Source organism: Bidens hawaiensis, unplaced genomic scaffold, assembly GCF_021521415.1.
Source record: "Bidens hawaiensis isolate Kalapana, Puna unplaced genomic scaffold, B.hawaiensis_p1.1 tig00006555_1, whole genome shotgun sequence".
Classification (NCBI taxonomy): Eukaryota; Viridiplantae; Streptophyta; class Magnoliopsida; order Asterales; family Asteraceae; genus Bidens; species Bidens hawaiensis.
This window is the reverse complement of record NW_027491442.1, coordinates 6,480-78,568: the sequence shown is the minus strand read 5'-3', so window position 1 is coordinate 78,568 and position 72,089 is coordinate 6,480. Positions and strand designations below refer to the sequence as shown.

The following is a 72,089-nucleotide window of genomic DNA, read 5'->3' as shown; positions in this document are numbered from 1 at the left end:
TTCTTGTTCTGCCTTCCTTTTGTCTTCCTGCAGTTTCCTCTGTGTTTCAAGATACATCCTCTGCTCTCTGTGGTATATTTCCGTTAGCTCAGCAAGAGGCATGTTCTGAAACTGTTCTTCTGATATCCCTTTCTCCATCACAATTTTCTTTAACATTTCCATTCTTTGAGGGTCCTCAAACCACCTCTTTGCTTCTTGATCTTTCTTTTCTTTTTCCTCCCTTGCCTTCTGTAATCTAATTTTTAACTCCTGCTCTTTTTCAAACTTTTCTCGACTTTCTTGATCTTTGTGAGAGTCTTTAATTTGTTGAATTCTTCTTTTCAGTTCTTCAGGAGAGAGATTTATCAAGAAGTTGTAGCTGTAGCCATACAGCTGAAGGAATTTGATATCTTTGTGTTTTGACTTTAAGGACTCATATTCTTCTTCATCTTTTTGTTTCCTTTCAGTCCTTTTCCTGCTACTGTCTGATTCTTTGAATTCTTTTTCTTTCTCTTTCTTCCTTTTAGACACCTTTCTCACATAGTCAGATAGATTCTCCATGAGAGCCCTTTTGTACAAACTATCAATCTTGTCAAATGGTTGTAAGTTCAGGAAAGCAGGCTTGTGACCAGCCTTTATCAAAACTTCCCTTTTACCTTTCCTAACTCTCTAACCATCACCTTCTTTTGCCACATCCTCTTTTGATAGTCTTTGAACATACAGAGGATCATAACCCAAACTGATCAAATATTCAACATCTTCATTTGTCTTTTCAGCTTCCTTCAGTTCTTCTTCATCTTCACTTTCACCATCCAAGTCCACCACTTCTTCAAGATTATGAAGAGCCTCAATCATTGGTTCATCATTTTGTTTGGATTGAGCTCTTCTTCTTTCTTCTAGCTTGTCTCTCCTCAACCTGTATACCATCTTCTTTACTGACTTTTGTCTCTTGGACTCTGGTGTCTCAATTTCAGATGAAGGTTTTCTTTTGAGTTGTATTTCCTCTGGTTCTTCTAGGATTATTTCTTCATCAATAGACTCAGATTCGTCATTTTCAGTTTTTCAACTGTGTGTGTGTCAACAGGTCTTTCAGTAACTTCTTCAATAATGGGCTCGTTTAAGTCATTTTGTTCTTTCATTTTCTGTTCCCTTTCTCTGCCCATATTGATGTAATCCTGTTGTGCTTTGTTTGCTGCCTTTACAATGTCTGGGTGATGTTTTTCTGGGTTGTTTAGTATGAGAGTTATATCTTTCATTATCACCAGTTTGACCATTGTAAATTCTGAAACCTCAACTGTTTCATCTTCTTCATTTGTTACAGGACCCAGTCCCAGTTCATCTTCATTCACTTCAAGCTCTTCAGGCTCAGTGATCAAAGGCTCTACAGCCTTTTCTTGTTCAGGTTCTTGTTGATCAACATTCAAATTTACTTTCAGTGCGTCAATTGTAGCCTTGATTGCTTCATCAGCTTCTCTTAATCTCCTCTGTTCTTCATCCTCCCTCTCTTTCATATCAATCAGAGCTTCTATTACTTCTTGAGGGATTTCCTCCTCTTCTTCCATTTCAAGGGCCTCCAACTCTTCATTCATTTAATTAATTGCAGTTTTCACAGATTCAGCTTCAGCCATGTCTTTATCAATAAAATCTTCCTTAAACAATAGATCATCAGACTGAATTGCATGCTTGGGCAAAGGATGTAAGTCATCATCTGTGTGGGCAATCCCTTTTCCCTTTTCTTTCCTCTTCAACTTTTCCTTTTCAGATTCATCTTCTCCAGTTTTCTCCCCTCAACTTCTGACTCATCATTATAGATCTGATTGATCATGTTCAGTGCATCAGATGGTCCAACCTCCTCTTCAACATCAAGATTCTCCCCCTGTTTTGGTGCATCTGAGGTCTTCTCAACCACAGACTGCCCCTCAAGAGTTTGAATTTTCAATAAAGCCTCCTTCAGTGCAGCTTCCAGAGCTGAGTTCTTTGCAGCCAAAATGGCATTCTTCTCTCTTAGCAGTATGTTCTCAAACTCCAGTTTGGCATTTTCACACACAACATCATAAAGGTTTGGACTTGATTGTGGGGTTTCGGCAGTAGGTTTTGGAGCTGGTTCAGAGAATGGTTCAGATTCTGCGGTTTCAGGGGATGGAAGTTTGTATGGTTCTGGGATTTGGGTTGGGAGAGTAGGTTCAGTTTGTTGATGGATAGGTATGTCTTGTTCAGTTGGCTCAATTGTGACAGGTGAAGAACGAATCTCAGCATTATCAGTTGGCTCATGAGCTTCTTGTCCAATTTCATACACAGACTCTCCAATTACAACTTGTGCATCAGCAGCATTGTCAATAACCATCGCATCTCCTCCATCGGCACCATCATCATCCTCATTATCATTGTCATCACCATCATCAACTTCCTCATCACTGTTGCCAAGAGTCCTTGGTACAGCAATGGCACCTAGTGCAGGTACGAGTAACCATGGGAGTACATCCCAGTCATCATTCTCAATGAAGTTACTCTAAGCATCCTTCATACGTTTGCATATGTTTGAGTCCTGCAACTTCAAAATCTGCCCTGTCCTTTGAATGTCTGGTAAGGCTCTGTTTATTAAGATTTGAAGAAACCTTGGATACATCAGAAAGCGTTGAGTAACATTCTTCTCTGCATTGGAGATCATCCCTTGAAAAACTAGTCTTGAAATATTAAAAGGTTGCTGGTAAAGAATGGCGACTGTGAGAGTCCCAAGCTCTCTGCTTAATAAGGTCCAAGTCCCTCTCCGAGGAGATAAGGACTGGATTACGTGATGAATCAAAAATCTGTAGATTAATGGAAAACTTCCCTTTTGGAACTGTCCTTCCTTAACGCCTCCTTGATAGCCCATAGTCTTTTGAAAAACTCTTAGTAGCCTTGGGGCTGAGTAGGACGGCTGATCCTCAAAATTGTCATTAAGTTCCAGTGCAGCTCTGATTGAGGCTTCTGTTATCTCAATGTCATGATTTAGTATCGATGCCTCAATTCTTTCCCCATTGACGTCATTGACATGTGTTGTGAAACCCCAAAAATCCGAAATATGATTTCTGTATATTGTGGGGTCGGTAGTTAAAGCCACCCTTAGATTGGAGTTTCTCAAAAAGTTAATAATTGGCTCAAACTCACGGTTGTTATCATCTATCTCCAACCGAGCACACATATTATGCCGTTTTTCAAATTTGAAGGCCATCAGTTCTGCAAGAACAAGAAGAGTTGTCAGTACACAAAGTTGCAGAACTAATATATGAGAAAAGATAGATGATGAATGGTGTCTTCAATTAACCTGTTCCGTAGTAATATGCGTACCTGCAAAACAAGTAAACAGTTAGTCAAGTTATTCAATTGGAAACCCTAATTTCAAAATCGGTGCGACGATTATCGAACAACGATGTCTTACCGAAGTCGAAACAGAGCTAATGGCGCTAATCAAAGAGAAATTAACGAATAATAAAACAGCGAGCAAGGGGAAGATAGCACGAGCAAGAGGGTTTTCGTCTAGGGTTAATTAGAGAAAGATGTGTGAAAAACTTTCTAAGTCTCCTTTTTAAACCTAACGATTTGGTGGTACAGTACCTTGGTTTGTCGTCTAGCACATGACAGTTGTCATTTAATTTCAAATTTACATGTACCACCCTTGCTCGAGTATACAGCCAAAATAAAAACTTGCTCCCCCTGTACACAAAGACATGGTAGAATGCTTGCTCGAGTATACTTAAAAATATATCATCAGTTCCCTATGCTCGAGATGCATTTCTGTGGGCTCGAAGTACAGTGCTCGAAAACCTTAACTAAATCTTTCCTAATCCCGCATTCGAGCACAGAAACTGGTACCCTAGTGTGCTCGAAAATTTCTTAGCAATAGAATCATCTTTCCCTATCTCGAAATTCTAACACAATCTTCTCCACATGCTCACCAAGACACCTAGCACAGACCTTGCTCAAAACACTTAGATGGTTCCTATCATTCAGTTGTGCTCGTAGACTTGAAATCATACTTACTCATGCACTCATGCTCGAAGATACTTAGTAAAATAACAAAGTATTTCTTCGTGGTCGAAGATCAAAGAGAAAAAAACACATCAAAAGTAAGCTCGAAGTACAGTCTAATTCCTAGATCATACTCGAAAATACTGAGAACAAACACAGATAACAATGGTGAAGTCAAAATCATTTGCCTAGAAGTTAAGACAAAAATCACACTCAAACTTCGCAATAATTAAGATTACAATTCCGTTTGCTCAAGCTTGGGTTTGAGGTGAACAAGAGATCAAAATCCAGTTCAAAAAGTTATGTCAATTCATTGGAAATATCTCAACATGGGATCAGATTGTCCAATAATTGTCACACCACTTCATTTTCAGTCGTATTATGAGTTAAGTCAGGCTGACATTAGGTGTATGCTCTTAGCATGATTCTTATGACTTTTGTGATATATTTAAGGTTCAATTAGTTGCTTGAGTTAGAATGGTCACATTTTAGACTTTAGTTGTTCCTTATCTCTTCTCAAAGCTTATTTAGCTTTCTCCTAATCACCCCGAATTGACTTCGACCCCCTGATGCGTTGGTCAAAAATTTTAATTTTTCGAGCAGTTTATTGAATAATAAGATACTTACTTATCAGACCATAAGGTTGAACGTTTGACTTACAAGCCATCCGGACTTACATGTCTTTCATTCAGAGTGTTTAAGACTTATTTGGATGCCCCACTCTTGTAGTTCGTTTAGTGCCCCTTTAGGTCAGATTTATTTGTTTAGCATAAATAAGTTTGAAGCATATTTCATATTGATTTTCATCATATTATTATTATTATTATTATTATTATTATTATTATTATTATTATTATTTTATTATTATTATTATTTGCTTCATTGCCTTTTAATATTTATATATAGATATTTAGTTGCTGCTCATAATTTAATAAACTATTTTTGGTAGACCAAAGCATGAACAGGCTCGTGTATGATTGGATAATTGCCTTTCTGCCTATCATTCGGAGAGATGTGTAAGAAAACATACCTTAGTTGTCAAATGAATCACCACATCAAACTTAGCATGATTATCGTATTTGTATCACATAAATCACTGCACTCATGGGAAGAAGCTACACAAATTGTCAGTTTGCTGAACTGAAATCTTTTAAGCCTATAATCCATGAGTTAGGTGATCAGAAAATATGCTATCATTTCCCACATTAGTTGGATTCAATCTCCACCTGAATAACAATATTCATTTCTGAATATGAACTTGGATAATATTATCATCTCTCTTGTTTGATCACCAAAACAGTGTTGCTTATCATAAAACATGTTACATTTTCAAAATCATTTATTTGATAGGTCATTTTTAAGATTAGATTCTGAAAATAGTATAGTCTTGTAGTCACATTTGACAAGCAGACACTTCACAAGTGTCACACACACAATACTCACATCACACATTTCAATCAGCAAAGCACACAGTACAGTGGAGCATGCTTAGAAATCCATCGAGCATACTCGGAAGTCTGTAGAAACCTTAAGATGTATCATTACAGAGTTTGTGCTCGACAGAGATGTACATTATGCTCGAGCAAGAAACTTGTGCTAGGAATACTTAGAAAGTTTTCCATAGTACATGTCCATGCTCGAACATCAAAACATATCATTTGTGCTCGAAATATGGTTTGTTTGTGATCGAAGAACAACAGACACCATAAGTACAGAACCATGCTCGGAATACTAAGTTTTCCAAAGCAAGTCTGTGCTCGAGCAACTGACATCTGTGCTCGAATGAGTTAGAATTGTCTTTGAGAAGCCTATGCTTGTGCTCGAAGAGCAATAAGCACAACATCGAGCACAGATTTGCAAGCACAGATCAAAGTACTAACAGCTGTAAATATCAGATTTAACAGAAATTCGACATACACACATTCATAAACATGATTATGACACCCAAAACAGTCACACACATGATGAAGGCAAACAGAAAATTCAGATTAGCACAGCTATCAATCATGCAAACATTCACAGTGAGAAACATGGATCATCAGTAAGCATCTCACTTAAGCACACATCCTAAATCATACTTCATCAGCATTAATCATTCCTAGACATTTTAACAGAAAATGAAATCTGGTCTTATCTAAAGGTTTGGTGAACAAATCAGCCAAATTATCAGATGTATCTGCCCTCTTCATTTCTATAAGCCCTTTTTCCTGACAATCCCTAATGAAATGATGTCTAATTTCAATGTGATTAGTTTTAGAACGTTGAACTGGATTCTTAACAATGAACATAGCAGCCGTATTATCAATTAAAATAGGTGTGAGTAAGAAATTTAGACCATAATCCAGCAGTTGGTTTTGAATCCACAGAACCTGTGCACAGCAGGCAGATACAGCAATGTACTCTGCTTCAGCAGTAGAGATTGACACTGTGGTTTGCTTCTTGCATTGCCATGACACCAATCTGTTTCCAATAAACTGACATCCTCCTGAGGTTGATTTTCGACTCATGTTGCATCCATCATAATCACTATTAGTGTAAGCCATCAAATCAAAGGAAGAGTTCTTTGGATACCAAATTCCCAGGTCTGGTTTTCTTCTCAAGTATCTGAATATTCTTTTCACTGCTAGCATATGTGACACCTTTGGATTAGCTTGAAACCTTGCACAAACACACACAACAAACATAATATCTGGCCTAGATGCTGTAAGATACATCAATGATCCTATCTTGGCCCTATATTCATGCAGATCAACTGGCTCCCCCTTTTCATCAGATACCATTTTCTCATGTGTGTCCATTGGTGTTGACACTGTCTTGAAGTCTTGACACTTGAACTTGGTGAGAATCTCTTGAACATATTTTGATTGATTAATGAACATTCCATCTGGCTTCTGTTGCACTTGCAATACAAGGAAGAAATTCATTTCTCCCATTGAACTCATTTGGTATTTGGACTTCATCACTTGCTCAAATTCTTTGCACATTTGTTCATTTGTTGACCCAAAAATGATATCATCCATATATACTTGCAGCAGCAGCAGATCCTTTCCTCTCCTTTTGTAAAACAAAGTCTTGTCTATGGCTCCTCTACAGAAACCATGTTCTAACAGATGGTTAGACAGCTCATCATACCAGGCTCTTGGTGCCTGATGTAATCCATACAATTCCTTGCTGAGCTTGTAGACTTTGTTTGGATGAATTGGATCTTCAAATCCAGGAGGTTGAGTGACATACACTTCTTCATCTATCTTTCCATTCAGAAATGAAGATTTTACATCAAGCTGATAGACTTTAATGTTCATTGATGCTGCATATGCCAGAAAAATCCTAATAGCCTCTAGTCTTGCAACAGGAGCAAATACCTCTTCAAAATCTACTCCTTCTTCTTGTAAATATCCTAGAGCTACCAATCTAGCTTTGTTCTTTATCACTATCCCCCTTTCATCCTACTTGTTTCTGAAGACCCATTTTGTACCAATTGCATACCTTCCTCTGGGCTTGTCCACCAAGTCCCACACATGTAAGTCTCTGAACTTAGCTAATTCCTCCTGCATAGCTTCCACCCAGCTATTGTCCTTCAAAGCTTGATTGATGTTCTTTGGTTCAACTTGGGATAGGAAACAGGCATACAGGCAGATATTTGATTTTTCAGATGCACTTCTGGTAACTCTTTCATGTAGATCTCCAATAATGTTCTCTGTAGGATGATTTCTTTCATTTGAGGTACTTTGTACAACTGAAGGTACACACACTTCTGCTTCTAGATTTGACAAATTTAACTCAACAGATTCATCTTCAGATGTGACTTGAGTCTCAGTAGAAGTTTGAACAAGATTGAGTTCTGATGTAGATGCCTCATTTCCTCCTAGCTGCAATGAGTCAAACAGGGATTGTAACTGACACATTTCTTCAGTTTGAGAAGGTTGTTGACTTTGGATGGGTTCACTTTCAATAACACTTGGACCTTCATTTGAGATTTCAACTTCAGCCTCTTGTCCAACTCTATCTAGATCATCTTCTCCTTGGATAGTACCTCCAAAGGTAAATCCATTTGCTTCAGACGCAACTGAGGTCCATAGTTTGTCCAGATCAACTTGCTTTGCTTTTCCTTTTTCTTCAAAGCTGGGTCTGTACATACTATCATCCATGTCTTCACTGTAGATTTTAAATGATTTGATCATTTTCTCAAGATCAAATAACCATTTAGGACCATCAGTATTGTTGAACTGGTTTTCATTGAAGATAATGTCAGACGATTCAATCACCACCATGTGCTCTTTCACATAGACTCTATAAGCTTTTGAGTGAGATGAATAGCCCACAAAGAAACATTCCAGTGATTTGGACTGGAATTTATTCAAGTAATCCTTTGTGTTCAAGAGTGAGCATTTGCATCCAAAAAGCTTCAAGAACTTCACATAAGGTTCTCTCTTGTAGAGAATTTCATATGGTGTCTTGTTTTGAGCCTTGTTGAGTAGAACCCTGTTCTGCACATAACATGCAGTGTTTATTGCTTCTGCCCAGAAAGTAACAGGCAGGTTGGCATCAGCAATCATGGTCCTTGAAGCTTCAATTAAAGTTCTATTTCTCCTTTCTGCAACACCATTTTGTTCAGGAGTTCTAGGAGCACTATACTGCTGGAAAATACCCTTAGAAGTGCAGAATTCACCCATAGTCTCATTCTTGAATTCTAACCCATTATCACTTCTAATCACTTTCACTCTCTTCTCAAGTTGATTTTCCATCTTCAAAACATAAGCCTTGAGTAATTCTGGAGTCTCATCCTTGCTTCCCATGAAAAAGACCTATGTAAACCTTGAAAAATCATCAGTTATTACTAGGCAGTATCTCTTCTTTCCAACACTTGGAACACTCACTGGACCAAACAAGTCCATGTGAAGTAGTTCCAAAACCTCATCAATTGTGTTCAGCAGTTTGCTATTGTGTGAGGATTTGTGTTGTTTTCCTTTAAGGCAAGATGTGCATTTGTCTTCCAGCTTGAACTCTCTTGTGGGAAGACCAACAACATGTTCACCTTTCACTAGCTTGTTCATGTTCTTCAAATTTACATGACACATCTTCCTATGCCATAAAACATATTCATTCTCAGTTGCCTTTGATACAAAGCATGAACCACCTCTTGAAGTTGCCGTATTCATTCTCAGTTCATAGAGATTGTCATTTCTTGGAGCCATCATCATAATCATTTCTGTTGGTATCACAAACTCTGGCTTCAAAATCAGGCAATGTTCATCATTAAAGGCAACCTTATATCCTTTGTCACAAACTTGAGAAATGCTCAGCAGATTGTACTGTAGTCCTTCAACATGTAGAACATTCTCAAAGGATACTTTGCCATTCGTGAGTGTTCCCTTGCCAACAATTTTTCCTCCATTTTCATCACTCCCAAATGCAACTGGTCCCTCATACTTCTTCACATAATCTATTAATGCAGACTTGTCACATGTCATGTGCCTTGAACATCCACTGTCCATATACCATAAATCATTTTTGCTCATGGACTGATCCTGCACACACAAAAAAGAAATCAGTTTGATTCTGAGTTACAAACTCCATCAGTTTGTAATTCAGAGAAAGTGGAGGATGTATCAGAAGTTGGAATTGGAACTGGTGGTGATCTTCATACACAACTTCACACTCATCATCAGTGTCTAATTCTGATCCAATGTGCACTGCAGACACTGTAAAGCTTCCATCAACTTCCTCCATCACCTTATCCTTCCCACCTTCTACTTCCTTCTTTACTTTCCACTGAAATCCTCTTGGTTCAAATCCTTGTTTTAATAGAAACTTCTCATCATCATTAAGAACACCTGATCTCTTCTTAGCCTTTTCTCCATTTGGAGATCTTCTGTTCTTGTCTGTTGTTTTCAGGATTCTATCATCTTCTTTAAGCTTCAAATTTGCTTTGAGTCTTTGGTCCAACATAGACTGATAGTTCTTCTCTTCAGATGGATTTTTTATTCCCTTCAAGTATCTCTCATACATTTCTTTGTAGCTTTTCATATCATAGCCACTAACCACATCTGTAATTTCAAAACTATCCTCAAGAATCCAGCAAGAGTCAGTGTGATGCCCATATGCATCACATTTTGTGCAGAACACTTTAGCAAAGTTTCCCAAATCCTCAAGAAGTTTCTTGTCCTTGATCTTGTCACTTGGTTTAGGGAAATCAAACCCTAAAGATGTTTTTGAGTACAAAGTGTTGGAAAAGTCCATCTTGATTGGCTTGCTGAGATCAATTGGTTGGGAACATTTTTCTTTAACAAAAACAATCTTCTTCAGCTTAGATGGCAATTTTGAAGAACTTTCCTCTTGTTCTTTTGAACATCTTCTTCTTGGAGCATAGTCCACATCACCCACATCAAATAATTTATGATTAGAGAAACTGGGTGGATAGGTGGACGACTTTGATCATAAGAGAATTTGCTTTGTGTTTCTGTTATCTTCTTGATGGCTGGTGGTGATCTAGCACATATATCAAATGGAACATGCTCTCTTCTCATTTTCTCATGATGCTCTCTCACCTTTGATGTCATAGGTGGCAGAAGAGGAATTTTGTCACCTTTCTTCTTCTTTGCTCCTTTCTTCTTCTTCTTCCTCTTTGATGACTAAGAGCTTCCACAGCTACAATTGCTTTCTTCACTGGAGTATTCACTCCACTTCTTTTTCTCTCCTTGAAGCTGTTCATCCACCACAGTTTCTTGCTTATCAGCCTTTTTCATTACAAATTCTCCATTCTGATCTACCATCACATCATCATATTGCTTGCTAAATTCTGGCTTATCATCAAACACATTTTTGAACTGTTTGAGATACTCATTTCTGCTCTCTTTATCAACTTTCAATGGGTAACTATCACAGAACGGGGGTGGAACCTTCTTGTACTTCTCTTCTTCAGTCATCTTTTCAACATGCCCAACAATGTTTCCAGTAAAGACTAGGTTTTTTAAAAACTCAATTTCAATCAACAAATCAGCATTCTTGAGTTTCTCTTCAGCAAACATCTTCTTCAGTCCTTCTATCTCAATTCTCATTCTGGATTGAGCTTGATATGCGACCATGCAATCATCCTCCAAACCTTCGATTTGAATTTCATATGTAGCCTCACTTTCAGCATACACATTTAGAAAGACATCCTTCCTACCACATTCAGTTTTCCATTTTCCAACCTCCTGATTTAATTCTTCAATTTTAGCAAGAAGATCAGAAATAGAAGTATCAGAATGTACCTGAGTGTTTGAAGATTCAGCCTTCTCATTAATTTTGGCCATGAATGCAACATTTGCTCTTTCCATCTCCACAGCATGATTACTCCAGTCAAACTCTCCATCCTGAGCCACCCTTGCTACGGCCACATTCCCTTGATCTCTTTGCTGGTTCATACCATTTTGAGATGGTCTGCTTTGATTTGTATGAACTTGCATTTGATTAGTTCTCTGAGGTTGAAATGTTTGTTGCTGGGTTCTATTCTGATTTTGATAGGGATTTTGATTGGGCATTTGAGTCCTTTGCTGCTGAAAGTTCTGATTCTGATTCTGATAGAACTGACTTTGATTTAGTTGATTTCCAAATTGTCTTGGCATGTTGCACTCTCTTGCAAAGTGTCCAGGTTGTTGACAGTTATAACAGATGGCCTTGGATTTGTCAAATCCAATTCTTTCATTTTGTCCGTTGAAACTACTTCTGCCAGTTCTGTTATACAACCTTTTACTTCTTACTGCCAACATTGCCGCTTGCCATTTGATGTCCATATCTTCTAAATCATCAGCATCTATTTGTTCTAAGTCTTCTTGCACGATGCTTGTGTTTATTAGATTCTTGGCCACAAAGGCATGATAAGACTTAGTGAACATTGAGAACAAGGCCTGATAGTCTGTTCCTTGAGTCTGGTTGTGATATGCAAAATTTGATTGCCCATTTCCAGTAGATGGATGGTCATCTTCAATCAGTTGCACATTGAATCTTGACTGATTGTTACATGAGGAGTGTGCATCTGATGGTTCCTCAACAATAGGCTGTTGATTCTTGACAGAGAGGTTGCCCATGGGTGCCACAAGTGCATTGTTCATTTGGAAGCTTAGCTTGTCCTCTCGAATCATGTGATTCTCTATCATTTCATGTTCAGCAGCCTTGAGGAAGGCAATCACATCATCTAGTTTGAAGGTAGGAAAACTTGCCTTTTCCTTTATGAACTTGCTTGCAGTATACCATTCCCCAGATAGAGATGATAAAAGCTTCTTGTTAAGCTCAAAGTCGGAAATCTGCAAATCAGTGGTCCTTATTTCATTTACAATTGTCATGAACCTTTGTAACACTGACTTTAGACTTTCTCCTTCCTTAAACTTGAACCTGTCCAACTGCTGCTTCATTCGATCTTTCTTTATGTCTCTTAACTCAATATTACCTTCAAACATTTCAATCACTGCATCATACATATCCTTAGCATTCTTATGATGATTTACAGTGGTTAGAATCTCCCATGAAAGTCCCAACTTCAGCATGGACAGTGCTTTGTCATCCCTCTTTTTCATTCTTAGATCTACCGCAACACTGTTATTTGGAGCGGCTGAAGGAGTGTAATTCCCTTCAGTAATAGCCATCCAAAGTTCTGGATCGTTGTAGTTCACAGCAGCCTCAAACAACACCTTCCACTTTATGAAGTTCTCTTGTCCAAGTAATCTTGGAATCTTGTTGGTTGAAACTTCTTGATCTTCCATTTTATCAGATCTGATGTTATCAATAGCAATGCACAGTTAATCTTCACTTTTCCTCACAAACCTTCAGTCCCGTGGTCTTCAGTGAGCTTACTTAAGCTCTGATACCACTTGTCAGGACCGTCTTTCGGGTGCAACCTTACCAAAGGTTTGACAAGAACACACCGACTTAATTACTCAAAGACCGATTGAGTATCCCGGCGAAATCTGGATATTCAATGATTGAGAATGAAAGCTTGTGAAGAATTATCAAACACAAAACAATAAATGATAATCGGTAAAGACTATTTCAACGACAAAGATTCACTATATTAAATGATACGTCAATGATACAGTGAATGGAATGTCTAGGGTTTTGTGTGACGGCGGCTTTTGATATTCGTCTGCAAAGATTGTCAGTATGAGTGTCAAAAAAAACCGTCCCTAGTCGTACCCTAGGATGTCTATATATAGACCCTAACATTCCATGTATACGTCCTAGACATTACATAATGAAAGATAAATCTAATACAAATGTTTCAGACCTCGAGCAAGGTATATACCTTGCTCGAGCAAACTTCCTATACAAGGTGTGCTCGGAGTGTCCTCGAGCATACTTTACTTAGAATATATTCTCTTTCGGAGAATACATATTCTCTTCGAGTAAGCTACTTTCCTCTTAACTTGTTCAAACTTTGCTCGAATAAGTCCATCGAGCAAGCTCATTCTTCTTGATGTCTTCAGCTTTTCTTATTCAGCAATCTTCATCATGCTCGGATATAAATCTTGCTCGGTAACTGAACTGTGCTCGAAGTCTTTGCTTTGATTCACGTGACATCCTCTTATTGTATCCATGCTCGTCCCCATGTGCTCGATCATCCTGTGCTCGTAACACTTGGCTGGAACTTGTATGATCAAGCTGTTTGCTCGATTGGCAATCCATGCTCGATAGAAGAATACCCTTGCTCGTTGAAGTGTAGCTTGCTCGAAGCCTTCAACACTTAGAAGAATCAACCATTTAAGATTCAGAACTTTGCTCGAAGTAGTAAAAACCATTCTCGATCGTCTGGGCTTGCTCGTATTCCATACTTATCCATTTCTGAGGAGGTTGAGAAGATTCCAATCTTCCTTATTAAGAAATCCGACCCAACATAGTGTTAATGATCTGACTTAGTTATGACTTAGTTGAAATAAAAATATAACACGGTGACCGAAAAATGTCAAGTTTTAACTTTGGATTTAAAGATTTAAATAACACAAACCACAAAAACTTAAATCAAAGATCACTAAATAAGAAAAATAGTATATGTAGACCGAACCAAAAGTTGATTTATTCACATTATCACTTTAACCTTACAAAATTATAATTCACAACTTTTGTATTGGTCTCAACCACTTTAAAATAGTTGTATCATTCTAAAGTTAATGGATGTATGATTAGTACAGCTGAAATCTTAATGGTGAACACCAAGTACAATATAGTTGGAGTCTTAATGGTGAAGACCAAGTACAATATACACCAAGTGTCACAGAATAATTATTTTTAAAATTATAAGCATTTAAACTTTTTAGGTGTGAAAAGTTATTACAAAAATTGTTCAGTAACATTGTCACGTGCCTCCATAAATATGAACAAATGATTCCAAAAAAAATCATGAAATAAATTTGTAACACAAATAAATACCTAGAAAGACATGATCAGCCTTCGTCGCTGCCTTCGTTGGTCAGTAACATCACTGCCACCTTCGTCACTACCGCCTTCGTCACTGCCTTCGTTGTCACCTTTGCCATCACCGGAGTCACTTCCATGACCAGCATCATTAGCATCTTCACCACGTTCTTCTTTATCACCACCTGCACCAACAACTTCCTTTATTATTTTTGAGTATAAGTCTCATTACAGCACCGTATGTAACATACAAAGCCACACTATATCTACTGGGTTCGATTACTTGAAAAAAAGCCGATATTCGCCTAATCTACTGGAGAAAGTACAGGAAGTCATTGATGAAGCTAACTCTCTCGGTGTCAAAAAGGAAGACACAACATACGATATGTTGTGTCTTCCTTTTTGACACCGAGAGAGTTAGCTTATCAATGACTTTCTCCAGTAGATTAAGCAAATATCAGCCTTTTTTTAAGTATTCATGCATAACATCCTCTTCCTCCAAAGGATAGGTCCATGCAGTGGCCCCGAAGTTGAGATAGTCAGCAGAAATCTTATTTTCCTTATCAATCAAAGACTTTATTAATGGATCTAAAGGTTCAATATCAGAATCATTATCGGAGGATGAGTGATGGCTCTTAGAGCTGGAATTAGACATGGTGTGTGTGTGTGTTTGGGACTAGACTAGAGGTCGATGATCGGTGTGGTGATTGGAGGATGTGTTTAAATAAGGCTCTGGGTTTCAGTGATGATCAGTCAACGGTCTAACATTAAATCCGGTTTTAATTGAAAGGTTTCATATTTATTAATCACATTAATAAAAGGTTACGCAGCGGAAAATTAAAACCAATAATCATCACTTTTAGGAACCGTACAGGATCCGGTTACAAACAATACGAGTACGAGTCAAATAAATAATCGGTTGAGACACCGAAAGCTAGCGAACTGAGTTAGGTGACACAACGAGACAAACGATCGGCGGTGGTGGTGCATGATGGCAACGGCAGTAGGGGCGGCGACTGCTGGCGGTAGCGGCGGAGGGCAGGCGGACGGCGGCTGGGGTGGAGCAAGAGAGAGATATAAACTTGTGTTAGCATCTTAGGGTTATAGAATATGATATATTATATAACCTCTAATTAGGCTAAGCTAATCTTAATTAGTTAAAACCCAACGGGCCATTAAGTCTAACTCCAAAACCCACTCCATGTTATTTTGTGTCGTTAAAGTGTCCATCTAAGTTAACCAACTTAAGCGGGTTTATTTTTCGTTACCTTACGGTGTAACTCTCACGGGTCATAACCCGGTTGACCATATTGACTTACCCGAACCGGTCCATAATTCCAACAAAGGCCACCATCTCTCTCTTTCTCATGCAAATATTATGATTATTCATAAGTTTTTCATTCCTCTCAGGTACATATTATGATCATGTAAGTTTTTCTAGATAGTTCTGTATGGTTTTCTGAAAAACTCTACAATTCTATAAAATATTAGTTTTATTTTTTTTGAAAAATTCTATATACATGCATGTATTATGGATTCATATCAAATAGTACGTATTTTCGAAGGAAGTCAATGATAGTCAACGGCAGGGTATAACAAGTCATATATATAATTAGTGTTGGAGTATATCTGCCCATTGAGCCAGCTAGAGAGATTACTTGTACACTATCATCAATATATATAATTCCCAGCGCGGCCACCATGTATAGTCAGTTACGTACGCACTATTTCTATAACCCACCAAGCTATATATGGCTAGCAATCTAGCATTTCGTGAATATGTTATGCCATGATCTTTTTAAATGTTGATCAGTTTTTCATGAAAGTAATAGAAAACACGATAAATATTAAACATATGAACCTGTTACAGCAGGGAAAGTAGTAACCGTCACAGAGTATGATGTAATGGACATGCTTGTCATCTTGATTGAGTTCCCCTTTAAAATGAATAGTTAAGGATGGTGTTAGGATTCTATTTACCTCATTTTGTTTGGCCATGTTGATCAATGCTCATTACTCATTAGGCCAAATCACCACCAACAGTGCATTACCTTGTAAGCTATTTGTAAAAGTATCCTTAAAACAATATAAAACGTTATCGTTTGTTTACGTAATCTTGTGTTCCACCACAAGTTGTTTGATACCATATTGTTATTTAGGAAATGTTAACCTTATTAAGTCAATTCCTATGTATTTACTTATATTCTAATAAAGAAAATAACTAGGGGCAGGTGTCACTTGGAGATTCATTGTTAACCAAAATTTGTCGCTCAAACTATATTTCCTATTTTTGATCAAAACGTATTTATATCAGTGTAATCAAAACATATCAATCCATCTTTTAATAAAATAACTGATTACATAGATTATAGAGATTAAAAATGTACGGGTGTTTATGTTAGTATATTACAAATATATTTTTATATTTAATGAAATCATATCTACCTTTTTTTTATTAAATCAATTTATAAACACTTTTCAGTGTAGGAGATGACATGAATCCATGGAGTTTTCATCCATCTCTTTCAAATCTGTAATACAGAAACGTGTTTTAGTCATGCTAGTTTTATATATATCGTTCTCTTTTTATGCCAATTATAATGAAACTTCTTTTGTTAGTATTCGCTATTCCATTAAAAAAATATAATTGCAACTTATAAAATCACTAAATGTATCTTTTTCGTGATAATGAATAAATTGTGTGATAATGCATCACGTATTCGTATGAATATTTTATTAGAAAATATAATTTGAACTTATTAAACTATTTAATTTGATAAAATATAGGTTTTTTTATTTAACTATTTAATTTATATAGTTTAATTGTATTTATTTTGAGCTTCCTTATCACACGGGCTCTAAAGTTAGTAATGTAATAAAGAAACTTGTTTTGACAATATGTTTAATTTTTATTTTTTTTTAGCAATTACTTGATAAAAAAGTAATATGAATTCTAGGACACAGATTCTCGACTTACAAATTACAATCTAAGGTTATAAGTTAATCACTTTTTTTAACACTCCTTTGAACTATTTGCAATACCTTAGTAAATGTGTTCAAAAAGTGTTGATGACTAGACATCATGAAGACAGTAGGGGGGTAGACAAGTGTTACGATTTAGCGAGTATAGTTTAATCATGAAATATCTAATTATTATTAATGCATATCTATATATATTAAAAAAATTAATTTTGCTTAATTCTAAATTCATTTTGGTTAATTTTTATTGGTTCCATTCACTAATTTTCATATATATCTTACAACCTTAGAATTTATTATCATTTAAATAGTTTAAAATTAAATTCAAAATACATTTGTAATTGTTTTTCTTTCCCCTATATTCTAACCCTAGAAATTCTCTGAAACTAAATCTCAGCATTATAACATGACAGTTACAGTGCGGTTTCTCTCTACGCTCCCACTCCTTTTCTCACGGTGATTCTTCTTCCTTTTCTTCTTCTTCTTCCTTATAACTCGCATTCACAACATCTTTTTCCTTAAATCATGATGCCCACCATCAATTCTTAGTCTCTTCCAAGTCGTTCAATTAACAAACAGGTAATGGTTCTTATTGCCTCTATTCTTTTACTTTTACAAACCCTAAATTCAATCTTTTGGTCATCGATCAATTAGCCAATTTTTTATGTCGCTTAGATTGTTGTTGCATAAGTTTCATATTTTCTTACTTGTATTTGTTATTTTACTGATTTTCATTCTTTTTAGTTCAATCAGGTACATGATATTTAACAAACATAACATTATTCATGGGTATCAGGTTAGGGTTTCTTCATTTTCTAGTTCTTTTTTTTTTAAATCAAGAAATGAATAAATATAGCATTATTCATGGGCATCAAGTTAGGGTCAGGATTGACTCACCTAATACTGGATAGGGTTAAGAAAGTAGAAACCGAGCAGCTCGCCAACAAATACCTTATAGGGTCTGGAAGGATGCTATGGTGTTGAGCAGGTTGAGGTTACTCTTTTTAACTTTATTTGATTAATATAATTTGTCCAGGAATATACATTTGTTTAATTTAATTAATGATAGGTTGATTTTATATTCTTAGCCCCACGTGGAACATAATAAAACAAGTTCCACACTCTTTGATCTTTTTCTAATGTAGCGTTTTATATTTGTCATAAACTTCCTGATGTGTGCTATTTTGATATAGTCTTCAATTAAAATGCTTTTTAGTTAACTAAACATGATTAAACAGGATTTTATTAATATAATTATCTGAATTTTCTAATATCGATTACTTGCGGCCTACCAAGAGACTTCAGGTTTGATCTTGGTCTAGGTAATCATTATCAATCACAGTTGAAATTTTTTTTAAAAAAACCTAGAAACTATATTGGCTTATAATTTATGGACTGAAAAATTAGGGACAAATGTGATGCTTTTAAGATTATAAGCGGGCTTCTTTTAATTCATGTATGCATTGGAAATAGTTAGTTAGAATGTTACGTGAATATTTGAGAAGATAAGTGATACAGACGAACAATAATCTTGTATTAATATATCATTAAATATTCTATTGTAATTGTGTGATACTTTATGGTGTTGCATAAACTGAAGCATAGGCCGTTCATTTGAATCCTTCTATTGAGGACATTAGATGAGACACCTTTATTATCTTAGATGAAACAGAAAATGCTATCATTTCATAGTTATCTCATTGCATCTTTGTTAGAATCCAAAATAGTTGTCGCTACTCTTTTCTATTGTTTATCAATATAGCTTTCCTTGTTAAACCACTGGAGTTGGAATTTCTGCCTAAGCCTCATAAGCAGAAGCTGTTCCCATTAAGAAAGTCGTGAAGGTGTGTATGGATGTTGCTATTCATGTTTTTCATTGTAATTCAGGTTCTATTACAAAGGGTCTTTTTGATACCTCTCAACTTACATAATTCTAATGAATGAATATTTTAGGAAGCTACTACTAACGAGGACGATGATGAACTTGATCTCTTTGGTGATAAGACAGGAGGAAAAAATGGCAACTGAATAACAATAGTGATGATACATTTCTAAACTCTAAGCTTCTAATGCAAGTATAGTTAAAACCCGTTTCACCTTTTTCATTATTCTTTCAGTTTTTATTGTTTATATTGCAAACTCAACGTTGAGCTGAAGGTTGCAAAATAAGCCTGCAAGTCAAACTTATGCAAACAAGAAGACAATTTGATTGTAGAAGAGTTGCAGAAAGAGCTCAATGCAAGATACCAACGAGAAGCTTCTTTGGTTGGTGCACTCTCTAAAAGAGATAAGTTGGAAAGTGAGTTGTGAAAAAGACTCGATGCCGCTGATGTAACACAAAGTGTACATCTTATTGCATCGAAATATCCTCATGTTTTGGTTGAACTCCATGCAAATTCATTGTATTTGGTACTTATTTAAGTTACTTGTGAATTCGCAGGTCCGGGCGCCCGCCTGATGAAGATATAAAGAAAAGAGGGCGTTTCCAGGACAAATCCTATAAATCTGCTAACCTTGCATGACCATGTGGATTTTGGCATGACCATGCCAACCCAGTTTGCATGCCAGTGCAAACCATTTTTGACCCTGCACGACCATGCCACTTTTAGCATGACCATGCCATCCGAGGCGCACGATAGTGCATGCCAGTGCCGAGCCGCACGATCGTGCCACTTTTTGGCATGACCGTGCCAAATCAGAGAAAACTGCAAAATTGGTCGGGAGAAAGCAAAACATTGACTTACTATATCTAGGCACGACCATGCCAAGTGACCAGACAGCTAATAAGCCTTCAATTCTCTTCATTTATGGGGTGGAGCCTTAAGGGAATTCTCTTAACTTGCTGGAAAATTATTGTGTGTCTGCTAGAGAGAATTCAAGGCTTCCATCTTGTGTGATCATCCTTTCAAGTAGCAATCATCATTCATCTTAGTTTGCAATTTCTTGATTTTAACAATGCTTTGTAAGACAACTTTGAGTTTGTTTGTTGTATCAAGCCTTATGGCCTAATACTTTTGTTACTTAGATTATGTTGAAACTTCTACTTATGTGATATTTTATCTATGCATGATTTTGGCAAGTTGGTGTTCTTCAAGTTTATGATATGTTCTTGAATAGAGTTTAATGGTTGAATACTTGTTTTAACTCCTAGCCTTGTTAGTTTGATAGATGATTAGCCATAATATGTTGGAAAACTATGTGTTGAGTATTTGTTTATGAACTTAGTTTGTGTATGCATAATTTGTTTATATCACTAAGTTAGGAATGACTAGTGGAAATTAACTTGGTTACGAATTTTAACAAGTATGAAACCTATCACTTGATATTGGAAAATTGTATAGTGATAACATGATTCTTTGAGTTGGTTGATGTTTGCTAGAGATTAAGGCCATAATCCTTATTTTATATTTAGCTAATTTAAAAGACTCATGTGTTTAACTAGTGTTCTTGAACTTGTCTATTTTACATGATTTTAGGTGGTTAGTTTGTTGTTTTCATACTAGCTTTCCTTTAATTGTGAGATTAGGTAGTTTTGACAAACTTACTAATCTATGGTTAATAACTTGTTGAATACCCATCATGATGTTTTGTTGTTAGTATTAGGTTGCCTTGATTGGAATTTGATATTGATGCTTAATACATGATGTTTGCCATTGTCATTGTCATTTTGTCACTAAGTTTAAGTGGATGCATAGTCTAAGTAGCCTTGTTTGGATTGATTGTTAGTTATATTTTATTTGCTTTGTTATTGTTATATGTTAGTTTAGTAATTTGAAAAATCAATTTGATTGCTTGTTCGGTTAAATTAATTACAAAGATTTATTATCAAAAGTTCGCCCGTGTCCATGGATTGACACTTGGTTCTTGCCGACACTTTATTACAAACGATAGGTACACTTGTCTTTCGTGTGTGATTTAGTTGTAGGTGAAAACCTATTTTTAAAACCCGATTTGTGTGGAACTTTTATCCAAATTTATATATATATATATATATATATATATATATATATTCACACACGTCAGCTGCAAAGAGACATGAAAAGGTTTTGGAAGCTAAGCTGGCAAACATGTGAGCCTTGTTGCAAAGCTGAAGAACTCTCCTGCTGGTTCAGAGGATATTTTAACTGATAAAAAAACAATAGTATGAAGTTTTTGTGGAAGATGATGAGACACAGTCGATTCATGAGTTAAGATTATTGTAAAAGAAAAAGAAAAGCGATAGGAATTGGAATGTTATGGTTTCAAGATTGAAGGTGCTCGCTTTCTTTCATAAATGCTCATTTTCATCATGGGAGTATTTGTTATATATAGTTATATAATATTGTACTAGGTTATTGACACGTGTACGACACGGGCGGAAATATAGAAATCGTCGAGTACACACATGTCATTTAGAACGACAAGATGTTTTTGAGTACGTTTTTGAGACGACAACATGATTTATAATTGCAATTCATATTCATACAGAAAGAAAGTATTGAAAATCATAAACTTACAAAAAATGTAGTTACATAGTAGAATATAGGGGTGAGCAGAAAACCGAATTAACCGAACCGAATCCAAATTAACCGAAAACCGAACTGGAACATTAACCAACGGCTAATTTTTTGTTTTTTTTTTTTGAAAACCGAATTTTCAATTACAACAAAAACTTTTTGTTGTTTATATACAACATATATTATAATGGAGCTCTAGAACAAGGAGGCGGTTGCAAGTATGATGAATCCAACATGAAGATCTTACAAGCCTATGCATAGTAACTTGAGAAAAGATGATAAATAAAAAGGTTCCAGACTCACGTGTAGAGAATGCAAGAAATAGTTATCATATAGTACCAATAATTATTATATAGTACCAACTTTTAGTAGTGACAAATTTTTAAAATTAATACATCTACTACAAATAGCCTTAAGCAGTTAGTGAAACATATAGTATCATCACATGTAACTATTTGTTATGAGATCAAGTTGGATCCAACATTTCCAAGTACTTAAGAAAATATTTAAAAATCAATTTGTAACTATTTTTAAAGAAATATACAAGTCTTGATGGCTAAAAAAACACACTTGTGTGTCTTAAGCGAGTAAGAATCGGTTTGGTTTCCACATGTCCAAACACTAAAGAACTTATATAATAATGTACAAATAAAAAAAATACTTTAAGTTTTACAACCAAAAGTTAACAATAAAGTCTTTAAACAAAAGTTCGGTTTTCGGTTCGGATCGTGTTTCGGGTTAAGACCGAGGGAAGATTCTACAAACCCATAACCATAGAATTTGTAAAAATGATTTTAGAAACTTATATCTAACACTAAGTATGTTTAAACAATTATTTAACAAAACTAGTAACAAAGTTCGGTTTACGGTTTAGAGCTATTTACGGTTAAACCGAAGCATAGACTCTTAAAAACCCATAACCATGGAACTTGTAAACATGACCAACAAACTAAAATAAGCAAGATTAATATGTATGAACAAGTTATATAGATGTATATATATCAAGGACACGAAGTCCTCCATGAAGCCTTGCCTTATGAGGTCCGAAACCTCACCGACCGGAATCGGAGAAGTAACTACCAAAGGTAAACAAGGGGTGTATATTATATATATGTTGCACAACCATAAACAAATATTAATAAGGCTACATAAACTAATTAAGATGAAAGACTAAAAACCTTCAAGAACACTTAAGAAGGTAACCTTGAATCTTTAATGTTTGAGAGAGTTTTTTTTTTTTTTGAGTTATAGCAAGAGAAAATGAAGAGGAAAGGTGGTGTATATATAGGGTAATGTTGGTGGTCAAATATGGGTGTGAGACACAAGAGTTTTCATGCAAAATGGATCAAGACAAAAACACAAAACAACAAAAAATAAATAAATAAATAAAAATAAAAACAGGATGTTTTCAAGACCCAACAAGTGTGAAACAATATTGTAACATAAATCCATCATTTTGATTATAACATAAGCTTCGGTTTACAAATCGGGTCGGTTTACATAATAAACAAATACAAACAAGACCCGAAATTGACGAATGTCACAATTACCACATAGTCGGGTATTTGACCGGGTCTTGACCAGTTCCATCGGGTTTTAGGTAGGGTACGGCCGGGTTTTGACCGAGTACTGGCGGAACCAGGTCCAGGTCGGTTCCAGTTCCGGGTATAGTTTCTGAGGGAAACCCAAAGCCCGATCCATACCCGCGGGTAGGGTCGGGTCGGGTCCGGTTCCGAGTAGAAACCGCCCGTAGGGGTGCAAACAAGCCGAGCCGAGCTCGAGCTCGACTAGGCTCGAGCTCGGCTCGTTTAACTTACACAGAGCTCGAGCTCGACTCGTTTCGAGCTATATTTTCAAAGCTCGAGCTCGGCTCGTGCGTAAAATTTGAAGCTCGAGCTCGGCTTGGGCTCGGCTCATTTATTATTGATAATTTATTTTTCATATAATTATAATTAATTTTATATAATTTTTTCTGTTATAAAATTATGTATAAAATAATATATATTATTTAGTTATTTTTATTTATTTTTTCATAACATTATATATATTAATTAATAATTATTAAATATAGATTTAAAAAAATTATATAAATGGCAGGCTCGTTTAGGCTCGCGAGCCGGCTCGAGCTCGATAAGTGAAGCTCGAGCTCGGGCTTGTTTATTAAACGAGCTTATTTTTAGGCTCGGGCTCGGGCTCGATTAAGCTCGGCTCGATCGAGCTTTTTAACGAGCCGATCTCGAGTAGCTCGCGAGCAACTCGTCTCCTTTGCACCCCTAATCGCCAGGTCAGGTCCGGAACCGGTTGTTTTGTGCACCTCTAACCTATCAGCTATGTCACCTCTACCCAGTCCAACCCTTTGTCTCTGTCCACCCAACCCAAGTCACCAGCCTACCAAAAAGGGTGGCGGCAGGTGTAGCCGAACATCAAACCGTTACACATGAGGGGTTGCTGAGAGCACCCCGACCACCCTAAGAGACTATTAATTCGTACTTATTTGTAAGAATCGACCATTAAACTTACTACCAAATCTCCATGTATGTTAAGAAAGCAGTTTATTGATCAGATAACATAAAATTCTTACTTTCGGGTTTTAGACGTGTAAAGATAGTTGATTAAGTTCTATCAAGAGAGCAGTAGAAAATAATTATGACGCGTTAATAATGGAACACCAAACAACTCAAGAAAACCGGTTGATATCTTGAAACCAAATTCATAGTTTCCATTTAGTAAAACCCGAACACTAATTTTTGTGCCAAGCTACCAACAAAGCCAACCAACCACCAACAAAAAATGCAGGTTCGTTTTTGTTTGTTTAACTTCAACCGAACAAATGAATTCTATACTTAAAACTAGTTTTACTCGCGATGACCATACAGACTTATGAATCAGCCAACCGCAAACGTGGAACTACATTCATCGACTGGAGTTCCTGCAACAACCAAACAAAGAGTTAATAGTTAGTACCATCCATATATTAAAGCAAAACCGAAACCACTAAATTTTTGGATTTACCTGAAATAAAAGCTTGCAAGCGTATGGTAGTTTCATGGCCGACATATTATCTCCGTTCTTGCATGTTGAACAAACCTTGGTTTTCGTTTGATAATTTATGTATCCCATTAACCCACACTTTCTGCAAACCTGTTAGGTAACAAACAATGATAAAGCGTAAATATTATGACATGAGCATAAATCATTAAAAATAAATATTTAATATATGCTATGTACCTGAACTTCAAACGGGTCACTAGAGATCATTAAGCGCTCATAAATTAGATTACTTGTTCCGTAAGCAATTAAGCAATCCCGTTCCATTTCACCAACTCGCAGACCTAGGTATTAATCAAAATTATTATTTAAAACTAATAGATGATGTAAAGTTAAAACATATTATATTAAACCGGTCACAATTATTATTCTCACCTCCGCTTCTACTTCTCCCTTGTGTCGGCTGTCTTGTTATGAGTTGTCGTGGGCCCATGCCTCGAGCATGCATTTTATCAAGGACCTTATTTTTGTATAGATCTCAATTAGTTATTTGTAAAGAAATGAATAATAAATTATTATTTAATCAATTACCATGTGCTTTAGTTTCTGATAGTATATTGGCCCCATGAATATATATGCTTGTAGTGGCGAACCGGTGATGCCTGAAATACAATAATGATATATAAATTTACTACATAATGTAGCAAAATAATATGCAAAAAAAAAAGATAAAAAACCTGAATATAGAAAATCTTTCCCATTATAGCTAAATCCATGCTTCACAAGTGTTGCACTGTTTAAGATATAAAATGTCATCAGTCATCTAACATGTGCAACTATATTAACTTAAGATAAAACTATTTAGATTATTGAAAATATTATACCTTATGTCTTCAACTTTGTCTGCATGACCACTCGGTTCTCCAAATGCACTTCCATAATGAAATCTGCCACATGAAACACCAGCCTTACTTCCAAGAAGCTCTATCATCTTCCCAACCGTCATTCGACTGCACATTCAATAAACAAACAGTCAAAACAGTTTACTTTTATTTTAAGAAGTCAATAAGTCAACGTTCCTGCCTTGGAAATCCATGAGGATTCATAATCAAATCAGGGCATATGCCACGCTCCGAGAAAGGAAAATCTTCTTGTTGAACAATGGTCCCGCAAACACCTTTTTGACCGTGTCTACTACTGAATTTGTCACCAACCTGAACGAAATAATACGCGTATCATAAAACTATAAATTTAAAAAAAGAGATATATATGCATCATAAGATCATAAACTTTTACCTCGGGCCTACGAGTATGGCGAACCATGAATTTGACAACTAAATTTTGTTTCTTATCAGAACATAAAGCCACTCTATCCACAACAACCGGCTCCCCTTCTACACCTTTGTAGGTTTGTCTATTTTGTCTATATTGACTGGATGTAGCAATTAATAACAAAATGAGTTATAACTATCATAATAGCAAAATAAAGTTAATTACATTACAGTCAACTCACATTTGTGATGGATGTGACTTGGTCTTCGGATCAACCGGGACCTCTTTCTGGAGATAAATATCTTGATGTCTCATAATTTCACCGGGAGAAGCAAGTCCATCATGATCCAAAATCTACACAAAATCAATGATCACAAAATGACTATAATTAAATGATTTTTAATTAAAACTATGCAACACCTGCATCTTCTCGGGATCGTTATTGGATTTTTGAGGCGAAACCATCCGGTCGCATACATGCTCATACTTCTGAAGCATAGAAGACATCCTGCACATGCAAATAATAAGCAACTTCGGTAACAGAATAAAGCAGAATAACTGAAACTAACAAATAACTGAAAAAGGGTTATTTGATAATTACTTTTTCATTACAATACAACGACCAAAACCACGATCCAAAGATGCTTTATTCATGACTATGGCATCCTCAATGTCATAACCACTGTAACTCATAACTGCAACAGTTGCGTTTTGTCCTGCTCCAAGCTTATCATATTTAATCTGAAAAAAAAAAGGTATTTAGTTTTACGAACTGAAAAATCAAATAAATAAATTCTAAAGTAGTCTGGTGAGTAAGAATAGTACTGACCAGCTCAATTGTTCTTGTTGTCAATAATGGTCGTTGAGGATAAACCAGAAGGTAGATCAACGTATCCATCCGACACAGCTTCGTTTTAAGAAATAATAAACCTAAGTAAATCTTATAATATATAACCAAACCAAGTAAAAAAATAAATAGTCATACTTGATTATATGCAATATTGCCCATTGCTTGCTTTCCCATAGCACACTAAAGAAACAAAAAGAAAACGCATAATAATCAAGCCTAACGCAATCAGAACGCTAAATGCCTAAAATTCCACAATAATAGAAAATAAAAACCTGATAAGTATTTCTCGGAGACTGATTATGGTGAGGATATGGAATCAGCCCGGCACAAGCACCTAAGATTGTGAAAGGTTCTATTTCAATGTGAGTTGTGTCACGGGTGGCCTCTCCTTCGTATAAAGCAATCTACCAATCATAAAACTAAGTAAGATAACAAGTTATGAAATTAATAAATAATTTTCAATTTAAAATTAATAACAATTTGGCGTACCAGAGCATTATTCTCTTCATTGACATCAAGATACTCTAGCAGCCCTTCTCGTAAGAAGCTCTCGAAATTGCGAACTCCGTCCTTTAAATGAAAAGAGAATTAAATAAGTGTTTGATGTTTGGATAGATAGGAAACAAAATTTGTTGATGAGAAAATGAGGTTTAAGCAACTTACTTTCAACTCTTGCATGTGATGATGCTTGATCCTTGATACACCATTGTCAGCAATTACAAGTGGCCGACAAACACGACCACCGTCTGAAGCAATATAAACACAACGCTGCCAACAAAGAATTTAAAACTAAGATCATAATATATGTAAATTAATGATTGCAAGTTCAAAGAGCTTACTTGTTTCTCATGGACGTATATGCTTACAAAATCACCTACTTTACCCGACCTCCGCAGCTTTCTCATTCCATTTGCAAAAAGCTACAAAGTCATTTGAAAAGAGTATTTAAAATATCAAGCGTATAACTTAAATAATATACAATAATATAAGGTAGCAAACTTTATGAACAGAACCTGTGGCTTCCTATGCTTGCCCAAAATAAGACCATTTAATATAACGAGAAATGAATCTGGCGAATGAAGTTCTTCACCAGATAGTTGAGACAGGTCCTCAACTCCCAAGCAGTAACACTGATAATAATAAAAAATAAAAAAGATATATAACAATATAGATATGATTTACAAAATATTAAAAGATAATAAATAAATAAGAACAAAAAACAAAGAAATACCAATGACATAATTGGGCCTTCCTCTTCATCGGTCGTAACGTGCGTCATCAATGCCAGATTTTTCACCAGCCCACAAGCTTCACCTTCAGGAGTGTCGCACGGGCAAAGCATACCCCACTGTAAATGAAAATTTCAACACACGAGAATACAAGTTTTTAGTATTCGAGCAAACAAAAGAGAGTTCACGGTTAATGTTGGGCCTACTTGGCTGGGTTGCAAGGCCCTAGGCCCACTAACTTTCCTCGACTTTTCAAATTGTGGGGAAATCTTTGTCATAGCACCAAAGGCTCCAATGTACGATAGTCTTGTAACAATCTGTTACAAGTGCATTTTTAATTTTTAGTTTTCTATCACAGGTAAATAAAAAAATTCAGAACAAAGAAAATAAAGCACCTGAGTAATGCCTTTTCGGTGCATCTTAAATCGACTAACGTCCCAATTTCCAGTCGAGAGGCTACGCTCCAAGCCACTAGTAATACCATCTTTTGCTATATACTGAACAAGAATAAAATAAAGAGTTAAAAGATTGACATCGTTCCTGTTTATCAAAGTTGGCATACCTGTGTTATATCAAACCGGCTAGAACGAGCGCTCTTGTTTAGAACCTTATCAACGCTCAACTTTAGCATGTCATTCATTGACTTGAATAAGTCCTGAAACATGGCGTCACGTATAACCAGATATCACACATAGTTAACATTGATGTTGATAATAATATAACAAAGAATCACTTGCCTCGAATAAAAGAGCTAATAGTTGCCCTGATAGCTCTAGTCGTTTATTGCCGACATAATCCTGTAAATTCGCCATCGGTCAAGTAGTAGAAAACATGCATATATGCATCTATACATGAACGGTGGTTTAGGCTCAAACTTACTTTGTCGTCCATCGTGTCTTGATTTAAAATTGCGTCCATCATGCGTCTCATCATCACCACAACATATACGCATTTGGGATAAAGATTGTTTTCGCGGACCTAGAAAGAGAGATAAAGTTGTGAAGATAAATTAAATATCTTACAATTCATCAAAGAGTGATTCAACTCACCTGAATATTGGGAATAAATAAATCCCGAAGAACACCCCAAGCTCCCTCATCCTAAACAAAAAAAAATGACTAAATGTTATACACTATAATTCGAACTTTAAGATACAGAGAAACTATAAGTCTTCAAAAAAGAGTAAATAGAATGACACATACCTTACCAAACCTAGACATTGACTTCTTACGCTGCACCCAAAACATGAATAATCGGGATAAACATAATGATAATAATACAGAATAAGTTGGAAAGTAACATGTTAACGGTGAAGTCTTACCTTCTTTTCAAGAAAATCCAAAGCATCCTGTTGCGTATAGATGCCAAGACTTGCAGAATCCTGAAATTTGACAATGTGAATATGTATAAAATGTCATGTATATGATTGTATTTAGTTTGCTTTATTATTTTTCTAAAGTTTTTTTGACAAACCAACTAACAAATTGATTGTCAACTAATTTAGAAAATGGCCCGGTTTTAGTATGAGAAAATTAGTATACTGAGGATAGCTTACTTCAATAGATGGTAGAAGCAGAGTAGCATACTGAGGATCTCTACCAAGCATCTGTACAACTTCTTGATCAGATTCCATACCCATAGCTTTCATGACTGACATAATAGGAACCTAGACGTTAACAGTAAACAATGTTAATTAGTCACATAGAAGGCGGTAACTATTTATCTTTAAAAATATATATAAGCAAATTTTGGAAGAACACATACCTTGGAAGTAAATGCGTTTAAAACCAAATAAATTTTCTCTTTCTCCATTCTTATAATTGTTTTACTTTTCGTCATAGCTGTGCTGCTCATCACAGATGCCTGAATGCTGGATAAAAAAAGAATATGCTAAAACCAAGGATCATAGGCTCACGGCCCAATAAAACAAAACAAGAAATAAACAAAAAGACATGCATATTTAAAAAAAAATAATTTGAAAAAAAAAAGAGTGCTCACCAGCCTTTCTTATCTGAGTCTATAATTATCCTGTTCTTTGAAAGTTGTTCTTGAATTAAAATCACCTGAACAAATCACCAAAAATAACAACATACTATTAGTAACGCTAATAAAAACATATTGGATTGTCGAATGCTAAAAATAATCACATTTATGACAAATTAAAAAGAAAGCTTTCACCTTTTCATTTCCTTTTACAACAAAATATCCACCTGGGTCAAGTGGGCATTCACCTAACAAAAACATGAACAAAATATTATTGTTGCAATAAGTTGATGGCATGGACTCAAGCGCATATAAGTAGACTACAGTTTAGCATACAGACCAAGCCTTGCTAGTTCATCTTCATCTTTTCCATGAAGAACACACGAAAGACTCCTTAACATAATCGGCATCCTTCCAATAACCACATCTCTCTGCAACATCAAATAAAGAAATTCAGATATCATATCCAGAGACTAAGGTTTCTAATAATTATCAGAGATTCAAAACATACCTTCATCAACATACGAGAATCGTTACCATTGCAATACTCAATGTTCACATATATCGGAGCAGAATACCTACAGTGTGGCACAAGATGTAAAATCAATTATTACTAACATGGGCATGAACTAAAAACCTTGCTTACGTCTTATCAGCCAGGCGGCAATTTTGAGGGGTCAATGAGTCGGTCACCCCATCAACAACCTCAGAAGGCCTCCCGATCCAAACGTCTGTATATCTGTAACAAGTCACAAATAAAAGAGTGTAATTTAGATTTTTGACAGCTTAACGATAGAAGTAGCTTAACATGTAGCTTTAATAGAAAAACAAATGAAATGTTGCATGTGTAACACATGCGAGTATGTAACTTAGTAAGTAGCATGTGTTCGCAAAGTCTAAAATTTATGAGATTTAAATGTTTATAATCTACAAGAATTTGACTGTCCTACCTGAGGTAGACCTTAGGATCCATTTTAGCTGTCACGAGGTTGTTTGCACGAACAATCTTCTTTATTTCGGTCCCAACAAAATAATTAAAAGAGTCCAAATGTTGCTTCTGCAAACCTCGAACCTGCAACTCCAAAAGTTAGCACATAACAGTTTGAAGAACTAATATTTCAAAAATATGTCCATCCCCTTAAAATATGTAATATTTGTAACTAGAGACGTGAATTGCTGACACGACAAGCAACCTAACACGATATTCACAGGTTTTGCGTTTGGTATAAACATGTCAGGGTCGGTTTCAAGCCGAACCAGCGACCCGTTTAGCTAAACGGGCCAGGTTCAGGACAACCTGACGGGTTCACAGGTTGACCCGTTTAACCTTTTTTACTTAAAAATGTATTTTATGCAAAATTTTAAAACTAAAACAGAAGATAAACATCAGATCTCACAACAAAAATGTAGCTGTTTTATATAAGTCAGTATTTTTTTGGTGTAAAATGTACATGTACAGTATTAAACTATAAATGCATAAAAACAATAAAAAATAAAAATAAAAACTTCAGCTCAAACGGGTCGTGTTCGGGTCAACCCATGAAAATATGGGCCAAGTTTGTGTTCACAAGTATAACGGTTTGTGTCGGGTTAGACCGCCAACCCGCGAACACGGCCCGTTTAGCACCCCTGTTTGTAGCAACATCCAGAAAATCATAACATGTATGAAAATCAAATGCTCAAATGAATATGAAAACAATAAAAAGATTATTTTAAAAATAAAAATAAAAACTTTCGGGTCAAACGGGTCGTTTTCGGGTCAACCCGCGAAAATATGGGTCGGGTTCACATGCCGTACACAATTATCGTATCGGGTTAAACCCGCCAACCCGTGAACACAGCCCATATTTGTAACAACAACAACCACCATAAAATCACAACACTTATGAAAACCAAAAGCATGAATGAACAATCTACATAGCATTAATGAAGCATTTAAGCAATTACTACCTTGAGAAACTCAGGAAGTAGTTGAAACTTGTCGACAGCAGACTTCACTGGAGCGTCGTCTTCAATTACACCCATGATGATGATCAAACAATATTCAAAGACTCTCTGTGTATTTGTTTTTTTGCTTGACAGAAGAAGGTTTTTAGGGTGTGCTGTGTTGTGTCGTTGAGCAGGCACTGAAAATAGGGCTTCAGTTTAAGTTGGGATGGACAAAAGCTTTGTATTATTATGGCCCATGAACTTTGTTTTATGGGCCATCAACTTTGTATTAGTTTTATTTTTCTTTTTTTTTTCTCACGTAACAGTGACGGATCTGAAAGTCGAGAACATAATTTTAGGGGTTGTGAAAAAATTTTGTTGACCGTACATTAACAAAAAAATTGTTTTACCATTTTGCGCATATGGGTAGCAGGTTTCGTGTTTCGCACGTATGGGGGCCTGGTAACGCGTTTCGCATTTCCCCAGCGTGGTTATGCGCTGCATGTACCGGCGTTAGATTACCTGTTTCGCATGTACTGGCGCCCAGCTACCAGTTTCGCGGGTCTGGTAATGCATCTTGAGTGTACCTGCGCCCAGTAACGCGTTTCGCTCATACAACCACCTTGATATCCGTTTCACGCATCCATGGCCTAGTTTAGCATTACGCGCGTCTCCACGCCTGGCCAGCTGTTTAGCGTATACAGGTGCCTGGTTACGAGTTTCGTACCGGCGCACGGTAACCCGTTTCATGCCTACCTTCACCCGATTATTTAAGTTGGGCTTTTAAGTTTTAATTAAATGGTAGGCTTTTAATCATGTTGGGCTTTTAAAACTTTAAAAGGTAAAGTTTTGGGCTTTTCAAAAATTTTGAGAGGTAGCGTAATATAATTTTCAGGGGTAACGTAATACATAAAGCGTAAACATTTCCACTTCGCAGGAAAAGTTGAGGTGTAGCAGTTGCTATCCCTCCTTATAAGCTACGTCCGCCACTGCCACAAAGTTAAGAATCGGGTCGGGTAGGAACTGGTTTCGGGTATGATCGAGCTTTAATCGATTTTTGATTGGGTTGGGTGTGTGTTTTCGCCGGGTAGAAGTGGAACCGGTTTCTAATGGGTTCGGGTACGGTTTTTCTGATAAACTGAAACCAAATTCGTACGTGTGGGTCAGGTACGTTGGGCTTGGTTTTTGGTCCGAACCAAAACTAGTTTTATGCCAAAGTCTAACCAAATTTATTAAAATAGGGACTAGCAGGTACCTAGTCACTATAATACACTTAGGGGGTGTTTGGCCTAGGTTTTTTTTTTTTAACAAAGCTTATAGCTTTTTTGTTTTTTTTTTTTAACAAAATAAGCTTAATTTGGTGTTTGGTTTAGCTTTTTAAGCTTATTTTATAAGCTTATATAAGTTAATTTGAAAAGGCTCATTTGAAGGTGGCTTTTTAGCTTATTTGAATAAGCTTATTTATGTAAGGGTGTAAGTTACTCATTTGCCCTCAAATGGTAGTGGATGAATAATTATTGAAGCAACTTATTATTGTAACAAATTAAAGAATGGTAAATTTAACAACTTATTATCAACTTATAGGATATAAACTAATCCAAACACTTAAAAAAGAGTTTATCAAATAATAGAAAATAAGTTATAAATTACTTTAAAATATAAATATAAACTAAAAAATAAAAGCTAGGCCAAACACCCCTTAGTTAAAGAATGATATTAAAATGAAAATAAACACCGTTTCTCCTAATCTAACCTAATCATTTTTTCTTTATTTTTACCCGTAGGAACCCAAGACTCCTTATATTTTCTTTGATATAAAGACTTTTGTATTAGGTATTAGGTATAAGGTATTATATAATATTTACATGTATTATAGAGACTTTTAATGCATATTATTTTATAACGTTATTTAGTTTGAATTATACACACTATAAAAAAAAGGGGTGTCTATTGCCTACGATTTGCAACACTTACATTCACAACGTATGAGTTTTTATAACTATGTATGATTCCGCACATATAACATGTTTTTTCTAAGTTTTTATTTGTTACATTTTCTATCTATAGATGGTGTTTTTTTAAATGTTATCAATTGAGAGTCGTAGTGGATAAAAAATCCACTCTAATTTAACATCCTCGCTACTTGGTTACCTTGAACATGTTTACCTTTTTATTTCTAAATTGATTATATAAATTAGCATTAATCATTAGATATTTACTTGAACTACTACACGATCTCAAACCCATAGTTTGAAACATAAACATCATGCAAACATATTTTGAAAGCATTGACTATACAATTTGTATATTGTTTGAATATTATATAGAGGGGAATGGGCAATCTTGTGTACCGCCCTTACATCGAAAAATCATGTACTATCAGTTAATCTCTACTCTCAAGTACCCGCAAAATATAAAATCATTGGCAGCACATACTCACAAGTACCCTTAAATGTTTTATCTTTTTTTTTTTAATTTAGTTGTTAGAATCTAAAAGGAAAATGTTGTGGTTTATGTGGTAAAGGTTTACCATGTGGGTTCAGAGCTTGTCATGGCTCGGGATAAAATGGGTCATTTTAAAAGGATATCATTTTAGTTTTGATCAACGAGTCAATATAAAAAGGTATTAATTTTGTTCAGGTTTCAACGGATCTTTTTAAAATCGTATCGATTTGGTTCGGGTCATAACGGGTCAATCTTAGAAAATATCAATTTAGTTCGGGTTAAAATGGGTCATTCTCAAAACGTAACGATTTGATTATAGTCAAAACATATCATTTTAAAAGGTTTCGATTTGGTTATGGTTCCTATATGCGCTTTGGACGTGCTTCAGTTTACTAGGGTGTAAAATTTTCACATGAGATGCACAGTTTTCGTGGTCAGTTAGTCACTATATTTGTTAGATTGGTGTATGAATGTTTGTGTCATCAACTGTGTTCCCGGTCTGGGAAGAAAAGAAGCCCGAATTATTCTTGATGCTTATCAGAATCTTTCCTATATGCTTATTTTCTGATTTGCTTGCTTTCCAGACTAATGTTAGTGAAGTTTGTTTGTTTTCTGTTAATATTATTTTTTAAAGTTTTAAAATTTCTTCGTAAACGTTCTACTATGTAAAGTCCTTATTTGTAAGTTTATGTATCTCAATACTTTGTTTGCGTGTAAATATGAATTGCAATTAAAAATTATGTTGTTGTTTAAAAAAATATATTTAAAAATAACTTGTCGTTTGAAATTATATATGTATATACTTGACGGTTTCTGTATTTCCGTTAGGGGTGAGCAAGATAAGGGTTGGACCCTTGAAACCCGGTTACCCGACTCACAAACCCTTAATTGGACCCGAATATATAACACGGGTCGGGTTAATTGTATTTAAATTTCACCTTAAAGGGTAAAAGTGTTTCAAGGGTCCGACCCTTTTTCAAACCCTTGACCCTTTTACTAGTTTTTAGATGGATATACATCAGATTCGCGATTAATCTGAAATTATTTGAAGAGATATTTGTATTTCATATATGATTCTTACGGAATTTCCCAACTGCTAAGAAAAATAAAAATAAAGGGCCATACTATTATACTATTAATCGGAAACATATATATGGGAATTACTGAATTGTTCTCTACATGTAATTTGTGAGTATGAATATTATTTTAATCAGTTCAAATGATTGATAAACTTTCGAAGTTATACTTTACTATATCTATGAGATATGCAACCAGTAAATACAGAAAAGGAGATGTAATTACTGTCTTAGAGGGTAAAAAGTTGGACCCTTAAAACTCTTATTTATACCTGACCCTTTTATTGTTTATAGGGTAGGGTCTCAGGTCCATGTTTCTTCTTAAAAATATAAAGAATCCGAATAAGGTATTAAGTAAAAGAGTTTGGGTTTTACTTTGAACCATCATAATTTCCGTCTTGTCGTGCACAGGAACCTAGTTTTAAAGAATAAAAGGGAAAAAAAAACCTATATCTTCATCTTCTTCCTAGCTTCTACATACATAACACCATCAACGCATCAAGCCACCAAATATTTATCTAAGGTATGTTTATTAAATAAACAAAAATAAAAAAAAGGAAGAAAAACGGGAAGGAGAGAGCGGCGAGTACAGCCAGGGGACGGTGTTCCCGATCCTCCCGCGCGGTACCGAGGCCATCCCGCCCCACTAGTTCACCCTTATAAAGCGTCATGTCGCTGTCACGTAGACATGGTATGCTTTAACGAGTCCATTCTTTAACTTGAGCGCTATACAGGCTTGTAAGCGAACAGAATGAACCCAAACAAGCGCGTGTTCATGTTCGGGTTCGCTCATTTAGCTTTAAATGAACAAGAACAAGAACACATATTGTGTGTTCATGTTTGTTTGTTTAAAAAATGAACATGGTCGTGTTTGTTTGTTTGTTTAAAATCTAAACGAACAGATCACGAACATAAACGAACATAATTGAACAAATATAAATTATAAACAAATATAAATGAACACAAATAAACATAAAAGGACATAAATGAGCACGCTTAAATGAATACAAATAAACAAAGATAAAACCATTAAGTAAATAAGGCATCTAGAAAATATATAATTATTTTCTATTAATATGTAAACGAGCATAAACAAACATAAATAAACGAACATAAACGAGCATTCACTAACATAAATGAACGAGCAAAACATGTGTTCATGTTCGTTCGTTTATTAAATAAATGGATTTTTACATATTTCCCCTTCCTAAACCTTTGAAATTACATATTTCCCCAAAATACAAGTGTTTAATGCAAAATGTACAATGCTCTTTAAGCATGGTTTGGGGAAATATGTAATTTCAAAGTTTAGGAAGGGGAAATATGTAAATGTCCCTTAAATAAATGACCATAAACGAACTTCCCGCCGAACAATTCACGAACAGTTCATTGAACGTTCGGTTCGTTTACAGGCCTAGCGCTATGGGCGCAGGAAAATTTTTTGCAGAGGGCCTAAAAATAGGAGAAATGGCTGTTGACATGGTGGCACCCCTCCTCCATAACAACCCTTTTAAAGCCCGACACAGTGTGCGCAGGCTTTATCGTGCGTATGTTGGCTGTTAGTAACGGCCCCAAGCAGTCCACAACTATATAAATCAAAATTTCAACACCCTGGTAACATTTTTAGAAATATTGAAAATAATAATAATTTTATGTTGAAACAAATAAAAAGTTATTTAATAGAACATTAATATTTTTTTCGACGATCCGATGAAACCGAACCCTCGAAGTAGTTTTAAGTAATTGTCGGATACGGGCCCTCATGTTACGGGCATAAGTTTATGTTGTTTCACCTCTGCAGCCATTATTTATTATTATTACCTGTGTAACAATCAAACAATGGTCTTGTACAGTTATATAAATAGAGAAAAAGAGATGATCATGTGGTGCTCTAACTGTGCGAAAAATACCGAGACTCATCATGATAAATACAGCGGTACCAGGTGAGCCGTATTAGTTGTTATAAATAGTAATTTTATTTTCAACTCTGAACTATTTATTATTCGTTCTCAGGGCCTGTGCTGATTGTGGTAAAGTAATATCTGAAGATACGTTTGATGACATCTTTCGTTCTGACCGAAACAGATTACTTTATCTATTTAAAGACACAGTGAAGATCTGGTGCTCCTACTGTGGACTAAAATGTGATACTTATCATCAGGATACCACCCACTACTTGTCAGTATATATTTAACTATTTATTTCCGAATTATATTATTTGTTACAAATCATAATAGCCCTGCTTGCGGTGCGCACATATGATGTATATATGTGTGAACCCTCGGGTGGGCAAAAGTGAAATTGCACTAATTTTGACGTTATTTTACTAATCTCGTGAAAATAACGTTAAAAGTGACGGACGGTTAATCAGGCATCATGTAGTGGCGTTGATAGCCGAAAGACAAGGGTACATGCACCGATCAGCCGGTGTCCCGATGATTGAGTGCTATGTGCCTTATGTCCAAGGCTTGATGCAAAACTACTATCGAGCCGGGGGTCTCACCGGAAGCAGCCTCTCTATCCTTATGGGGTAGAGGTAAGGCTGTCTACATCTTACCCTCCTCAGACCCTACTATAGCTTTGCTATTGGTGGGATATACTGAGTACGATGATGATGATGATGAAATCATAATAATAACGTTTCATTCTTAGGTGCTGTGTTTATTGTGGTGAAGTAGTATCTGAAAATTTAGGGATCTTAATAAGCGGTACATTGTGTTTATAAATATATATTGTTATTGCTATTTGCGTATTTCACCATGCATCAATATTGCAGGGGAGGTTTTGATTAAGCAGCTGGTAGATAAATATAAATACATCGTGTTAGTTGGTGATGTTACTAAGTATTTCAGGGTTTGTGCGTTTCATTTATTTACATGCATCTATTTCATATGCTGGTAGTTGTTATTTCCTTTGTAACTGTAGATAGCACTTAAGCGTGGGTTTGCAAGAGGACGTAAAATGGAGCACGTTGCAGTTGCTTGCTTCTATCTTACTTGCCGGTAAGCGGCATGCTTGTAGTTGCAGAAGCATTATGTGAATGCAAATGGTTCAACTGTCTCGCTGTGTCTCTATTAACGGTTTCTGTTATTTATATAGGGAAATGATGAAAGCGATTCTGCTTATAGAATTTGCTTATGATTTGGGTGTTAATGTGTAAGCATTCACCTTCCTCGACTAGTAAATATTTTCCAAATTCTTTTTAAACTGATCCGAATTTGTAATTTATATTTACCAGCCACAAGTTGGCCGTCATGTATATACAGCTTTGCGAACTGTTTGGCCTCCAGGATCATCCGGTTCTACAAAATCCAGTTGATCCTACTTTTTTTATGCACAGATATACAAGTGGTAATAGTTGATTTATTTGAAATATCTTTATTTATACTTTGTTCATATGGTTGATATCTTATTGATTTATGTTTCAGGACTAATGAAAGACGATAACAAAAAGGAAGTTTGGAGCACTGCATTGCATCTTGCAGTTTGCGTGAAACGAGACTGGATTATGGTTTGATTCTTTCTGAATTTTTATAATTCTCGTTTATTCTTGAGTCGATTCAATAGCTTTTATTCTTCGTGATGCTTTTACAGACAGGAAGGAAACCTAGTGGGATGTGTGCTGCAGCTATTTATGTTTCTTCCATGTTCCATGGATACGGTTTTTCAAAAACAGATGTTGTGAGTATAATTTTATTACCGTCTTAAGTTTTTTTGAGTTATTTTGTTTCTTAGCATTAGGGGTAAATGTGACATTTTATATACGCTTAAAGCCATTCACACCAAGGACCCGAGTGTTGGTTGCTTGTGAATAGTGCAATTTGGGTGCACCACTGGAACCAAGGGTGGCAAATGGGTTGGGTCGGAACGAGTTAGGGTTGGAATGGGTCAATTAAAAAAAGGGTTGTATTGGTTCGGGTCAGAACAGGTCAGGGTCAACAGGCTCGGGTCAGAACGGGCCCAGGTCGGAACGGGTTTTGGGACTTTTTTTTTTTTGAACAAGGACAGTTTTTTACTTATTTTGTTTTTGATTTATATTTTGAGTTATGTTTTTTTTATTATTATTTTTTAAAATAATAAAAGAAAATCATAACTCAAAATATAAATCAAAAACAAAATAAGCAAAACAACTAAAATGTTTCCTCCGTTGTCCCCGTTCAACAAAAAAAGAAAACCAAGAAATGAGCCCAAAATTTTCAAGTCAACCCAAACTGGCCCATTTGAAATGCTTTGGGTCAAGATTGCCACTTCTAACAGGGACCAACCGCGTAATGAACTCTTCAAGTTCATATTTTTGTTATATTATTGTCAGGTTGAAGCTGTACAGATATGTGAAGCAACATTGCCAAAGCGATTGATTGAGTTTGAAAACACAGAATCTGGGAGTATAACAGTGAGTTCTATTGCTTTGCTCAAAACGAAATGAACACGTATTACATAAATTTGTAGAATTCATCATCTTGTGAAGTTTGATCATTCTTAGATAAGTTTCTCATTTGAACAACTTGAATAATCCATAAAGCCTATAAGTTTTTATAAGTTTTCAAGCCCAAGCTGTACATAACGAGCTTGACTAGGCTCTCAAGCCTAAACGAGCATATTATTTATGTAATATTTTAAATATATTTGATAGAATAGTTATTATTATACATAAAAATATGATAGAGAGGCTGCTGAATAATTTTGCTGACTTTAAATGTAGATTGAAGAGTTGACTCAGCATGTGATGGATTTTAATTTGCAAATGCTGCGGGCTTTAAGCAATCCTATGGCAGAAGTGGTTTGCGAGCACAAAAGCAGCGCAACAGTTCAAACTGGTTATGGACTTTGCAAAAATTGTTATTTGGAGTTTTGTGATCGTTCTGAACCTCCATCATTTCCACCGGGAGAGATCATCCGCAAAAAGATTTATACACCGGAATTTGTTGATCAAGTTTTTGCAAGCAAAAAAGTGGTAAGCTCTATAATTTCCGCGTTAAGAAATTTGTGTTGATACATGATTAGTTGCCTAGTTGGGTTATCCTTTGTGATTGTATGATGTAACAGAAAGCTAAAAGAAAGAGAGAAGTAGAGGCTAAGCCTGCCACATCAGCAGCAAGTCAACACTTCAAGAAGGTAATTTTGGGCCTTTTGGCATAAAAAATTAAACAATATTTCATCTTAACTGGCTTTTTTTTTTTTTTGCAGAAATTAAGTTCAAAAATTAATTATGATGTGTGGACTCGTCTATTTGGTGATTAAGTAAGCAGATATGTTTTTTTATCTTGGTTTTTAAATCTACTTAGGATTGAAAACGAGCGTGTTTATTATTTACTAATTATTATATACTATACAATCATATATATAGGGCTGAGTTCATTGGGGAACTCCAAAAAAGCGGGGAACTGTTCCCAGATCTTGATCATTTCCCCACATCCTTATTGTAAACCCTCGATCACCTACATCACATCATTTTTGTAAGGGAATAAAAACCCATCCAAAAAAATCAAAAAAATAATTATAAAATTATAAAACAAAAAAAAAACGAAAAAAAAATGTAAAAAAACAAAAATGTTTATCTAGCATCCCCCATTCCAAAAAAAAAATCTCGGTTTAGCCTTTGGATTTAGTTTAGCTTTTACGGATAGGTTTTTTGGGGTTTTAGGTTTCCCGGGTTGGGGATTAGTTTTTTTTTTTTTTTTTGGGGGGGGGGTTGCTTTTCTTGTACATGTGACGGTGGAAAGACAACAGGAAACGTGTTGCTTTGCATGTAAAATCTTAAAGAACTGTTGTTTTACATGTAAACCGTTAACGGGATTTGTTGTTTTACGTGTAAAATATTAATGAAAGTGTTATTTTACATTTAAAATATTATTTTTTACATGTAAAATCTTAAAGAACTATTGTTTTATATGTAAAATGTTAATAAGATTTGTTGTTTTACGTGTAAAATGTTAATGGAAAGTGTTATTTTACATATAAAATGTTAATGAAAAGTGTTATTTTACATGTAAAATCTTAAAGAACTGTTGTTTTACATGTAAATGTTAATGAGATTTGTTGCCCCCCCCCCCTTCTCAAAGCTAAAAAAACATAACCCCCTAAAAGCTAAAATAAACTTGAAGGCTAAACCGAGATTTATTATTATTATTTATTTATTTATTTTTAGAACGGGGGATGCGCTGGATAAACATTTTTGTTTGTTTACATTTTTTGTTTTTTTTGGTTTTATAATTTCTTAAATTACTTTTTGATTTTTTAAAGGTTTTTTTTCCCTTACAAAAATGATGTGATGTAGGTGATTGAGGGTTTACCATAAGGATGTGAGGAAATGATCAAGAATTGGGAAGGTTGTTCCCCACTCCCTAGTTCCCTAGTTTTTTGGAGTTCCCTTTTGAACCTATATATATATATAATTCATTTTATCTAATATATTAAAAAATTATATATAATTAACAAGACCGTTTAAGCCTGCAAGTGCATTCAAGCTTGGTATCTAAGCTCGGGCTCGAGCTCATTACTAAATGAGTTTCGCTTGATGCTCGGGGTCATTTCAGCTTGGCTTGATTCCAGATTTTATTTTAGCGAGCCAACTTTGAGTTGCTCATAGTGGTTTGGCTCGTTTACACCTCTAAATTTGCTTATAGAAATGTTTTATCTGAATAGATGCACAGTGGATATGCTGTAGTTTATTTGTCAAATTGACTTCTAATCTTTTTGTTAAAGAGTTTTTTTTTCCTTTTTAAATAATTTTGTTTAGATTTTAAAATGTTCCAGGAGTTGAGCAGCTTGAGCCCCGAAAAGAATGTCAATGATAGCATCGCCAATCGGAATGAAATTAGGAGCGACGGCGACAGTGATGGCGACAGCCACGGCGATGACGATTGGGGTTGGATGTATGATGACGAATTGGATTTTGAAGACGATGACGACTGGATATATGATGAAAATTTGAAACATGATGGCGATGGAATTTACTATTATTAATGAAATTGGTTATTGCTAGATGCATAATAATTAAATTATGATAATGAAAAATGCCACGGGAAATTTATTTAATTTGGTTATCAATTTATGTTTCTTCGTTATAATGAAAAATGTTGTGCTACGTTATAGTTTGTTACGGTTTAAAGTAGAATGAAAAGACACATCGCAATGCTTTTAGAATGTTATATTCTAAAGTAAAAGAGTTAATGTCATTTTAGTACATGTGGTTTGTTCAACTACGCAACTTCAGTATCGTTTTTGATTTTTTCGCAACTAGCTACTCCATGTTTCAAAAACTGGCCATTTTAGTATATTTTTTTCCAACCCTGTTTATTTGTCCGTTAAATCAGAGGCATAATGGTAACTTAAGTTATTTTATTTATTTTCTTTTAAACTCTTAATAAACCCCTTTTTTTATCATCCAAGCCCTAAAAGAAAGATGTGACAATAGAAAGCTAAAAGAAAGAGAGCTAAGCCTAGCAAGTCAACACTTCAAGAAGGTAATTTTGGGCCTTTTGGCCTAAAAATTTCATCTTAACTGCCTTTTTTTTCTTTTTTTAGAAATTTAGTTCAAGAATTAATTATGATGTGTGGACTCGCTGTTTGGTGATGAAGTAAGCACATATGTTCTTTAACTTGGTTTTTAAATCTACTTAGGATTGAAAACGAGCGCGTTTATTATTTACTAATTATTATTATATATTATACAATCATATTATATATAATAATTCATTTTATGTAATATATTAAAAAATATGTATAATTAACAAGACCATTTCGGCTTGCGAGCCCAGTCAAGCTTGGTATCTAAGCTCGGGCTCAAGCTCCTTACAAAATGATGCTTCGGTTATTTCAGCTTGGCTTGATTCGAGGTTTTATTTTAGCGAGCCAACTTTAAGTAGCTCATAAGTGGATTGGCTCGTTAACACCTCTAAATTTGCTTATAGAAATGCTTTATCTGAAAAGATGCACACCTCATGTGAGGATATGCTATAGTTTATTTGTGAAAATGATAAATGGTCAACTGAAGCCTTGCTTGCGGTGCACGCATATAATGTATATATGTATGAACCCTCGGGTGGACAAAAGTGAAATTGCACTAATTTTAACGTTATTTTACTAATCTCGTGAAAATAACGTTAAAAGTGGCGGAGGGTTAATCAGGCATCATGTGTGGCGTTGATAGCCGGAAGACAAGGGTACATGCACCAATTGGCTGGTGTGCCGATGGTTGAGTGTTATGTTCCTTGTGTCCAAGGCTTGATGCAAAACTACTATCGAGCCGGGGGTCTCACCGGAAGCATCCTCTCTATTCCTACAGGGTAGAGGTAAGGCTGTCTACATCTTACCCTCCTCAGACCCTATCATAGCTTTGCTATTGGTGGGATATACTGAGTACTGATAGAATATAATCGATGTCTTGTTCTCATTCATTCAAATCAATATATAGCTACAATATGCCAATCTCCTATAATAATGAAAGATACAACAGAATATGAATTATTTACGTGATGATTTGGTTTCCAACAGTAGACTATCAATTTCAAATATAGTGTCTATCAAGTACGATGATGATGATGATGATAAATGGTCAACTGGGGGTCAAATTAACTTGTAATCTTTTTATTGAAAAGTTTTTTTTTCTTTTATATAATTTTGTTTAAATTTCTTTGTGTTCTAGGAGTTGAGCCATGAAAAGAATGTCAATGATAGCATCGCCAAGGGAAATGAAATCAGGAGCGATAGTGATGGCGATGACGATGACGATGACGATTGGGGTTGGATTTATGATTACGAATTGGGTTATGATGACGAATGGATATATGATGACGAATAGATATATGATGGTGATGGTTATTATTATTATTAATGAAATTGGTTATTGTTAGATGCATAATTAATCATGATAATGAAAAATGTTGCTTTTGGTTATCAAATTATGATTCTTGTTTGTAATGAAAAAGCCAGGTTGTATTTTGTATTACGGTTCAAAGTAGAATGAAAAACATATTTGCAACAATGCAACACAAGTGTTAGATCACTCTCTCTTTAAGGGGGTAATTTGGAATTCAATATGGTATGTATAGTACATATTGTGAAAGTTTAAAATGATTTTTTTAGATATAAAAGTGTTAAAATTATTCTGCTATTAACCAAACTGAATAAATACTAAATGATCTATAAAGTTGTCATTGAAGAAACAAGCAAGAAACACAAGTATTAGCATGCGGGTCAAAACAATATGATATCTTATATTATTTATTGATTGTACCTCTAAGGTAATGGGAAGGCATTTCAGCAGAAGAACACAATGATGCGGTCATACTTGAATCTACGATGTTTAGTGGGGTTCCTCAAGGGGCCGGATATCGCATAACTTAAGGCTCCTGTGAAAAACTTCCATATGAAGGATCCAAACTTCGCATTTTGGGGGCACTAATGCGGTCATACTTGACCCTTACGACCTGTTTTCTGTTTAGGTAAAAAAAATTATTCGACTCGATAGAAAAAGATATAACCTAAATCAAATTGTTAGTAACTTTGTAGTTTGTTGTGTATCATATGATGTTTCAAATTTGAACTTGGAAGATGATTTAACCTTTTAAACTAAGTTTTACTTTTTTAAAATGTTTCTACATTAAACTTTCATTGATGCTTTATAATATGTGTTTGATTATATGCACGCTCGGTATTTTTTCTAAGGGCTTATGTTGAGGTCGGATGCTTTTTATCGTAGATAAATTAAGTATATGGTGTTTAGGATTCCTAATTTTACCTACTTATAACTTTTCTCATAACTTAATAAGTTACAAATTTGTAACTTATTAACTTATCCTCTCACAATATCAAACACCTTTTGACTTTTTCAAAAGTTAATAAATTATAAGTTGCTTCAAATAAGCAATCCCAAACACCCAGTAGGTATGCCGCAATGTTATATTTTAAACAGACAAAATATATTTCGGAAGTTATAAAAGAAAATTACGGGTGAATAGTAATTTAAAAAATGTACCTTAAAAGTCATGAAAACATATAAAGTATGCTATGATCGAAATTTAAAGGCATTAAAAAACTAATTATTATTAGAAAACAAAAAAGAGAAAATTTGATCATATTACATGTCTACTAAAAATCAACTTTGAACACTTTTGTTTTTCATTTTACTATAACCACAAAACTTATTTTCGTGTTTTATACTTTTTTTTCATCAAATTTATAAAAACTAGCTTCAAAACTTTTATGTTTTATATTTTGTCAACCAAACTTTTAACTTTCAACCACAAGCCATCAAACTTATAAAAAACCAATCTTAAAGCTTTTGTCTTTAATTATTTAGCCGCCAAACTTTCTAACTTTTGTCACAAAAAAGGGTAAGAATGAGAGTGTAGGCTTGTGAATAAAGAAAGTTAAGTAGATCAATTAATTTTCATACATGGACGAGCCAAAATTGATGCATATGATGATATGAATATGAACATATACATAGCACACATGATAAAAAAGAAAATATATTTTGAAAACATTGATTACAATGTTGTTTTGTATTTATTGCAAAAATGGAAGTCCAAACCAAATTGTGCGTATGCTAAGATTACGTGTTGTGGACTAAATAACATGTGCTGGTTAAAATGTCACGTCACTGTCACGTAGGCAGTGGGGTTTTAATTGAAACACATTTAAACTTGGGCATTGTAGGTTAACTAGCTAGTTATGAGTTGTGAAGCAAGGGCGAGACTTCCTTTAGGCCTGGCCACCTCTCGTTTATGATTTTGTAAATATATATTGAGTCTGGTCCCTTGATGTATATGTCCAAGCTTTACCCCTGATGACATGAGACACCATACCAACATGCATGCACGCATACATAAGCAATTCCAACACTTCCTCATCCGGTTAAAATAATTTCCGTAAATTAATGTGTTAAAAACATTCATATTTTAATTGAAACTTTCATGATTCCCAATTTCTTTTAACGATCAACAAAATTTTTTTTATTAACCATAAAACCGCAAGGCAAGAAGCTTTAGACCACAAACCACCTAACAACCATGAAGTTCTGATAAATAACATTTTTCTTTTTTGAAAAATAAAATTATAAAAAAAAATTAATTTGATCAAATATAAAATTAGAAAATGCAGGGGTAACTAACTATTTATGAATTCTCCACTTGTGGGCATAGTGGTAGGAGGTTTGAATTTTTTTTATGTTGACTCAAGTTCGATTTTTATTTGCGTCATTCTGAATGGATATTGACAATGAATGATTTGAGCTAGGGCTGACAATTTAGACACGATATACGAATACATGACACGAACTTACACGACTTTAACAGGTATCAGGTATGGCCTTAACAAGTTTCGTGTACTAAACAGGTAGACACGAATTGACCTATTAATTTTCGTGTCTAAACAAGTAAAATACCCGTTTACATGTTAAATACCCGTTAGTACCTGATTATATTAAAAACATATAATAATATAATACGTTATATACCCTAAATAGTTAACACTAAATTTTCATAACAAACAATTGAACACCGCGCACGTCATTCAAATCCAACATAAGCATACGACATACGAACCCTTCTCTGATTCTCCCTCTCCGGATCTCCGGCAGTCCAGTGGTTTCCCTTCATATATCTGGCAGTCGCAACCCTTCAATTCTCTGGTCTACCTCTCCATATCTCCGATTCTTACAGTCTCAGCGGGGCCACCGGTATTAACAGGTTCGTGTCTTACCGAGAAAACCTAATATTAATATTAACAGGTTCGCGTTCAGGCTCGTGATACATGTACACAAAAGTTTTCGTTTCGTATAGAGTTATACATGTTGGCGTCTCTTATCGTCGTGTACGGGTCAAACACGTTACTACTGCTACTTATGGTGTGAATGTTTATGGTCGGTTTGTTGAAGACCAATGGACCGGAGCACATCATCTTCTTCTTCATCACCGGCGAACAAACGGAGAATTGAAGGCCTGAACGATGACATCATGTGCACCGTGTTCTCCTTCCTTGATCTCATCCATCTCATTCGCTGCACCGCCGTCTGCAAGTCATGGTATCATCATCATCTATATTATATCTTCTAGGGTTTGCGATTGCTAATTTATTTCAGATACAGATTGATATTCTAGTATTAGCTTATTATTTAAACACCGCATATGATTCGGATCGATAAAAAGCTTTTCGAGAGCCTCAATTAAAGCTAGTTTAGTTATTGAGCTCGAGCCTTGTATGGGAAGCTCATTTAGGCTTGCTGAAGCTTAACGCGCTTTGTTCCTTTGGACTTCTATGTATTAATTTACACTGCACACGAGCTTGAGCTGAGCTTATATAAATAGTTTAAAACGTATGTTTATTAATTAATTAGTAAATAGATAATATACGAGCCGAGCTTGACGAAACAATTCACGAGGCGAGTTTGGGCTTTAGAAAAATTGCTAGAAACGAGTCGAGCTTGAGCTCTCGAGTTCGAGCCTTGTATTGGGAAGCTCATTTAGGCTTGCTGAGGCTTAACGCGCTTTGTATATTTTTTAGTTTGACCACTTTTGGAATTCTATTTATTAATTTTACATAGCACAGAAGCCGAGCTTTGGCTTGTTTAAGGTTCCACACGAGCTCAATCCAAGCTTTGGCTTGTTTAAGTCTTTTTTTTGTATATAGATTATTTAATTAATAAGTAATAAACGAGCTGAGTCGAGCTTGAAAAAACAATTTACGAGGCAAGCTCGAGCTTTAGAAAAGTCGCTCGAAACAAGTCGAGCTCGAGCTCTCGTAAGTCGAGCCTGGTGTATTTTTGGTGTTGCGATTGCTTATTTGAGATTGAGATTCTAGGGTTAGCTTATTCAAACACCACATATGATTTAATTCTACTTGAGCTTGGATCGATAAATAGCTTGAAACCAGCCGAGCTTTTTCGAGCCGTAAATAAAGTTTGTTTAGTTGTCAAGCCCGAGCTTGAGCCTTGTGTATTTTTAGGTTTGACCTCTTTTGGACTTCTGTGTATTAGTTTTATACTGCACAGTCGAGCTTTAGCCAAGCTTTGGCTCGTTTAAGGGTTTTGTTAAAGTATATAAAAATAATTAAAAACGTATATAAATTAATTAATTATAAATAATAAACAAGCCCAGTGCCCGAGCTTGAAAAAAAGTTGAGGTTGAGTTTTAGAAAAAGAGCTTGAAACGAGCCGAGCTCGAGCTCTTGTAACTTGTAAGTCAAAACGAACAGAGCTCATGCATTGTGCATTTTTAGTTTTGACCTTTTTTGGACTTCTATGTATTAGTTTTACACTGCATAGTCCAGCTATAGCCGAGCTTTGGCTCGTTTAAGGTTTTTTTTTCAAAGTATATAAAAACAATTAAAAACATATAAATTAGTTAATGAATAATAAACTAGCTTAGCCAGATCTGAGCTTGAAAATGACTCACGAGCCGAGCTCGAGCTCTTGTAAGTCAAAACGAGCCGAGCTCAGAGTCTTGTGCATTTTTAGTTTTGACCTCTTTTGGACTTCTATGTATTAGTTTTATATTGCATAGTCGAACTTTGACTTGTACAAGGGTTTTCTACTTTTCTCAAAGTATATAAAAATAATAAAAAAACAAATACAAATTGATTAATAAAATCAATACGAGCCCGAGCTTGAAAAAAACAACGGATGAACGGAGCTCATGCTTTAGAAAAAGGGCTCGAGTCTAGTCGAGCTCGGGCTCGGCTTGTTTACACCTGCAAATTCCTCAACACTCCCTAATATGGCTAAATAATTTCCATAAACTAGTGTGTTAGCAGTTTCATATAATCATATTTAGTTGAAAACTTTGTTGGTTCATGGTTGAAGTATTGCTTTTCACTCTAGGACATTGTTGACTCAGTGTGTAATGTCAGAATCCATATCAATGGTCTGTTTAGTAATTTAGTAATACCATGATTGCCTCAAAACTTCCATTGAGCAATCAATTTTTCGAAAATCTATAAGATGATTCTGAAAGGGTTGGTGGAGAATATTTTTTTTGGCTTCTCATTGGTGTAGCAGTTTATATTTAGTGATCCTTTTCTGTTAAAAAAATTACATTTGGCTTAATTTCTTCTTGTATTATATGTTTTTTGTGAAGGAGCGGAGTCATTGATAAATCAAAGTTACTCCAGATTTTGTACTGCAAGCAAAGAGGGATTTTTGGTGGTGATTTTGATGCATCTACGTCTTCAGAAGGAACCTTGAAAGGTAAAATTCAGGACTTGGCTATTAGTCAACACCGGTCAGCATTACATTCGGGACATGTTAATATATATCAATGGAAAGGTCATTCTGATGGGTAAGTTTTATTTCTTCATGAATGTTTTCCTCGACTGATTCATTGTTGTATACTTGTATGCTAGTTTAATTCTGTAAATTGTTTCTTTTTAGGATCGACAAGTGCAAAATGAAGTCGGGATTGGTCCTCACCGGTGGAAGTGGCAAGGTAGAGTCTATGCAAATATATTATTATCATTACTTGATAAAGCTATTGGATTAGGTTATAGTTATGCATTCCTTATTAAACATTTAAGCATCATGAGCTTCACTTTTGCTAGGTGATGCGTCTTTGGTCTGTAGAACGATACAAATGTCTAGCTGAGTATTATCTTCCACAAACAGGCTCCTTGATTGACTTCAATTTTGATGAGAGCAAGGTACCTTCTGTTGCTTTTTCGAGTACTTTTCAAAGTCATTTTCTTCCTTTAAACCATCAACTTCCACAAAGTTTGGTTTACTTCATGCCTTTTAATTTTATTCTTAGTTAATATTTGGCTGCATCTTTGTAGGTTGTTGGATTAGTAGGAAATCAAATATGCCTATGGAGGCGCAACGAGAGGAGAAGTATATTTTCCTCACAAAGTGGTCAATTTCCCAAAAGTTCTTGCATGTGGTAAGCTATTGCTCACGAATACTGAATAATTGTTTGTTATTTTCATTTTATCATTATTTTCTTTATAAATGCATGGTGTTAAAAGAACATTTAAGAGAGCATATCATCTTTCATTATAGCTATGTAGATCCAGAAGCTGTTATTGGTTGCGAAGACGGGAGAGCTCGTGTGTTTGATATGTATGGCAGGAAGTGGTCTAGAATCATAATGTATGTACCTGCATAACCATCTTCATGTTCTCTTTTGAGCTTCAAGTTGCTAGATGTTTATTATTATTATTAAATTTTTCTTGTAATGATGTATTGTAGGATGCACAATGGGCCCATTACATGCTTATCTCTTAGTGATGACCAGTTGCTTATTGGCGGTTCATCTTTTGGCCATATAGCTTTATCAGATCTTTCATCTGATCAGCAAGTAGCACTACTGAAGACTAATGATTTTGCAGGTCTGTTTCATTTTTTCCATAACAAATGCCTTTTATGTGGTTGATGAAAATTTGCTGCATGAATTTTGAAACATACTGTAGTATATTTTGCATTCTTGCTTTGATTTTTCTCACCATGTTAAAGCCATAATCTTTGGTAATGAATAGGTGGCAAATCTGACAAGTTTACTCGTGAATGGGTAGATTTGGGATATATGTTATCTTTAATGAGTCAAGCTGATAAATTAAACAATATCAGCTTAAAAGGAGACGGGCGAAATTAAAAATCCAAGTGTATATACTTATGTTGGTATTCCACTACATGAACAAAACCTTAAACCAACAAGCAAAGCATACTAAATCACATACTGATCAACTCAAAGTGTTTAGTTGAAAACATCAGCAACAGCATCATCTGTGATGTATTTCTGTTTCTTTATCACACGGTAGGCTCCAACAACATAGGCATGATCTCGCTCCAATGGCTCAAGAGTTGAAATTTTAATTTTGGTGACTTAAAATTTTGGAAAGTGACATCTTTTTCTTCGCTTCCCAAAACCACAACAGATACATTGACCAGCTGATAAGTTTAGAGCTATCTAACGTGGTTCCAATAAGCTCAAATCGTGTTGATGAAATAAGGGATGTATTGGAAAAAAGTGACCTGTCTTGGAAGGCGGTCGACTCAGGAGGAGGTCCTACTTTACTTCGTTTAGTGGTTAGTCAAGGTTGAGCCGATTTAGTTCCAAGTGATCCTCGAGTTCAAGCCCGATGTAAATGCTCAGTCAACTTGGGCAAGATTTGGGTCAACCTCACTTGAGCCTTGCCTATTAGCTAACCAAGCAAACATAGACCAAACAGATCTGTCCGCATGGGTCCGATTTCTCATAGCGGCTGGTGGGGCATGTTGACATTTTTAGACTACTTTTGGTCAATGGAGTCAATGCGGATGCAGTTACAAACCCAAGGAACAGGCTACTCTTGCGCCCTTGGAGCGAGATCATACCTGTCAGCCTGTATTGTTGACTTGCTGGAGCCTAGTAGTCATGTACCAAAGAAATAGAATTCTGCGTCATATATGCTGCTGCTGTTGCTTTTAAGTATAACATTATGAGTTGATTAGTATGTGATTTAGTTTGTTTTGCTTGTTTTAAGCAGCATCGGAAAAAGCGCTCATATCATAGTGTATTATAGTGCATTCAAAACATTAATTTATTGTTGAAACAGGATAATGTATATAAGCTACTATAAAGAAGTTTAGAAGAAGAAAGTATAGGGTCAACCCAATACATACAAAATATGTGTTCTGCCCCGCTACCCGAGCTTAACTCTCCTGTTATTTCACCTTACATGACTTAGAAGTACATGGCTTCATCTATACATTATCCATGTAGCTCATAAAGCATCTTTGACATGCATCATTTGACTTTTCTTTTTGTAACAGGGTTGACCACTTTGTGTTACAATGCGCGTTCACATATCGTATTTGCTGCGTCAAGATCAGGGCGGGCTTCTTCTTGGGATCTAAGGTATGTCGTATATGGTATGTATATATTTAGTGTTGAGTTCAAATAATAACCATTAAATATTAAAGAAAATATCTCGTCACATTCAGGATGATGAAACAGTTATGGGAAGCGCGAGTGAGTCCAAATCTCATATCTTCAGTTCAACATATGCGTGATGACATTTCGGTATTAGCTGTGGGAGGAATAGATGGTGTGCTACGCCTCGTGGACCCACAAACCGGAGATTTTTTGTCAAATTGCATAATTTATGAAAGTTGCAGAAAGTTAAATCGTTCAGACACTTGTCACTCACCTGTTACCAGAAAGAAAGGATTAAGAGTTTCAGAAGATGCACGTTTTGATTTAATGCCCCGGCTTTCCAGACCGTCGATTAGCTCTTTAGCTGTGGGGATGCAGAAGGTTGTCACCACACATGCTGATGGGTATATCAGAGTTTGGAAATTCAGTAAATAAATGATTGGCAATTATTTAATGTGTGGGTGTTGTAACATTTACATGAACCTGTATGTTTAGTACCTATAACTTCAAGTGTGTTGTATATTGAATCATACGGTGCGGAAATGTGACATATACGCCCTCTTATTTCCATGGAAGCCACGGTGTGTGGAATTCAGTAATCGCATTTGAATCTAGCTCCATAGTTTCAAATCTTGAATCATTCGAGTATTGAAACTTGATTCGTTGAACACCCCTATGATATAATTTCTTTAAAAATTTTCAGGTGGGGAGCGGTCCCCTTCCAGTAAAACTAATATAAGAAATAAAACAAACCACCACATGATCTAAGGTGTTTGCATATGTTATATGTGTTTAAATCTCTAAACCAAATTCTTCAGTCACCTTGTGAGCTCATTGTTTTGATCCCCAAAAACATACTGATGTTTGTGCTCTTGGTTAACTTCACAAAAACCACCAAATTCTTGGTTGTGAAAAAGCCTGATGTTTGTGCTCTTGGTTAAGTTCAAAACCAAATTCTTGGATCACCTTTCGGTGGTAAAACTTAACTTCACGGTTTCCCATAATTTTGATTTGGATGTTTTTAAGACATGGGTACATAAACCATTTTGGCAGTCATATATGTGTAATCTTTATCATTGATTACATTTGTTGCTAAAGTATATGCAAATATTTTATCAACACGTGTTTTGTTTTGTATCTATGTTGTACTATTTTCTACATAATTTGTAGATATCTCGTTTTCATTTAATACAGATGTTTTTTTTTTTGAAACTTTGTATTAATCTTCTAAGGCATTTTCATTTATTCTAGAATGTATTAGTCTCTTATGAGACACTAGGGCTGGCCGGGGGGGGGGGGGGGGGGGGTGGGGGGTCGGTTGACCGCCTCCGGACAGATACCCTGCTGGGCCCGATTTTGTTTAAAATTTATATATATTTTTATGTAAACAAATATGTAATTTTAATGTTTAAACTTAATTACACAACTGCTAATCCCCCACTTGTGATTTAATGGTAGGAGGCTTGGGTTCTCCAGTGGAGACTCAAGTTTGAATCCTACTTGTGTTACATTTGGATGGATATTGGCAATGAAGGATTTGAGCTAGGCCTTGTGCAAAGGTTTTCAGTTCGAATCGTGAGCCCACCCGGGTTTACGTCCCACCGTGTGTTAAGCCAGAGAGTTATGCTCTTGTGGTGGCCAACGATTGTCAAGTAGTAGTTGGTGGTATGGTTTTCCGGGGAACGCCCAAGTCAAACTCTGAAGTCAACGGAGGCTCGGTTAAGACAACATAGTCTGGCCAGAGTGGGGCATCGAGACAATCCAAATTTGGAGAGTGCGATAGCCTAAAATACAAGCAAGTCGCCGTTCTAAAAAAAAGTAACACAACCACTATTGGTGTAGTGGCAATTGCGTATGACCCTCAACCAAAAGGTTGTGAGTTCTAATCTTATTTGTGACATAAATTTTTTTTTTTGCACAGCCCAAATCATAACCAAAGGAGCTCATTTAAAAATTTAAATGTTTAAAAAAAAAACCTTAACTTAAGGCCCAATTTTTTTTTCGTCTTCAGTCCATAATTTTAACACATCTCGGAGATAGCCCTGTGAGACACTTAACTCTTATGGAGTCTTATCATTATATTACAGAAATGAATCAGTCTCTTTTGAAACATTAGGGTATTACCAATAACTTCTTTAAAATGTTTTGTATGTAACATCTTCTTTAGTTTATCAATAACAACTTCTGCATTTTTTGCATCTAACCACTTATGGGATTTATCAATAACATTTTGTGGGTGTTTTGAATTTAATCACTTATGAGATCTATCAAACATCTTATCGATGTAACCACTTCCGGGTTTGCACCAACTGCGTTATGATGCTCATTAGGCCTTCGTGGGTATTGTATTTGAACCAAATTGTTTTTCACGTTTTTTTTGTATGGTGATATATCTTTCTATGATTACTTTAGTTCGAGCAATTAAATTTGTGAATGCATAAAGTAATTCATTTGCTATTTTACAATTGCACTCGCTCTTTTGGACTTTAAATTTACATTCAACACTTCGGGGTCAAAACTTGATAGATGCATTCTATGTTATTTACCAGTCTTTTCATATTCCTATCTCCTTAATACTGTAAATATTGTCTCAGCATATTGTGTTATATACTAGTCTCTTATCAATGTCTACATATACTTAGAAAATGACTAGGAGTTAAGGCCAATATACATACCAAGTCTTTTATTTAGTCCAATTTTGGTTCGTTGTGGTGCAATATTGGATACTAGTTGTATTAGGCACTGACGCACTGTATATTCATAATTAGCAGCTGGTTTTAAACTTGTTTAGTGGTAATATTCCTTCATGTAGACATGACAATTTGCATCTCGATAGGAGTGGTTAACGATTAATCGTAACAATTTATTTTATAATTCAACTATAGAGTTTGTGTGTGAGCATGAGCTAACTAGATATTCAACATTTAGTGCAATAGACATTAAATACTCTAATTTTTTTGGGATGTGAAATTTCTTGTATTATTCTTTCTTAAAAAATTCTCATGTATGGTTTGTTCTAATAGCCATACAAATGCTACATTTCACTTAGCTGAAAAACTTGCATGCAAAATGGTCCGTGTGTACCATAGTCCATGACCATATATATTCAAAACCATAGTCCATGACCATATATATTCAAAATGGTCCATGTGTACTCATATATGATGGATTCTTTGTAGAAGTTTGTTTTCAAAGGCCAAAAGATTCAGTTATCAAGAGAACTTATTACACATATAATAAATCTTTTGGTAGCAAAGCTTTCAAATTACTAAGAGGTGCTTATTTGTATTTTGGAAGCTACTTAACTGCTCTGGTGAGTACTATTCCAAACAAGTTTTAACTACAAACTGAGCTTCTATTTCAATTATTATACATATAATAATTAGGAAGTTTGGTGCTGCTAAGTGCCGATTGGACCATTTTGCGGCACCGTATTGGTCATTATCATTTTGTTTTCTTTTTGTCTTTTTGTTTAGATCCGGTACTGTAACGAACATAATAGACCAAATTCACGTAGACTCACAACGTTAATGACCGTGACCGGAAACGCTCGGGTTTTACCAACGTCCAAGTTTACCGACCGACGCCACCCGTTGGTCCACCTCAAGTTTTATATTTTTACCATTTTTTAGCTTCGGTACCGTAACAAAAGTAACCTAAATTGGCCGAATTAGTGTCGAATTACCACTCAAGGCCCTGGAATGTTTGGGTTTTACCACTGCACGGGTTTGCCGACCAAATAACCATTGAATATTTTATTTTTTTTATATAATAATTTGACAAAATTATTTTTTTTTGGGTTTAACGCTTAGGTTTTACCAACGATTTCTATACCTTAACGAGCATAACCGATAATGTCTAAATTCAAGTCGACTGACCGTCGTAACACTCGGGGTATTACAACACCTGGGTTTCAACATTGGGGTTTTATCATGTCCCGACGCAACGCGCCAGGTAAGCACTAGTTAAATACAGTTAATAAGATAACAAACGTTGAACCAAAAAATTCAGTTAAAGTGAGGAAAAGTTCAAAAATGATTTAATTTGAACAATAAAAAAGGTTTAATGAAAATTTAATTATAATATTCATTTTAAATGAAGAAGTCTTCTGTTTTCATTTCTGTTGACAAACTACAAAGAAAAAAGATACATGCATTAATATTTCAGTATAAGTAGGATATTAAAAAGATTAAGAGTATTATTACTTTCTTCTATTACCCTAAACTATCAACCAAGTCTTCTAATTGTACTAAATGAACTTGAAAATCTTGTGAATAAGTTACTTTAGTTCGTAGCCAATCTTGTACAAAAATTAATGACTTAACAGTATTTTGTGTAATCAGAGCTTCTGTATTTATAGTCTATAACCCTACCACTGGTACTAGAAGCTAACATCGATACAAGACTGAGATCAACATCTCCAAAACATATCTAGCAAGTTGAGACACGGAACAAAAAGTTTCACCAACTTAAGACATCAAACGTATCATCTCTTTTTTCATTTTAATTAAGAATAAAAAGGTTGCAGAATATAAAAAAGTAACACACTAAAAATATTAGCATTTGAATATTAAGTGCAAACACTTTCAAAAAAAGATTGCATTATGCCTTGAAAATATTACATTAGGCCTAATGCAAGTATGCAACTGTTTGGAATGCAACCCTTGATAAAAGGTCCAATACAACTTTTTCAAGGCATGATATAACATTTATTGGGGTTTCATTAGCTTCATTATCTTCTAGTTACATATGTATCTTGAATATGTATTTTGTTAGTTACATATATGTAACTTTGTGAGATTCGTAAATTGTTTATTTTTACATTGCCAGAGTTAATAATTAGGATGGTTTGAGCGGTTGGTAGGGTTGTTTGTACGTTTATAGGTTTTACGTACACATGTTGTGTTGGTGGTGGTGATTATGCCTTTCCCCTCCTTATATTCAAGTAAAGGTGTGGATGGGGTAACAATGTTTCACGGTGGTGCTGGCGTGAATATCGGATTTAGTAAGAATGAGTAGCGTTAGTAGGGGATTTAGAACACGTTTGGGATTGGGTTTCAAAACAGTTTATTGATTTATTGGCTTTACCAAAAAGCCATATTAAAAAGCATGAGTTTATGGCTTTTAAAAAACAGTTTTTCAACTCTTTCAAAAAGCTAAAATAAGAAAGATTATTGTGATAGCCAAACAATTTTTTAACTTATTGCTTTTGGAAAAAAACCAATAAACCAATAAATTATTTTCAAACTAAATCCCAAACACGCTAGGTTGAGTGACCATGGTTGCTTAGGCCTCAACAACTGATGTTTTATTTAAGTGATTTCTTAGAAATAAAGGAGAAAAAGCTCAATTATATTTGTTAATTCATGGATAATTAAATGAAATAGTTTAAGCAAATAGAGGTTCCATTTCAAATATATATTTCAGAAAATTAAACACCTCTCTAATTACTGTTCAGGCTCACCATTTACTTCACGAATTAGCATTCAAAATTAAATTAAGGCTATGAGATATAGAGAAGAAATATTCAAAGCTTTAATATTGTTTTGATTGAATAGAGATAAATATGAGAGAATTGAACGTATAAGCTATTTAAAAAGGAGAAACAAATTTAAAGAAATATGATGTTTAATTGTGATTTTTAATTAAATTATATGGTTTAAAATAAATATATATTTAGTTAAATTATATCATCTCAATATGCATTTTTGGATATGCATACAAATAGATCAATTTCAAACGGTATGTGTTTATACTTTACTTGATATATTGTATTAAATACTCTTAAAAGTAATTACATGTAACGTGTGTGTATATATATATATATTATTTGTTTAAATATGATTATGAAAAGAGTGCGTTTTCTAATCTTGCCATTTTAAGAATGAGATGCTGCATTAAAACTTTGTTAGAAAAAGCAGTAGTGATTTCACGGTCTTTCTATTTGCAAAGCAAACATTTTATCAGTGATTTTCGAGTTTAATCTCAGATCGATTTTGGCAAGGGTCTGATATCTCATGGCATGTACATGTAAAAACTTTTCTATGTTATATAGTATCTAATAATATTATTGTTGGGTTAGAGAGGCATATGTTAAGGGGGAAGTTTATGTACAAAATAATCTTAAGATGAGAACGTAGGAAACAATACTAATTTATCAAAAATAAGAACATAGAAAACAATATCAATTACAATATCAATCTATATAAGCAATGTTTTATTATAACAACGAAAAAAACCCAATAATAACAACAAAAGAATCAAAAGCAGTAACAAAATAATAACAGCGAATAGTCAAATACTTATAAATTTATAAAAAAAAACCTAATAATAACAACAAAATGTAAATTAACAAATACTTATAATGTCTCATAATCGAAAATCAGCAAATACGAACAAAAAACGACAGCAAACAATTATAAAAGCAAGTGTAATAATAACAACAAATTGGTTCTCACTGTTTTGGTTCTCACTGTTTTCATTTTATGAATAAAATGTATTTAATCTCAAAACTATGTTAAGGTATGTGAATTGGGCTTTAAATAATTTCTACTAACTTAGGACTTAAATTCTAGAGAGAAAATCAAAATTAAACATGCAACCATTGCATGGCATTAATTTCCTATTTATAAATAACCATGTATGCATAGAAAATATAGATTTGATTATTAGATATCTAAAATGAAGATGATGATAGCTAAGACCCTAGGAATTGTAAGAAGGCAACTTCACACCATTATTTCTAGAGAAATAATCAAGCCCTCATCTCCAACCCCATCTCATCTCCAAACTTATAATCTTTCCCTGATTGATCAATGGCAATCATCTAGCTATATGCCACTAGTTCTCTTCTACCCAAACAATGAAACTATATGCAGCCTAACCCCTCAAGAGAAAGCCCGGAAGATGAAGTTGTCATTGTCACATAGCCTAACACGATACTATCCGTTTGCTGGCAGGATACACACTCCCACAACCCCTTACGTCGATTGTAACGATGAGGGAGTTGTCTTTGTTGAAGCAAAAACCGATAGGCGACTAAACATGTTACAACATATAAGTAAAGACGATGACGTTGTTGGCCAACTTTTTGTTGATGACATGTTGTGGGAAAACTCTCCTTATAAGGAGAGTCTGGTTGGGGTTCAACTCAATCACTTTGCGTGTGGTGGAATGGCCGTCGCAGTGTCTGTGTCACACAGAATTGGTGATGGTTGTACTCTTGGCTCGTTCGTTAGTCATTGGGCTTTGGTGGCACGTTATGGCTCGAGGGATCACAAAGAGGTATTGCACATTAATCCTCATTTCATTCAACACCCTGCTACCACCAACTTTTGTGCGTCTCAAGTTGCGGTTTTGAATAGAAGGTGTGTCAATGTTGTCACTAGAAAATTCGTGTTCCCCAACTCAAAATTAAGCGAACTCAAGAATAAGGTTGTCGAAGGTGGATCAACACTGTCTTTAAACAATCTTACTCGGGTTGAAGTATTGACTTTTCTAATGTACAAAACCGCATTGGCAGCAACCACCCAAGCATCATCTAATTTTAAGCCATCCTTTTTGTGTATCCAGTCGATATGTGTATATTTGTCCCAAAGCTGCCTCGAACTACCCTTGGAAACCTCGTCACAACTATGCTGGTCACGACGCGCCACGAAAGTGAAACTTCATTAAGTGTGGTGGTTTCTGAGATAAAAAAACAGAAGATGAAACTTGAACGAGTCCAAAATGTTCAATTGGCTCGTGAAAGCATTGATTCGGTTGTGTCAAGATTAATGAGTGAAGATTTAGAAAATGTTGCCAACAGATCCTTTTTGTTTTCGAGCTTATGTGGGCTGCCTTACAACAACGTCGATTTTGGATGGGGAAATCCCGCGGTTGTAGGTGTAACATTTAGATCTATAAACCAAACTGGTTCCGTGCTTATGGATACTCCCAGTGGAGATGGTATTGAAGCATGGGTAACTTTGAAAACACAAGACAAGGAAAGATTTCAAAATGACAAGGAACTGCTTTCGTTTTGCCAACATTAACCGAATTTGATTTTATGTGTCAATAAAAGCATGCATAGTCATTGGAATGAACCCAACAGGTGTTTGATTTGGGTTATAAAGTTATATTCTAGTCTATTGGTGTAAAGAAACCAAACGTCCAATTAACTGTTTAGGGGGAAGTTAAACATGAACAAAAGTTTTTGTATGTTTCATTAAACAAACGAGCATGAACACAAATGTTACACATATAATAAATCCTAACGATACTACATAAATGCGATCGATCAGGTTAAAGTTACATAGTATATCTGTTATCTTTTACGTACAGAAAAAGTATTTACCAAACCTGTTCTTATTTAAAGAAAGAAAAATGAGATAGATACGTAATCATAATAAATAATGCAGGCACCGGCCCCTAATTATTATGGAAAACATTTTTGACCAATCAAATAACATATAATTATATAAATATAAATAAAGGAATATAAAGAGAAAAGTAACTTTAGATAATATTTATATCCATCTCAGACAAAAATATACACTTTCATCATATTCAAAAAGGTTAACGGTGGGTGCAGCTTGTTGTCCGCTTGTCTTATGTTTCGATGTAATTATTATGAAATTTATAAACAAATGGACTTGAATCAATAACAACTAATATTGTTTTAGCTATTATTTTTGTAAGGCCCCGAACCCGGTGACCCTACTTTAGCGTCGGATTTACTCATAAACACAGTTCTTCAAATCAGAGTTTATTAAAACTTTTCGCGGAATATAAAACATCAATCATTTGTTACAAAACATTAAATCTTTTCTTTGATACCATAACACAAAACTTTATATTTAAAACATCTTTACTTCTTTCTTCAGATGCCAGCCGTTCAATCCATGCCGTGTGTCATCCTCATGCTAACTCTATATTCAGCTCACCTGCGTGCATACTAAAAGTCAGCTACGCTGAGTGAGTTCTAGTTAATCAAGCAACTTATCATACAACCACTTCATACAATATATACGTATCCGAAGACACATAGTCCACTGTCTAACATGCCACTGTTTAACCACTTAATTACCCCTATAGCTTAGCCTCTTAATTACCCTTACAGCTTAGCCACTTATGCCACTATATGCCACTTGATGCCACCTTAATAACGAAGTCACGTATAGGCTTACCCTACCACGTACTATCGTCATGCCACTAACAATCTTACTAGACTCTGCCACTTCTATCACACTCTACCACTACTTGTCAACAGCACTCTTCATACCAATACAATATTTACATAATAAGCAAGTCGCATCATAGAATACATACACACTAACAACCACTTGACAATCACTCTCCTTGACGATACGTGCAATATCCGAAGACCGTTCACGTACCGACAAGCATTTCATAATAGTTACTTGTATAACATCTATACACTTACCACTTAAGGTAAGTGTATTCACACTTTCGCACCTAACCTGCTTAACTTACCACTTAGCCTCTTATTTACACCTACCACCTTGCCACTTTGCCACTTTAATAACGTATAACGTTATGCCACTTTGCCACTTAATAACGTAAAGCGTTATGCCACTTTGCCACTTTAATAACGTAAAACGTTATGCCACTTTGCCACTTTAATAACGTAGAACGTTATGCCACTTTGCCACTTAATAACGAAAAATGTTATGCCACTTTGCCACTTTAATAACGTAAAACGTTATGCCACTTTGCCACTTTAATAACGTATAACGTTATGCCACTTTGCCACTTTAATAACGTAAAACGTTATGCCACTTTGCCACTTTAATAACGAAGGCACGTATATGCTTACCCTACCACGTACTATCGTTATGCCACTAACACTCTTACTAGACTCTTGCCACTTCTAACACGTCCTACCTCTACTTGTCTACAACACACTTCATATCATTTACATAATAAGCATGTCACACCAACAATCATACACACATAATAACGATGGCACGACAGGCTTTCCCTATCACGCGCTCACGTTATGCCACTAACACCCTTGCTAGACTCTTGCCACTTTTAACACACTTTACCTCTACCTGCCTATATCACACTTCATATCAGTTCGGTATTTACGTAATAAACCAGTCACATCATAACATTCGTACACACTATCAACCACTTGGAATTTACTATCCTTGGCGGTACGTGCAATATCCGAAGATCGTTCACGTACCGACAAGCATTATAAAATATATACTTCGTATAACATCTATAGCATACACTTACCACTTAAGGTAAGTGTATTCACACTTCACATCGAGCATGCACACAGCCCCGAAAACATAACAAGGAATGGGGCTAGGAACTCACCTGGACTCTGCTTCTTCCTCTGATATCTGTAAATCCCTTCTTTAACTGAGCTCGGCTGACTGTACAAGTTACACGTATCAATACTCGCCTGATCTAATCTGGTGGTCTAGTATTAGCTTACTTTTACTCATCGTTTTTAATTTATTTTCTAATCGAACTTGGCTTTAGGCGAAGTTGTCATCAGGCGAACTTAGCTCTAGGCGAAGTTGTCATCAGGCGAACTTGGCCTCAGACGAAGTTGTCATCAGGCGAACTTGGCCTCAGGCGAACTTGGCCGTAAGCGAAGTTATCAATTAGGCGAACTTAACTTTACAGCGAAGTTGCCATCAGGCGAACTTAGCTTGCAGGCGAAGTTCATCAGGCGAACTTAGCTTGCAGGCGAAGTTCATCGCTTTGAAGGCGAAGTTGCCCAGATGAAGGCGAAGTTGCCCAGACAGCCGCTGTTTTAGAATCTGATCGGCATTTCGAGCGATTTTAACACCCTTGCTATGGTTCAGTATCACCCACTACGCTTCCCGACCATTTTCGGTCGTTTATACACTAAAAAGCTTGGATCTTTAAACTTCAAAGATCAAGAACCATACCTTTTTGGGCTTGTTGGGATCTCGTTTACTTGCTTAATCACAACCAACCGCTCTCTCTCTCTCGGACCTCGCTCTCCCTCTCCTCGGCTGCCGGCGGCGGTTGTAGGTGGTGTGTGTGTTTTGGAGTGTTTTTAGGAAAATGATGGGAAGTGAAGATATTTTGGGGTTTTAGGGGATATTTATATCCCTTAAATCCCATTCTCATTTAACCAGTCTCCATTAATCCAACACTAGCCCGACTTATACCAACTCCTACTCTATTATTTATTTCCTGACAACCCGAGTAAACTTTCCCTCTATTAGTAAGTAATATAATTAATATCACTTTGAAATTTCGGGATGTTACAAGTCTTCCCTCCTTAAAGAGGTTTCGTCCCCGAAACCTAACTTATTCCCTATAAAAGGAAAACTTCTTATATTTACACGCTTTATTGAATCGCCTTCGCTTTCTGAGTTATCCTTCTTACTCCTGACTTGTAGTCGTCGAGCGGTGATCATGTGTTTTAGCTATTACGGTAGCTTGTCCATGAAGCCCTCGATGTACCAAGTCTCGTATCGCCTTCCCGAGGAACCATCTCCTATAATAACGCTAACTCCTAAGGCGACGCTTTACCATTACACAACTATTTATCATAACCAACATGCATTCAAGATAAATTCCTAGGTCGTTCATACAAAAACACAAGAAGTCACAAGTACTTCATAACATAAAAGGAAATTATTCAAGCTTGCTAAACAAACATAGGTTCAATTGTAACATAAAACACTCTTTAACTACTAAACATAAAACAGCTGTGACATGCCACTTATTCTCCTGCAACTTCCTCAGCAGTTAATAGACCATCCTTTCACGCGTTTCCTCTTCCTTCCGCCACTGCCACGGCTTCTCCACACGCCCTAGCTATGTGACCTGACTTACCACACTTGTAAAACTTCTGGTCCTCGGTGCATTCACGGGAGATGTGCCCCTTCCTCCCACATCGTTAGCACTGATTTGGACCAGCCTTGCATTCCCCCAAGTGCATCTTCCCGCACACCTTACATGCTTCCTTTCCTGCCATCTTCTGTGTCTTTTTCCCTGCACGCTCCACGACATCCCCAGCTCTCTTAGTTCCTTTCCCTTTTTCCCCATCTTCCACTTCCACATCATCCGCCGCCAGATCATCATAGACCATCTCCGCCAACTCGACCGCCGACTCAAAGGTAACGGGTTTGTTGGCCCTGACTAACATGCGGACCTTCTGGGGAAGTCCTCTAACGTAACACTTGATCCGTTTAGCCTCGGTGTTCACCATGTCAGGAACCAGCCTAGACATGCGGTTGAATTCAGTGGTGTACTCACGATGTGTCATCTTGTCCGCCTTCAGATTCAGAAATTTCATCTCGGCCCTCTCAACCTCAACATCAGCACAGAACCTTTTCATCACTAACTCCTTAAGGTCATCCCACCTCATGGCCTTAATCTCCTCTCGGGTCTTCCTTTGTTCGACAGTTTCCCACCAGTACATGGCCTCATCTTCATATGAGTGTGTGACATAACCCACTGCTTGGTCGGGACGGCATTCGCTAATTCGGATTTTCTTGTCCATTGTGGTTATCCATTGGAGAGTAGCAATTGCATCTCCCAACCCAGTCAGCTTTGGCGGGTCGCATCCTTTGAAGGACTTATAGTTGCACCCCTCTTGGCCTCTTTTCCTGTCATCGACCTTCACAGATTTATCCTCACTCGAGGCCTCTCTTTCTCCTTCCCCATCCTTCCTACCATCACCACCTGCCCCTTCAGCAGTTCGTTCACGGCTTCCAGCAGATCTTTCGGGATTCAGGTTCTTCACAGCAGCAACTACAGCTTGAACAATGGCTGCTTGAACTGCAGGGCTAAGTTGAACTTCTTCGTTGTTGTTCTGGTCTCCTCCAGCGGCGCTTCCTTCATCTTCGGTGTGGGAAGCTTCTTCTACCGAGGGTTGCCGGACAAGACGAGGCCTGCCACGACGTCCAGTGCGACCCCCGTTTCCCACAAATTCTCCAGCTCCAGCCATCAGTATTCTAGAAGGGACAACACAAACATCATCACTCAAGGAACTATTTAGTATAAGGATAGCAAGGCTAACAGGTAATCACAGTGGCCGGCTGTGATTAGCTGATCACGTTACTTTCCGTGTCCTATACACTTCCCTTTATGAGTCTATTTGTGTTGGTTCTACTTAAGCAGTTAGCCAATTCAACAATCAATTATTCATATCCCTGCCGTTCACGTATCCTTTCTTTCTCATTAACATATATCATTTAATTATACACTTTACCTTTACTCATCTTGCTTGAGCGACACATGGCATTCTTGAACTGGCATCTTCTTTCCTTTCTTACTTAAATCCCATTCTCTGTTCGAGTCTAAGCATGTAGGATGCTTAAATCTCTCGAACTTTGCTCTGATACCAACTTGTAAGGCCCCGAACCCGGTGACCCTACTTTAGCGTCAGATTTACTCATAAACACAGTTCTTCAAATCAGAGTTTATTAAAACTTTTCGCGGAATATAAAACATCAATCATTTGTTACAAAACATTAAATCTTTTCTTTGATACCATAACACAAAACTTTATATTTAAAACATCTTTACATCTTTCTTCAGATGCCAGCCGTTCAATCCATGCCGTGTGTCATCCTCATGCTAACTCTATATTCAGCTCACCTGCGTGCATACTAAAAGTCAGCTACGCTGAGTGAGTTCTAGTTAATCAAGCAACTTATCATACAACCACTTCATACAATATATACGTATCCGAAGACACATAGTCCACTGTCTAACATGCCACTGTTTAACCACTTAATTACCCCTATAGCTTAGCCTCTTAATTACCCCTACAGCTTAGCCACTTATGCCACTATATGCCACTTGATGCCACCTTAATAACGAAGTCACGTATATGCTTACCCTACCACGTACTATCGTCATGCCACTAACACTCTTACTAGACTCTTCCACTTCTATCACACTCTACCACTACTTGTCAACAGCACTCTTTATACCAATACAATATTTACATAATAAGCAAGTCGCATCATAGAATACATACACACTAACAACCACTTGACAATCACTCTCCTTGACGATACGTGCAATATCCGAAGACCGTTCACGTACCGACAAGCATTTCATAATAGTTACTTGTATAACATCTATACACTTACCACTTAAGGTAAGTGTATTCACACTTTCGCACCTAACCTGCTTAACTTACCACTTAGCCTCTTATTTACACCTACCACCTTGCCACTTTGCCACTTTAATAACGTATAACGTTATGCCACTTTGCCACTTAATAACGTAAAGCGTTATGCCACTTTGCCACTTTAATAACGTAAAACGTTATGCCACTTTGCCACTTTAATAACGTAGAACGTTATGCCACTTTGCCACTTAATAACGAAAAACGTTATGCCACTTTGCCACTTTAATAACGTAAAACGTTATGCCACTTTGCCACTTTAATAACGTATAACGTTATGCCACTTTGCCACTTTAATAACGTAAAACGTTATGCCACTTTGCCACTTTAATAACGAAGGCACGTATAGGCTTACCCTACCACGTACTATCGTTATGCCACTAACACTCTTACTAGACTCTTGCCACTTCTAACACGTCCTACCTTTACTTGTCTACAACACACTTCATATCATTTACATAATAAGCATGTCACATCAACAATCATACACACATAATAACGATGGCACGTACAGGCTTTCCCTATCACGCGCTCACGTTATGCCACTAACACCCTTGCTAGACTCTTGCCACTTTTAACACACTCTACCTCTACCTGCCTATATCACACTTCATATCAGTTCGGTATTTACGTAATAAACCAGTCACATCATAACATTCGTACACACTATCAACCACTTGGAATTTACTATCCTTGGCGGTACGTGCAATATCCGAAGATCGTTCACGTACCGACAAGCATTATAAAATATATACCTCGTATAACATCTATAGCATACACTTACCACTTAAGGTAAGTGTATTCACACTTCACATCGAGTATGCACACAGCCCCGAAAACATAACAAGGAATGGGGCTAGAAACTCACCTGGACTCTGCTTCTTCCTCTGATATCTGTAAATCCCTTCTTTAACTGAGCTCGGCTGACTGTACAAGTTACACGTATCAATACTCGCCTGATCTAATCTGGTGGTCTAGTATTAGCTTACTTTTACTCATCGTTTTTAATTTATTTTCTAATCGAACTTGGCTTTAGGCGAAGTTGTCATCAGGCGAACTTAGCTCTAGGCGAAGTTGTCATCAGGCGAACTTGGCCTCAGGCGAAGTTGTCATCAGGCGAACTTGGCCTCAGGCGAACTTGGCCGTAAGCGAAGTTATCAATTAGGCGAACTTAACTTTACAGCGAAGTTGCCATCAGGCGAACTTAGCTTGCAGGCGAAGTTCATCAGGCGAACTTAGCTTGCAGGCGAAGTTCATCGCTTTGAAGGCGAAGTTGCCCAGATGAAGGCGAAGTTGCCCAGACAGCCGCTGTTTTAGTTTCTGATCGGCATTTCGAGCGATTTTAACACCCTTGCTATGGTTCAGTATCACCCACTACGCTTCCCGACCATTTTCGGTCGTTTATACACTAAAAAGCTTGGATCTTTAAACTTCAAAAATCAAGAACCATACCTTTTTGGGCTTGTTGGGATCTCGTTTACTTGCTTAATCACAACCAACCGCTCTTTCTCTCTCGGACCTCGCTCTCCCTCTCCTCGGCTGCCGCCGGCGGTTGTAGGTGGTGTGTGTGTTTTGGAGTGTTTTTAGGAAAATGATGGGAAATGAAGATATTTTGGGGTTTTAGGGGATATTTATATCCCTTAAATCCCATTCTCATTTAACCCGTCTCCATTAATCCAACACTAGCCCGACTCATACCAACTCCTACTCTATTATTTATTTCCTGACAACCCGAGTAAACTTTCACTCTATTAGTAAGTAATATAATTAATATCACTTTGAAATTTCGGGATGTTACAATTTTTCTAAAGAGAAAACTAAAATCACCGTTGCCGGGGATCGAACCCGGGTCACCCGTGTGACAGGCGGGAATACTTACCACTATACTACAACGACTTGAATGTTTTTTAGCCTATTAACAATGAAAATTAGGTGTGTAAATATTAGTACGTGGCTTTATATCCCACCACATCGTGCAGGTGTGAACACTAGTTATAAATACAATTAGTGTTTTTGCTTCTCAGTGTTATTTGGCTCTAGACCTCTAGTATGATACTATCATATGGGCCGTTGACTCGTTGTTCGGATATCTTGGGGTTCAATTGGAAACGGTAGTGTATATTATATATTTAAAATAACGGCAAGTTTCAGTTTAATTATTACGCCTGTGTTTAGAAAATTGATATTTACCTGTTTATGGACGATGACATTCAAGTTTCAATGGTAAAATCTTGGTTAATCTAGGTACGTGATTACCAAAACTAGCATGTTTATGAAACATTTTATATGTTTAGTTAAAAGGAGCGTGCTAATATATAACTAGCTCGTGCCCCCCTCCCCTCCGTTTTTTAAAAAGGAAAGAAGTATATAGTAACTAGCTCGTGCCACCCTCCCCTCAAATTACTAGCACCAATATCATATCCACTAAATTTGGAGTAACATATTGTGTCATATCCGGGACACACTTCAAAGCATGTCCCGCTCCTCCGAATGTGATTTAAACCTCTAGTAACGCTTTGAAGATGTTTTTGTAGGTTTTATGATAATATTTGTTGTCCTACATCTCTTGGAACACAATTTTGATGTAGGATTTAGGGTTTTATTTTTGTTTTGTAATTATGAACGATGGCATATAATATGGGAGCCTAGGATCATGTTGAGCACCCTAAAGCCTAAGGTGTTACATAAACATCCATTAAGAACTCATCGTCCTTATAATTAAGGTTTTCTTCACTATTTTCAAAACCGCAACAAATGTATGGATACTATATCGTAAGTTGTAATACCTCCTCCAGACTACCACAACCATGGTATTAATTTTGAAACATAACGTTCTACTGATGTTTTATGGTTATTTATTGTTAACACTGTTTCGAATATTTTTGAAACAACCTTAACAATTCCTTACTTTTTTATGTTTGATTTTAATTCTTTAAGTTACTGAGTGATTAATATAAAGTATTCATATCATACAAATGGTGTATAATTAAATATTATAAAATATTTAATTAATTTATAAACATATCACATTAAAAACCGAGATCGTGTACTCATGTAGCAAACATTACTTTTTGTAGGTCTACAATCATCTCACCTAGTGTAATGTCAAATCCCAGCAACCACCAAGTATATTTTTCTTCTTTAAGCAGGTTTCAAATCTTAATTTGTTATTTACATACTTATTTTTTTAAGTTACGTTTTGATTTTAGTTTTTATTTTTTTGAACAGCTTCATTTTTTTCTTCATATTTTTCACCGTATGTCTCAAGCTAGACTATAACTTACAATCATATATTTGATTGTAACTTGTAAGGTATATAGCGACAGTGCATATTTGTCATTAGACTAAGTTAGTGATCGATTGTGTTCGGATTATAGCTTCGGCTTATATTTCCGCTTAAACTTCAAGATGTATTCTGAAAATTTTTCACTTTTGATATAAAAAAAGGTAATCATTTACTTTTACAAGTCCTAGTCAATTATTATTTTGAATTTACATATATCATATATGTCCTTAATGCTTGCTTGGTGACGCATGTTTTATGGATTTGAAAAAACGTTATTTCCAATTTATAAAACTAAACATTTTTGAATTATAAAAGGATGTCAGTTTTTCTACTTCAAAATCACTAATTTAAGACAGGACAGGTTTCTAAAAATATTTCTATATTAAGTTGTCCGATAAAACTAAATAAAAAAAAATATTCAAGAAAATAAAAAGAAAGATGGTGAACACCTCAATGAAAGTAAAATTAAGTAGTAATCTATAACCATTTGTACTAACCAAAATCTGAAGTTAACTTATATTAGACACGATGACATAAGAAAAAGGTAGACCACACCACCAGACCACGCTGGTCCAAGTGCCCGAACCCTACCTCTCCCAGGAAGCACCCTTCTACGGGTCTACTAGACGGTGACAACTATTACTACTTCTGGCCCCTATATTGCACCACACTTTCTTGTGTGACATATTACGCTACCGAACCCTAACTATCATATCAACTAGTGCGTACTTCTCCAATCGTGTGCATCTTCATTGTTGAACCCGACACGCACCCATCTCTCGGTGGTTCGAACCACACCGGCAAGTACTCCGATGATGGACTACAAAACCTCATCCTTTCAAAGTTCCTCACAAGCTCATCCTTTCCCTATCAATAAATTATATTATAAGCACAATTATTTGACCATATATACCTATCAACTTGTGTAACAAAGTCGCAAGTAAAGAGTCACTCTATCCCCCCCAACACACACCACCAAGATAAGAAGGGAGGCATGGTGGTGGGGCGTGGGGCGATGGATATTTGTCGCCTACCATTGTTTGGAAATATTATTATTTTATGGGTAGAAGTTTTTAAGTTTTCTCTCTCTATATGTATATTAGGCTACAATATCATAACACCTTTAAAACAAAAATTCCTCCTTTATATGTTAAAAATCACCCCTAATTTGTAGCCCCACATATCAAAAATTGCCCCCAATTTTTAGCCCCTACTACATTTGGTCTAACTAAACACATGATACATTACTATATTGATTTATTCAATACAATAAATATTATACGTTCTTTTAAAAGGTGAAACCAAATGTAACTAAAAAGTCCATTTAATATCCATTTTATTGAAATGGATAATAAAATGGATAAAGTACCTGGATTCTGGCACGAGTGACGTCAGCAATCTTTTCACTTCGAAACAACCTCCAATGTTTTCCAGTAACACATGTATGAAACCTCCAAGCTGCTTCCGAGGTTGTAAAGTTCACAAACGCATATCCAGCATTCAAACGGTTCCTACACCAACATTTATACTTATGTCTGTGTTTTATTCTTCTGAAGGTGGGAGAAAAGATAAAACTAAAATAAACCGGATTTTTAATCCAAACTTAAGATTTAAGTTTGAAACTCATTTTATTAACTTCTTTTAGTTAACCCGAAAAAATGGGATAGATCTACGATAAATGTTATTCAGTTAGAGCTGCTTTTGCTAAAACCCGCGCGGTTTCTTGAAAACTCGCTTCGGATATGAAACTTTGAGTATTCATAGATGCTCTTGTTATTCCCAATAAGACGGCTTGGTAACAGATCGCTTCACTAGAGGCCCCGAAAACAAAGAGAAGATGTGTACAAACGAGATATGCAGCAACAAGAAGAAGGAAAAGGATTGCATAGAGTAACCGAACATTTGTCAGATGTGTCGATATCAATGGTGGCTCATTATTTCGATGAATCATTTAACTTATAGCATTATAACAAAATATCAAAATGTACAAACAATATCAATATAACCATGATTCACTAAATATTACTTACTTGAAATCAACCGGAAGGTACACAAAATCAAAAACCATGTGAAACTTTTTTCCATCCTTCTCATTCTCAAGCTTACAATGTTCCTCCAAAAACTCCACCAACAAAGCCCTACTGTTATAAATTTTACATACAAAACATATTATATAAGAAACATATAACATCACAC

General features: G+C 35.7%; 4 protein-coding genes, 1 non-coding gene and 1 pseudogene across 5 annotated transcripts; 3 read left to right on the top strand and 3 right to left on the bottom strand.

Annotated features, from left to right (window-relative positions):
- Nucleotides 1-24,694: 24,694 nt before the first annotated feature.
- On the bottom strand, nucleotides 24,695-32,207 carry LOC143632939 (DNA-directed RNA polymerase III subunit 2-like). Its single transcript, XM_077101346.1, has 37 exons — nucleotides 32,121-32,207; nucleotides 31,121-31,242; nucleotides 30,817-30,909; nucleotides 30,682-30,748; nucleotides 30,511-30,601; nucleotides 30,366-30,418; nucleotides 30,186-30,250; nucleotides 29,952-30,057; nucleotides 29,743-29,853; nucleotides 29,509-29,568; nucleotides 29,390-29,419; nucleotides 29,237-29,287; nucleotides 29,067-29,165; nucleotides 28,925-28,984; nucleotides 28,750-28,842; nucleotides 28,583-28,684; nucleotides 28,394-28,504; nucleotides 28,190-28,306; nucleotides 27,972-28,088; nucleotides 27,798-27,878; nucleotides 27,622-27,726; nucleotides 27,448-27,528; nucleotides 27,231-27,362; nucleotides 27,094-27,138; nucleotides 26,938-27,015; nucleotides 26,710-26,849; nucleotides 26,529-26,616; nucleotides 26,350-26,462; nucleotides 26,133-26,268; nucleotides 25,920-26,050; nucleotides 25,721-25,846; nucleotides 25,574-25,629; nucleotides 25,428-25,498; nucleotides 25,272-25,356; nucleotides 25,077-25,180; nucleotides 24,861-24,989; nucleotides 24,695-24,777 (listed from the first exon to the last, which is right to left on the bottom strand). Exons 1-37 carry the CDS (start codon nucleotides 32,193-32,195, stop codon nucleotides 24,727-24,729), a joined length of 3,375 nt encoding a protein of 1,124 aa, XP_076957461.1. The 5' UTR covers nucleotides 32,196-32,207; the 3' UTR covers nucleotides 24,695-24,726.
- Nucleotides 32,208-37,087: 4,880 nt separating this feature from the next.
- On the top strand, nucleotides 37,088-40,138 carry LOC143632953 (uncharacterized). The gene is made up of 8 exons (XM_077101360.1): nucleotides 37,088-37,178; nucleotides 38,397-38,473; nucleotides 38,546-38,622; nucleotides 38,720-38,776; nucleotides 38,859-38,971; nucleotides 39,049-39,131; nucleotides 39,215-39,301; nucleotides 39,933-40,138. Exons 1-8 carry the CDS (start codon nucleotides 37,088-37,090, stop codon nucleotides 40,044-40,046), a joined length of 699 nt encoding a protein of 232 aa, XP_076957475.1. The 3' UTR covers nucleotides 40,047-40,138.
- A 7,335-nt stretch (nucleotides 40,139-47,473) lies between these two features.
- On the top strand, nucleotides 47,474-52,966 carry LOC143632892 (F-box/WD-40 repeat-containing protein At3g52030-like). Its single transcript, XM_077101306.1, has 9 exons — nucleotides 47,474-47,648; nucleotides 49,699-49,899; nucleotides 49,992-50,046; nucleotides 50,159-50,257; nucleotides 50,390-50,493; nucleotides 50,613-50,702; nucleotides 50,802-50,941; nucleotides 52,365-52,449; nucleotides 52,536-52,966. The coding sequence occupies exons 1-9, from the start codon at nucleotides 47,506-47,508 to the stop codon at nucleotides 52,900-52,902; spliced, it is 1,284 nt and encodes a 427-aa protein (XP_076957421.1). The 5' UTR covers nucleotides 47,474-47,505; the 3' UTR covers nucleotides 52,903-52,966.
- A 6,148-nt stretch (nucleotides 52,967-59,114) lies between these two features.
- On the top strand, nucleotides 59,115-60,561 carry LOC143632891 (akuammiline synthase 1-like; annotated as a pseudogene).
- A 7,870-nt stretch (nucleotides 60,562-68,431) lies between these two features.
- On the bottom strand, nucleotides 68,432-68,503 carry TRNAD-GUC (transfer RNA aspartic acid (anticodon GUC)). The gene has a single exon. It is a non-coding gene; the product is annotated as a tRNA-Asp (tRNA).
- A 2,104-nt stretch (nucleotides 68,504-70,607) lies between these two features.
- LOC143632938 (protein MEI2-like 6) lies at nucleotides 70,608-72,034 on the bottom strand (the record flags this gene model as incomplete). The annotated part of the gene is made up of 3 exons (XM_077101345.1): nucleotides 70,608-70,760; nucleotides 71,263-71,404; nucleotides 71,924-72,034. Coding segments are annotated over 3 exons (406 nt in total), but the record flags the coding sequence as incomplete, so codon positions are not given.
- Nucleotides 72,035-72,089: the final 55 nt, after the last annotated feature.

Bases quoted from the DNA above. Each gene is read 5' to 3' on its own strand.
- LOC143632953 (XM_077101360.1), top strand. From the start codon at position 37,088: ATGGCTGTTGACATGGTGGCACCCCTCCTCCATAACAACCCTTTTAAA. The intron at 38,777-38,858 runs GTAAGCATTCAC...TATATTTACCAG, and splicing joins TATGATTTGGGTGTTAATGT to CCACAAGTTGGCCGTCATGT. The intron at 38,972-39,048 runs GTAATAGTTGAT...TTTATGTTTCAG, and splicing joins TATGCACAGATATACAAGTG to GACTAATGAAAGACGATAAC.
- LOC143632892 (XM_077101306.1), top strand. From the start codon at position 47,506: ATGGACCGGAGCACATCATCTTCTTCTTCATCACCGGCGAACAAACGG. The intron at 50,047-50,158 runs GTAGAGTCTATG...CACTTTTGCTAG, and splicing joins TCACCGGTGGAAGTGGCAAG to GTGATGCGTCTTTGGTCTGT. The intron at 50,494-50,612 runs GTAAGCTATTGC...CTTTCATTATAG, and splicing joins CCCAAAAGTTCTTGCATGTG to CTATGTAGATCCAGAAGCTG.
- LOC143632939 (XM_077101346.1), bottom strand. From the start codon at position 32,195: ATGGGTGTAATTGAAGACGACGCTCCAGTGAAGTCTGCTGTCGACAAG. The intron at 30,910-31,120 runs GTAGGACAGTCA...GACTTGTTACAG, and splicing joins GATCCTAAGGTCTACCTCAG to ATATACAGACGTTTGGATCG. The intron at 30,058-30,185 runs GTGAGCACTCTT...TTTTTTATCCAG, and splicing joins GACTCAGATAAGAAAGGCTG to CATTCAGGCATCTGTGATGA.